This window comes from Sceloporus occidentalis, unplaced genomic scaffold, assembly GCF_023333645.1.
Source record: "Sceloporus occidentalis isolate IW3139 unplaced genomic scaffold, rSceOcc1.0.p SCAF_22, whole genome shotgun sequence".
NCBI lineage: Eukaryota > Metazoa > Chordata > Lepidosauria > Squamata > Phrynosomatidae > Sceloporus > Sceloporus occidentalis.
This window is the reverse complement of record NW_028317002.1, coordinates 13,489,019-13,549,966: the sequence shown is the minus strand read 5'-3', so window position 1 is coordinate 13,549,966 and position 60,948 is coordinate 13,489,019. Positions and strand designations below refer to the sequence as shown.

The 60,948-nt window shown below is 39.5% G+C and overlaps 2 protein-coding genes across 3 annotated transcripts; one reads left to right on the top strand and one right to left on the bottom strand.

Moving 5' to 3' along the window:
* Positions 1-626: 626 nt before the first annotated feature.
* Positions 627-12,515, top strand: LOC149301088 (stromal membrane-associated protein 2-like). 2 transcript variants are annotated; one of them, XM_089484570.1, is made up of 10 exons: positions 627-729; positions 6,554-6,687; positions 7,122-7,207; positions 7,384-7,462; positions 8,530-8,613; positions 9,945-10,023; positions 10,579-10,688; positions 11,447-11,612; positions 11,758-12,074; positions 12,399-12,515. In XM_089484570.1, exons 1-10 carry the CDS (start codon positions 627-629, stop codon positions 12,513-12,515), a joined length of 1,275 nt encoding a protein of 424 aa, XP_089340696.1. The 2 variants fall into 2 exon arrangements, with proteins under 2 accessions (XP_089340696.1, XP_089340695.1); XM_089484569.1 differs by having other exon boundaries at positions 8,530-8,614; positions 9,919-10,023.
* Positions 12,516-23,317: 10,802 nt separating this feature from the next.
* On the bottom strand, positions 23,318-57,425 carry LOC149301087 (regulating synaptic membrane exocytosis protein 3-like). The gene is made up of 6 exons (XM_089484574.1): positions 57,209-57,425; positions 31,357-31,498; positions 30,688-30,800; positions 26,257-26,358; positions 24,974-25,113; positions 23,318-23,530 (listed from the first exon to the last, which is right to left on the bottom strand). The coding sequence occupies exons 1-6, from the start codon at positions 57,423-57,425 to the stop codon at positions 23,318-23,320; spliced, it is 927 nt and encodes a 308-aa protein (XP_089340700.1).
* Positions 57,426-60,948: the final 3,523 nt, after the last annotated feature.

The following is a 60,948-nucleotide window of genomic DNA, read 5'->3' as shown; positions in this document are numbered from 1 at the left end:
TGTTAGTTAGAATACTGTTTTACTATGTAAAATACTGTGTATTTTTTCTAAAAATCTAAATTTTTCTTTAAAAAAGCACCTAACTTTTAGGGTGCGGCCTATAAGCACGCCAATACGGTACATATATATATATACACACACACATATATATATATATATATAAACCCATATGTATACATACACATACATTTATACATACACACATAGATATATATATATATATATATATACACACCTATATGTATACATACATATATTGATTCTTATATATATATATGTCAGAAACCTCGATGTATTTATACACCGTTCCCCATATATAGTATCTATTTCCTCTTCCCACTATCAAAAGTTGGCAGCACTGCCAGTTCCAGTCTAATGACGTCACCAGTTACGTTTCCCGAGTTCCACTGAGGTGATGGGGATCGTCATAACCCATTCATGATTTTCTATTAGTGGGCGTGGTTATTTATTTTGCGAACGATTGGTCGAGTTCATCCAATCAGCACAGGGGGGTGGTTGTAGCGGTATTACGCTAGGTAGATAGGGTAGACCCGGAAACAGGAACTGGCAGGGCGAGAGACTTGAGCTAGCCGTACGGGGAAGCCATCTTACTGTATCCCGGGAAGATGACCGGGAAATCGGTGCGGGATGTGGAGCGATACCAGGCTGTGCTGTCCGAGCTTCTGCTACGGGAAGAGAACAAGTTCTGCGCCGACTGCCATGCCAAAGGTAAAGGGTGTCGCCCCAATCAGTCGCTTCCCCGCAGGACAGACCCCATTGATTTTGGTACCTTTTTGTCATAATGTTATTCAGTCGTGCATTAGCGCCCACGGGTGCCCGAGATGAATGGCTTATTCCATAGGTACAGCTGCCTTATGGTTTGGGGCGTGGAAGAGCCATTTTCCATACAGTGGGCGTTTAGCTGTTCGTGACAATAGACTCTGGGTTAATGCTTTAATGATCAGCATCTTCTTATATATATTTTATTGCGTCACCACTGAGCACCCATCATGCAGTGATTCATTGGAGGTGCCCACTGATCATACACCTTTATAAGCGCTCCATCATAGGCTATCCATGCCTTCATTACTAGTGATGTCATACGTTCTCCACTACGTCATCCGTGCTACAGGTTCTCCTCATTACCTCATCCCATTCTGAAGAGATTGCATAGAAGAAATGTTCATAGCAGCGACACTAAGGAATCTGCCTTTATAATAAATATCCTTTTCCATAACGGGGTCATTGAAACCTTGTATGTTTAGTAATATTTGTCACATGTTACAGAATGAAAATACACATCTGAGTTCCAAAAAGCTAACATAAATGGGAAATATCTGCCCCTGAATGTTACAGCGCTATGGAATCTGCTGGCGCAATATAAATAACTGTAGAGTGTATGGTAATATTTCAGCACTGAAGAAAACTTTCTTTTTGGAGATAATGTTGTCGGTCATGTGATATTTTGGGTGGCTTTCGCTGCTCAAGCACCACACTGAGCTGATTCTTTATGGCAATGCTAATAAAGTCCTTTGTAGACTTATTAGAGTGGCTGACTAAGACTGAGCCATTCTATTGTTTACCCCAGGGGGGTTTCACTACCGTGTTTCCCCGAAAGTAAGACAGCGTCTTACTTTCTTTTTATCCCTAAAAGCCCCACTATGTCTTACTTTCGGGGTATGTCTTATATTGGGAAAAATTTTTCGAATTTAATGCTTTCCTACCTTTCCTTTCTTCTTTCAGCTTCTTTTCCTCCTCTTCGCCAGTTCTTGTCTCCTTCCGGGTCAGAGGGCACGGACAGCGGTGGGCGCGGCTTCAGTGTTGTGCGCCGGGATCTGACAAGAAACCCCGGCGCACAACAGCTGTTGCCGCGCAGATCACAAGGGAGCGGTATCGGAGGTCATTAACAGACCTCCGGCTCCCTTGAGTGATTTTAAGCCGGGTTGAACCCGGCTTAAAATCACTCAAGGGAGCCGGAGGTCTGTTAAAGACCTCCGATACCGCTCCCTTGCGAGCCTGCTCCTCCAGCGGCGGACATTACTGTCCGTCTCTGGAGGGGTGCCGGGTGCCGCAGGTTGGCACCCCCTGGAGTGTGGCGCCCTGTGCGGTCGCACACCCCAAAGGTCGGCCCTGCTCTAAGGGGCCGGCCTTAGGGGTCTGCGGCCGCACAGGGTTTAAATAAAAACATCGGGGTTTTTTTTCAACTTTATTTAACATCCTCCATGTTAAATAAAGTTAAAAAAACTTTATTTAACATCCTCCATGTTAAATAAAGTTTTTTTTAACTTTATTTAACATGGAGGATGTTAAATAAAGTTAAAAAAAAAACCCCGATGTTTTAATTTAAATCCTGTGCGGCCGCAGACACGTAAGGCCGGCCTTGGTGGGGACTTCCCGGCCCCTTAGAGTGGCGGACCCGGTCGCAGGTGCGGCGGGCCTAAGGGGCAGGCGCCCCTTATGCCCTGCGTTAATGCGGCCGTAGGCCGTAGGCAAATCCCCCGTGTTTCCCCGAAAGTAAGACATATGTCTTACTTTCGGGGTACGGCTTATATTAGCTGACCCCTCTGAAACTCCCGATACGTCTTACTATCGGGGGTGTCTTACTATCGGGGAAACACGGTAGTAGATTGGGCTAATATGACAGATGTCTTAAAAATAGCTCAATGTGAATGAAATTCTTGTTTCCTTGCATCTGTGCTGGGGGTTTCTCTTTAAAGGGACAGTTTACTGGCCCTGACTGCTTAATACATATAGAAGAGTGTCTATTAAGTACTTTATTTAGCATTCTTTAAAACTTAAAAAAAAAACACAAAAAAAACGGGTAGAAGCTGCTGCTCACCACTCTTAGTAGTGGATAGCACACCGAGTGGTCATTTGCAAAGGGTTCATCATATGAATTTAAAGGGGCCGCTCGGCTATTAAATGCATTAAAGTGCATATGATGGCTGAGTGTCCCTCTAACTTATATTGTGGAAATGATGTATTAAATGACTCTCTGCTAGTGAAAAGCAGTTTGGTGTCTTTAGAACCCATTGATGCCCTCTGTATGTAACTGAAGAAGGAACTGGGCGATGGTGATGTCTCCTATACCAGATCGTGCGAGTGTTGAACCTGATAGAGCTGCTTGACTGTCGCAAGGCAGTGCAATGCGTAGTTTACTGCACTGTATCGTGTGTGAGTCAGCTGCCGGTGTGTTGATGGTGTACACAGCTGCAGGCAACGTGCCTGTCCTTAAAGAGACAATTCCACATTCAAGGTCCCACTTATCATAGGCACTTTCTATTTGTACTGTTGACATCCGTGTCTAGATCCCAACTTAAAAATGGTCCAGGGCTCGACAAATTTGGTTTGGCCAAAAAAGTTAGCAGCCAGCATTTTTCTTTCTTCCCCAGTCATATTTTTGTTTACATACATTACCCTCTGGTCTGCACTTAAATGATGTTTATCGGGGCAATATGACATAAAACACACCTTTTGTACAGTACCGCAGTTAACCCCTTCATCGGTATTTTACACCCTAAAGGCTCAATATAAATATATAAAATACACACTGAATCTGGCAGTATCAGACATACTGGCTCCATAGATTCACGCACACACAGACTCCAGCTCTATACACATACACAGACCTGCCCCACCGCTGCCATTGTGAATCCGGCATCACAATGAGAACACTCTGCAGCAGGCCCGGCCTGGGACAAAAAATAGGCCCGGGCATTTCAGACTGAGCAGCCCATTTTTATGAAAAAACAAATATGTACATACATATACATAATACTTGGTCATTCAACATGGGAAGCCTGAAGCCACAATTTAGTGCGACTAATCCTTGAAATAAATATTATAGAGTAAATAACACAATACCTTATCTTTTCCACTATTTCAGGGTGATTTCAGGGCCTTGAATGTTTTGTCCCCTGAAGTCACTACAAATTCAGGAGGGCATTTTATCTCTGGATAAATTAAAATGAAATAGTTCCCACTGTAAGTTAAGGAAACAGATAACCACACACACACACCAGGACAGGCTCTGCCACACCGACACCCAAACACACACACACACACACACCAGAACAGGCTCTGCCACACCGACATCCAAACACACACACACCAGGACAGGCTCTGCCACACCGACATCCAAACACACACACACACACACACACACACACACACCAGGACAGTTAAAGAAAGAAGAAATGTTTCAGCACTCAACTCCCAGGAAGCTGGGAGCTAGCAGGAAAAAGGGCAAAACAAAAACAGAAAGCATAACAAAAATAGCAACGTTTCGGACAAACAGGGCCGTTTGAGCTTGACAAAGACCCTGTTTGGCCGGAATGTTGCTTTTTTGTTTTGCTTTCTTTGAGTAAAGTAACCTAAGGATTGGAAGCTGATTGGAGTGCTGGGGTTCTTTTCTGTGTTCGTACACACACCAGGACAGGCTCTGCCACACCAACACCCAAACACACGCACACACACTAGGACAGGCTCTGCCACACTGACACCCGAACACACGCGCACACACATCAGGACACGCTCTGACACACTGACACCCAGACACGCACACCAGGACAGGCTCTGGACAGGCACACCGACACACACACACACCAGGACAGGCTCTGCCACACTGACACCCGAACACACGCACACACATCAGGACACGCTCTGACACCCAGACACGCACACCAGGACAGGCTCTGGACAGGCACACCGACACCCAAACACACACACACCAGGACAGGCTCTGTCACACCGACACCCAAACACACACACAACAGGACAGGCTCTGTCACACCCACACCCACACACACACGCCAGAACAGGCTCTGCCACACCGACACCCACACACACACACCAGGACAGGCTCTGCCACACCGACACACACACACATACACACACACCAGGACAGGCTCTGCCACATCAACACCCAAACACACACACAACAGGACAGGCTCTGCCACACTGACACCCGCATCCGGAGGGTTTCCACAGACGGTTTCACATCTTTGCCCCCATAACAGCCTGCCTGTGGCAACTTTGCCACCAAAACAGCCTGCCTGTGGCAACTTTGCCACCAAAACAGCCTGCCTGTGGCATCTTTGCCCCCCCTTACACATCCATGCTATATCACACACACATTCATTCACTTGATCACAAATATTTATTCACTAATTCACAGATAATCATTCACTCATTCAGATATTCATTCATACATTGATACTCATTAATTCCCTCATTCAGATACTGATTTACATATACTCATTCACTCACTCCTTCACAGATACTCATTAATTCACTCTTTCATTCAATCTTGCATACACCATACAGCCTCCCTCACCCCCTTACCTGAACAGATGATGCATGCGCCGCTCGCAGACTTCCGCTGATCTGCACAGGGGAAGCAGACGCACAGCAGGGTCATGTGACGTACGTCACATGGCTCTGTTGGATTCCTGCGTCCCCCTGGCCCTGGAAGGGACACTGCTCGCGCGCGTCTGCTGGTAAGTAGTGGGCCTGGTCGTAGTTGCTGCAGGCTTAAGGGGCAGGTGCCCCTTTTGCCCTGCGTTAAGGACGACCGCATAAGGTAGGGGCCTGGAGCTGCAGCTCCATTAGCGCCTGTCAATTCGGCCCTGGCTGGCCCGGCTACGGCCCGGCCCACCGGGCAAATGCCCGATGGCCAGTCCGGGCCTGCTCTGCAGAAGAGGTAAAGCAAAAGAATAACCACTGTCGGGAGAGAATCCACCGCGTTTTTCCATATTTTCAGGAGGTTAAAGCTTTGTATTTTTGTGATTATGTGAAATATATAGATTTAAATATCTAGACTATTTAAAGCCTGAGCATCGGGTGCTTTGATTATCCTTGGGATAGGAAACTCTGGACACTAGGTAACAAGGGAAAGTCCTTTTCATTTTTATCGGTTATGGTTTCTTCTACTCCAAACTTAGCACTTTGTGCCAATCTTCACTCCAAATTTAGCCTCTCACCAATGAGCGTGTAGAAGAAATGTCTTCGCTTGGAGGAAAGATCAGAGAGGCCGTATAATATGAAACAATAAAACATGTAAATGAGTTAAACAATCAGCAAGAGCAAAGTATACTTCAAAGTAGAGAAAGGAGAGGCTTATATGTGATGGTGGATGAGTGGAATAGGGGGACAGAGACATCGTGTCCTCTTATGTTTTTTGTTTTTTTTTTCTTCGGTTAGCCGATATGACTGTGGCTTTTTATACAACAAAAAGGGAAAAATAGGATGCGAGTGAGAGTTATGGGGCATCCGGATGACCCTCTAGAAATGTAACTTGTTCTCCTTTATCTTGTTTTCTTGTGCTTGTCCATTTCCCCTGGCCCTGCATTGTGCAATATACAGGAAGTGAGCTGTCTCGCAACCACACTTATTGACAGCTGCACGGTATAGAAAACAATATGCAATCAGTCAGCAAATGGGTGCTATTAACTCATTAGCCTTTTTATTGAGTACTGGTATCTGTGGGGTCATTGTGCTTATGAGCTTACACTCTTTAATGTAAAAATAAACTTTTTGTCCACCCCCTATGCAGGTCCGCGATGGGCTTCTTGGAACATTGGAGTCTTTTTGTGCATTCGTTGTGCTGGAGTTCACAGGAATCTAGGAGTCCACATCTCCAGGGTGAAATCAGTCAATCTGGACCAATGGACACAGGAACAAATACAGGTGAGACGGAGAAACCTCCGATCAGAACTCACATCTTCATGACTCTTCTTAAGTATACTTTTCAGAATGAGAAATATGACAGCTGGGAGGAGGAGGGGGCCGAAGAGGCTATTAACAGCCAACCTTGAGTATATTGACCTGTTGGCTTTTTGCTACGTTCAGTGTTTGTTTCATGTGGTTGTATTTGCATTTGGTAGATGTTGACCCATAGGATTCTCTAGCAGTGAAGTATTTTAGTAACCAAGGCACTTGGGTAATCCATTAGTTCTCTGAGGAGATCCTGAAAAACCTATGTTCTTTCTTGGTGAATCTCTCCCTTGAGATATAAGTACTTATGTGGTTCGTTCATTGAGTCAATTTTTCTTCATTTGCTGTGAGTAACATACATGTTTGTCTCTCTCTCTCTCTTTCTCTCTCTCTTTTCTTGGGATCAGTGCATGGAGGAGATGGGGAATGGAAAAGCCAAAAAGCTATATGAAGCTTTCCTCCCTGAAAGTTTCATCAGACCGCAGACGGACCAGTATCCTTGACATAACGTTTATCTTGCTTATCTTTTGTTAAGTATGTGGGACATCTCTTAACTCAAGACAAGGAATTTATATAGAAAACTCATAGATTTCCTAAAGGTATGGTTTCTGTGCATTACTGAGTACAAAGAATACAGAACATACCTTGTCCTTAACCAAATTCTCTCAGAGCTGTTGAAAGTTTTATTAGAGAGAAATACGAAAAGAAGAAATATATGGACCGCAGTGTGGACATCAATGCATTCAGGGTGAGCAACAGCAGTGCGCATGCATGGTATCTTTCTAGTGCACAGAGATACATTTGGAGCAATCTATGGGAATATTAGTTATTTTTATATTGATTACACTAAATTTTCCACTTTGCCTCAGAGTATAAATATGAAAAATGTATCTTTTAGAGAAGGGATGGAATGAGTCAATTACTGGTCACTTTAATTGAAGAATGTGTGTTTGGATAATGTGGTTCTGGTATGGTGTTTGTTTGTTAAATGTCATTCTCCTGCAAGCTCAGCTGACCCTGCATAATATATAGTTATGTGAGGTGACCTTCAGGGCCTACTTATTTTGTCTTGCAGGAGAAACTCGCTAAGGTGAGTCCAGTGAGCTAAAGCTTCAGCTCTCTCAAGCTCCCTCTTTAGTGAATAACCATTTGAGTCTTTTACCATCCATGTGAAATTTCTGATCAGACACGAGCCTTGCTGCTAATGCTTTATTTAGTTTAATTGTAGAATCTTGGACTTGTAAACAGTGTGTTCTGTAAAAATTGGGTTCTCAAACCAGTCTTTAAAGGGCCACTGATGTCCTGGGATTTCTTGGGTTTCTATTTGAATATTCATAAAACCTTTATGGTTACATATAAATGTCTCAAATGCAGAATAGACGCAATGCCTAAATTTATTTTGTGAACTAACGGTTCATATAAATTAAGCTACCAGAATTTATACGTAAGGATGATGTGTGGACAATTTACTCATTAGCTATATCTCTGCAACCACTCAAAACTGAATATGTTGAGTTGCCAATCTGAAAGCCAGTTGTTTCAATGGAAACAGTTTTTCATTGAAACTCAATAGTGGCATGCTTACAGTTTGTAGCCAAAGCACACAGCTCAACCGGATGATCCGTGCACCCTAGGGCATCATTGTGATTATTTGTCACTGTGGAGTTCTAGAGATGGCTATGGTCAACTTGATGGTCATCCATGGAATAGCACCTATGCATATACCCTTGTAAACTATGTTGATGTTAATATTTATCTAAAAGTGACCTGTGCTCTATGAGGTCGTGTTCATCATTATTTTCTTTCCCCAAACAGAAGGAGAAGGAAATCAAGTGTAAGAAGTCAGAATCTGCCCCTGAGATAAAATCTGAGCAAGTCATCTTTGAGAAGGTCAAGCTGGTATGTTGTGCATTTGTATCACTGACTGCTTTTATTAACCTTTAATTGTTAGGCCTGAAACAAGTGTTTCTCAGAACAATGACCCTGAAGAGAGTCTTAGGGGGGAGTAGTACATACCTTAAATTGACTGTTATGCTATGTACGGTGCTGTGAAAAAAATGCTCCCTTTCTGATTATTTTTTGTCATAAATGTTACATGATCAGTTAAAAGCTGCATTTTGTTTTTACTCATTTCATTTATGGAAGATAAAACCTGTATGGCCTATGTGCAAAAGTAGTTGCTGCCCTAAATTGGTTGTGCCACCCTAGATGGCAACAACTGCTGTCAAACATTTGTGAGGCAAACGATGCCTGCAGTTCTTTACGTATTAGTCTGGGTTCTTTTATGACCTCCTGGATGAGTTGTTGATGTGCTCTTGGAGGAATTATTATTGTAGGACAGCCACTCCTGGAAAGATTCACCACTGATCCAAGTTTTCTCCATTTGTAGATAATGGCTCTCACTGTGGTTCGCTGGAGTCCCAGAACCTTTCCAGACTGATAGATGTCAGTTATCTGTTCATAAATTACCTTAGATTGTGGCATCATGTGTTGCTTTTTGAGACATTTTAGCCTACTTTGCTTTTCAAGACAGGTTCTATTTAATTGATGTTTAGATTCAACAGGTCTGGCAGTTTTCATGCCTGGTTGTGTCTAGTGAAATTGAACCCAGTTATCTATTAAATCTAGTTGATTTAGTAACTAAGGGGGCAATTACATTTTCAGGGCCATCACTTAAAAATGAAATCATCATTTAAAAATGGCCTTTTGTGTTTACTGTGGTTATCTTAGAAAAATATTACAATTAGTTTGACCTGAAACATTTTAAGTGTGACAAAAAGGGCAAATTTTACAGCACTGTAAGTGACCCTGCAGCATATTTTAATGTTTAGGGGTGGTATGCTATTACACAATAATACAGCTTTAATCAAAGTAATAAGCTACGTGGTGCATAATGAAGATGTCGGGGACACCATTCAGTGTTCAAATATTCTAAATAGCGGTAAGGTTTGGTGAATTGCCTCCACCAGTAATTCTGAGACGCACCATAACAATATATGACTTTCATTCAAGACGGCTGAGGAGAACTGCATGGTTTGCCGTGGAACAAACACATCAGCTGCTGACTTACCAAAAAGTGGCCGACTTATTGATAATTTGTTAGATTTAACAACTTTTAAGAAGGTTTTAATTATCTTGCTATCAAGTTTTGTATAGAGGCGTATACTGAATATATATTACTTAAAGGTTAAGTGCCTTAATGGTAATTTACGTTTTTATTTTATGTTCAGCCTCTTAAGAAGGATGACTTTCTGCCTATAAAGACCTCTCCCTCCAAAACAGAGCCTGTCATGGACCTTTTAGGCCTAGGTGAGATGACCTGCCAAACCATATCAAATTTTTTTATTTTTTTTTTTAACTTTAAGAGAATGTGAATACTTTATTGAAGGCAGATATACTGTGCTGTACTGTATAGAAAATTAGGCTATTAACAAAAACGCTGTATTTATTAACCCTCCACTGTGAGTTTTTAGAATTTAGGATGGCAGAGCTACACAGAAACCAGTAGGCGAAGAGTGGTTACATACCTTGAGTAGAATGTAAAACAATCTAAGACGGTTGCAAGTGATAACATTTGAGGACCCCGGTTTTCGAAGTACATTCAACAAATGTTTGCTTTCTGCATGACTATAACTTTCAGAGAGCAATTTTAAGCTTATATGGCTAATATTATCTAGAACTGTATCCAGTACCATACAGAGTCAAACAATCTTTCACTATCACAACTGTTAAGCTCTTGTCCAAATCTGTCTTTTATCTGATTAGTTCAGATCTTTAGACCGTTAGTAGACTTTCATTCCTCTATTCCCCCTCCTTGGTGTCTCACCTATTACTATCCACCCCCTATTTAATGTATTCATCTAGATGCCCCTGTTGATGCTGCTGTTCATAATGGGAAGCCCAGCACCAGCCTTGAAAAAGAACTGGATTTGTTTGGACCTGTCCCGACGATGACTGCCTCCACATCCAGCCAGGTAACTAGACTGTGTTACACAGCAGTAAAGAGGTAGCCAATAATAAGAAAAAAACACCTTGCCTCTACATTGTTAGTCTCCTGCCAGTTAGATCTTACGTTTCACCTTGAGTAGTGCTTACAATGGTTTCTGATTCGTGATGTTGGAGGCACTCTTGTGAAACTTCCTGTTCTCAGATAATTAGACTGAAGCTTGCGTATAGAGCAGGGTAAAACAAAAATCACCCTCCAAAATTTCCTAAAAAGAACTTTCTGTCACAAAAAAACTCTTGCTTGGAAGCCTTCGTTTCCTCAGATGTGGAATGTGAAAGTTATGAATGAGATGTTTCAGGAAATGTTGCAGCATGACCTTTGGTTGGGAACTGCTGGGTTCTGCCCCCCCTTTCCCTTGTCATTGCTAGCTAGGGAGTTGCTGCAAAAGTAGGTGAAAAAAGTCTGTGTTCCTGGTAACTCCTGGGGATTCTGCACAACGTACGCCTGTATCCTCCATGTATACCCTGCTTACTCACTGCTTAATAGTTACTACAAACATACTCAGCCACTTTCTATTCCTGCACCATTAGCTGCTGAGACAGGCCTTATCATTCAAAGAGTCAAATTAGACCATAGATGTTGAGTAAATGAGAGCAGTCTTTTAGATATAGAGTAGACTTTGATAGATATTTTTTTTTATCTACATCATCAGCACCACTTGGTATAGTTCCTGGTACTATATGGTGTGCCTAATTACTGAGCTTCTGCTTTTTTGATTGCTACCAGGCAGTAAGTTCAATGTCTGTAACTGCAAGTTCTGGATCTGTCCCTGAAAACCTAAACCTGTTCCCAGAGTCGGGAGCAAAAACCGAGGAAGGAGGGAAAAAACAACTTTCTAAGGACTCTATCTTGTCTCTTTATGGGTCCCAACCACCACAAATTCCAGCACAAGGTATGGGCCCTAGGTATATCTGAAGACCATAAGGCTGTTGCCTGGTTCTAGAACGGAGTGTCTACTATGACATCTGATTGCTGTTGGGGATCATTGATTCAGATACTAACATTTGCTTACCATTTTTTTCATCCTTTCCAAGCAGGAGCCCTCTTTATGGCGCCTGCACAGATGGCATATCCAGGTGCTTATGCTGGTTTCCCTGCAGTCCCTCCTCCAGGGAGCGTCATGGGTGGAATGATGGCATCACCAGTGGGAATCATGGCTCAGCCAACACACCCAAACATGGTTGCTCCTTTGGCAATGCCTGCTGGGTATGTTGGAGGTGTACAGGCAGCTGTCATGGGTGTGCCAAATGGCATGATGGGCCAACATGCAGGTTATGTTGCAAACATGGGTGCTATGGCACAGCCAGTTTATGGTGTCCAGCCAGGACAGCAACTACAGTGGAATGTCACCCAGGTAAGTGCAAGGCTCTTTAAACGTCCAGTGTCTTTCTGCCAAGTGTTTTTCAATAAAATATATTATTCATACTAAATGTAAGACTGTACAGCTAAAAGTTGTGTCAAAATAAGCCATGAAAAATATATAATGAGGGGAATCATGATTGAACAAACATACCGTAAAAATGCAAAAAAGCTTAAAAATACCTTTAGTAAAAACTGACTTACTGATTACTTGGGAAAGGGTAGCCATAATTCAGAAAAACAGGTGAGATTTATTCAGTTATGTAGGTATCATTGGCCACTCACTCTAGTCTTTGTTTTTTTATGTTTTCCTTTTTAGATGTCCCAGCAAATGGCAGGGATGACCATTTTTGGTGTAGGAGGCATGGCAGGGTACGGACAGCCTTCGTGTAACCAGGGACCCAACCAAACCCTTAGCTCTCCCATGTGGAAATGAAAAGCTTTGTCTTCTGTCTGAATCTTACCTCTTTACTCCTGTCCTCCAGCTGGTTCATCTGTCCCCTCTTAGATCGTCTTGCTGTTGCTGAAGTCCACTCACCTTTAACCCCTTGCTTTTCTTGTGTTCCAGGAACACATCTAAGTTGGGTGCGTCTGCTTTGCCCTCGACCTCCCAATATACGACAAAGTAATGTGATGCTGAGTATTACTATTGCAATCCACCAGCGTTCACGCAAGCTGATCGGCACACTCCAGTGCTGTAAAGCTTTGTAAGAACAGGGACCCAACACCCCATTTTGCTGTAAGGCCTGGAGTGTAGAACATTTTTCACTTTAACTGTGAAACCGAATTTTCTAGTCAGCCAACCTGCTCTTACCAGCTGATTATAACCCTGTGCAGTGTGGAAGAGGTCAACTTACTTATACACCAGCAAACTGCGTCTGCAGACGTGTCTTTCTCCCGTTCTGTTACATGCCTGGACTTCAGCAAAAAAATAATAATAAAAAGCAAAGCAATTTTCTGATTTAACGGCAGAGCTGCACTCAGGAGGTGGCTGCATGCTTATGCCTGTATTTCATTCTAACAATCAGGCATCCCCTTGAAACAAAAAGTTCTGTTTCTTGATTAAATGTGCTGTCCTCCATTTTCCTGTCATTTTAGTTATTATGCCTTTTTTAACCTCTCTACTTAAGTTTTAGGGGAAGATGCCATATTTTATGTTTGTTTTCTGAATGGAATGTGAAGTTTTATAATTATTTTTGAATCCTAATTCTGGCATCCAGGGGCTAAATAATAACCAACAATAGGACTTAACCCTTTCACTATGTAAGCTTATAATAGCATTTTATTGGTAAGCACACTTTTTTTTTTTTTTCTTTTTTTTATGGATCATACCATAACCTCCCTTTGATGATCACAAGTTGTGTTTTTTTGTTTGTTTTATCTCTGCCGGATGCAACCATTAGTCAACAGGCAAAGCAAACCTTTAACCGTTTTTTCCCCATACATCACAAAATCTTATCTAATATTCAAATGTGATGCAAAGCAAGCAAAAACCGGGAGCTTTTCATTGTACTTTTTTGTGAAACCCTGTCTCTTTTAGTTGGGATTGTTGTTTGTTTGTTTTTTAAGTACATTTGTCTACTACATGCTTTTCTGTTCCTGTTTTTGTTTCCAATCTGAGGCCAATTCTGCACATTCCAAGCAATCACTGCTGGGACAGGGCTGGAAATTCAAGATCCATGTCTTTGACCTGTTATGTGATGTGCGGTGAACCCAGCAGGGTTCTAACAAAAACTATAGTGAAGTTATGATGTAGTCTGATCACGTGGCACCCCCAAAATGGCTGCCAGATAACTGGGCATTCATGGGCACACGCGTGTTTTGTGTTACGAGTTTCAGGTAGCTTATCTGAGCTCGAGTGCTTATATCCTGTAGGCCTTTGTCTTTACACTGTCTACGAAGGCATTGCATATACCTGTAAATACTGATTAGAGAAGGGATGTGATTTTTAATCCCAACGTACACTGAGAATGTAACTTTCCCTGAGTAGATCGCCCTATAATATATAGTGTTATATTAACTCTGTTTTCTTGTTGGCTTATCAGCTGAACCAAATTTCCTCAAGCAAAAAGGCCTCCATTTTTTTGTATGTACTGGGAAAAAAAAACTTATTCTGAATGTGAAATATTTGCACTTTCTTCAGCTTTAACATATTTTTTTATATAAATATATAGTATTCTAACTTTTTTTTTTTTTTCTTTTAACTCTTTGGCTGCAGTCAGTCCAGCCGGCAAAGTGTTAAAAGCATTTTAATTTAACCATAAATTGTATCTGGAGCCTTAAGTTATAAACATTTGTAATGCAGATAATCTTAAATGTGTATAGAGAATGTGTTCATTTTAAAGTCTGTGGATTTACATCACTTAATTTGAATGTTTTAATGAATGTGTCTGTGGTTCATTTGTTCTGTATTTTTTATTTGAATAGCGAATGTATAGTGATGGTTTGGACATTTTGACTCCGGGTTGAAGGTGTTTAAATCTGATATAGAGGCAGCTATACGTGTGTATGTACATTCCAAATTAAAGATTATTGAACATCACATTGCCAGTGTTTGTTTTTTTAACAGGTGCATTGATTTTTGTTGGTTTACTCATTTTTCTAGCATGTTTTAGAACACCAGTTTGCAAATACAATATTTTTCTGGATGCCTATATCGGTAACAGTTCCTGAGAACAGTGTGTGCTTTATAGATGTGTTACTTTTAAAACTACCAACAGCATGTTCTTTTTGGTTTTAACTTGTACAGTTTCTTTGAAGAACTGCTTTAAACCTGTCACATTCGGTATAATGTTCTATGCCATCGTGATTTTTGGGTCATTTTGGCATTCTGGAACGTTCCCATACCTTTATGATGATCTTGAGGTGGGGTGTCCATGAACCAGGTAAGCAGGTCGGTTAGGAGCCCGGTCCCAAGGGATACAAGGGGTTCTGTCTGTACCCCACGATGCATGATGGCTAGAGGGATGATACAGACAGGCACAAAGAAACACAGCACAGGCAGAATACTTTGTAATGGACTGTATTGAAGAAGTTGGCAGGGACAATAAGGTAAGTCTTTTGGCAGGAAGCCCACTGTCAGCGCAGACGGCAGGTCTGGGTGCTCCATGGAGAGATGGGTGCCCACTAGTGGTGACTTGAGGAAATGAGCAGCACAGTATTTTTACTTGGCTACATCAGGTAGCTATTTATTTTGCCAAATTATTTGAAAATTCATTTTGAGCAGGAAAAAATATCTGATTAACAATTACATGAGCACATGTAAGTCCTACTGATACAGAAGGAGATGTTGGCTCTGCTCTTGCCAGTTTACTATGTACTGGGAGATTCAAAGAGAATGAGACAGAAAATGGGAGGTCTAAAGGAGAGATTATATGCTTTTCATAATTGTTTTAAAGCTTGAAGGAATTTAAGAGACGCTGTAATATTAATAGTACTTCAGATTCCTGTCCTGAAATTCTCGTGTCCTCATCCACCCTTACGAAGACTGCTTGTCTGAGCCAAACTATAAGCAGCAGCTTTGCAATATGGGAGAGATACCGAGATACGTAAGATTATTAAACATCACATTGACCGTTAATATAGAGGAATAATCTTGAAGATAGGGTAACCGTTTTAGACACTGGGTAGGTACATCCCAGCACCTCCTGGTGCAGACTGTATATATGGTGCTTACACATGCACAAAGCACCATTTATAACCATTTTTATCAGAGGTTGGAGGCCAAACTGGGACTGTCCTACTGGATCAGTGACACTTTGCAGCTGTGAATGTGGTGCCTATTGCCGCTGTGTTATAAGGGGGAATCACTTGCACGGTTTGTCAGGGGAAAAAAATTTACCAAGTAACCATTACTGTCATATCCAGACACCCGTGCTGGGGTGTGACGAGGGGCACAGTGTGGTTCGTTTCCAAAGAGCCATAGCGTGGCACTTAGCTACAAGTGAGCCGCAATGGAGGTCTGTGCTGCAATAAAGGATCTCCCCAACTGTTCCATGATCTCCAGTGCCTGCAAAAGCTGGTCAGCTGCACCAGTGCCTGAGAATCATGAATATTGGGTTTTTGGACGCATAAAAAAAAAAAAAAAAACCTGCAATATTTATACTGAAAACTGTAAAGTGCTCATTAAATCTATTAGGTCTCAATGAATCAGAATATACAATGTTCTCCAACATTCTAGGGCATGTACATTCCACATGTTCCTAATTGGCAGTCTCCGCACCTGTTATGTTGTACAGTATACAGGGTCAGCTCAGCCCTTCTCGCCGGAGGAATTGGCAATATTGGCCCATCATAATGAGTAGTGAAGTTAAGGAGTTAAAATCACAGCTTTCTTGCCACTGTGTGTGTGTGTAAATATAATATATCTATATCTAATTTTCCACAGGAAACAATGTATTTTTTTTCAAAGATGGTTTATTAATCTCTGGTTGCCAGAACACATGCGTTACAAGCTCAAGAACATTCCAAGTGTAATCACGTTTTCTTTCCTTTTTCAAAAATTGCCAAGAATACTTTACAAAAAAAGAATCGTGCAATTTTTTTAAATTTTAATAGTCATCAGTCCTGCTGCATGAAAACCACAAAAATACTTGAATTTTACATGAAAGACCACATCTATAAAACAGTACAGGGCACAGGTAGAAAATGCAGGAATGCAGGTTTCCATCTTAATCCTTCGGTTTCTCAACTGTCTGCAATACAAACATTATCTGTAACATACTTGGCCTTTAAATTTAAATATATATATATTAATATAGATTTTTTTTTATTTATTTTTTTTAAACATTTTTTGCCATACACAAAGCTTTTACACATAGAAATGGGTACCAAGCCATGTGGCACCACACCAGAGCATTAAAGCGTTACAGACATTCAACAGTGAGCCAGAATAGGAGGGCACTTCTGTAGATACAAGAGGCAGCCCATTTTTTTTCTTCTTCTCAGAGCCATTTGACCGTTTTTTTTTTCTTTTTTTACATTTTTTTGTGTAGTCAGGGATTGTCGATTTTTTTCGGAGACCTTTTTCTTGCGGATCATTGCATTTTGAAAGTTTCTATATTCTCCTGCTGCTGCTAAGGCGCTGGTCTGTGATGTGTTTTTTAGACCATTTGGAGTCAATTTGGCAGATAACACTACCTGCCTGTGCTTAAGGACTTCTAACGTTATAGCTCTGTGTAAACTGCTGGTGCTAACCTCTGTAAGAAAATAAAACATTTTTCGTACCACAAACCGGGCTATTGGATCAACCCACTATAGGGAATCTGGCAGCAGAGATCAAATTAAAGCTGTATATTATGTTACAAGTGAAGCAAACATCGCAGGCTTTGTAAGGCAGCTGGGTGTGTATTAGTGGGGATGAGTGGGTCAGGGTACGGAAATATCAACACATTACATGCTAGTTTAAAAGTATTTGAATTCTCAAAGGAAAAAAAAACCCTGCTTGGATTACATGTGCCCCCACCATCTGTTCTTGGACTACAGCACCCATCAGCCTTTGCATCCAAAAATGGGAGTAGGAGTCAAACATGGGCAGATCCAAGCCAGGGGTGCAACATACTCACACTCAAAGGAAAACTGACTTGTTTTAGTGGCTCCGACACTATGGACAATAAATTACATTATAGAGTTATTCTATTGGTAACGCAGGGATTAACATTTGGCAAAATGTGAAAAACATAACAGCAAAGAATGAAGTCAAACATGAATGTGAATAACAATATTCACTCCTCAACATGCAACCACTTCAAGGATCACAGTTCAATAGGGAGACTTTTTCTTCACCGTTCGTTTTTTAAACAACGGGCTCTTAAACTATCCAAATTGTGAAATGACCAGGCTATAAAATTAGTGTTTGCTAAATGAAAATGAATAACCCTCATTTATTTTTGTATACTGGTATATATGGTAATCAAATGGCCAATGGTTTACGTAGGAGGGGCCCCCAAGGTTTTAATGCACATTTGATGTCCATATCATTACATTTCATTCAAGACTGTAATACAAGTTCAGAGTGTGTGCACCAGGTAGGTAGATCTCAATAGGATTAGCATTGCCTTTGCATATATAATGATCAAGACTGGCACCGCAGACAGCACCTTAATAACTTGCCATACAGTGTGTCCCCTCTTGGGAGAGTCTCAAATTTTAGCTCATTCATACCATTAAAGAACTAAGAAATCTCCATCAAGTGTAACACTGAGGCCAGACATGGACCTCCTTGTTTACTTGTGGAAAGATGTGTCCTCATTGATGAGGCCTGGGAAGTCTGGTTATTATTATTCTCTTATGCAGAAGAAATTTGCTCTCTATTTCCATTCTAGACTGCTCTGGAAGACACAGTCAGGCTGATCTAGAGATTTTTTGTACCTATAAATGAGCTAAAATGTGAGACTCTTCTGAGCAGGGAGACACCATGGTGCAGGCTATTGAGGTGCTCTCCATTATCGGCTGAGCTTATTATTTTCTCTTTTTACAAATTAAGAATACTTTAGCTCAAATCAAGACAAAAAAGGAAATGTGAACAAACCTGACCAATATAGTTCTATATATATCCTATTAGAACAGGCTAATGTGGTTAACAAAGGGAGAGCTCAAGAGCATTATGAGGCGCTCAGAATGCCTGCCATGTCTTGCAAAATATCCCTTCAGCTTCTCACTTTCCTCACATTTGCTCACCTTTCACTTTTCTTACATGGTGTTTTCTCTAACTCTTGTTCTGTAACTTTCTTTTTTCTCCTCCTTTCCTCTCTAGCTCCCGTTTGCTGACAAAGTGAAATTTAAAAGAAAGAACCCTGGATAAGTTTAGTTTTTTTGCTGAAGACTGTATTTTCCCAAGCACCTGTGAGGAGCGATGGGCATTGTTAACTTTCTGTTCCCTGGATGCAAATTTAATTGCACACAAACCATCGGTTACACAGTCTGCGTGGAGGCCCTAATGAGCATTCAATCAATAGCTATCTGTAACCTCATAGGAGCCCTGCCAAGCCCCTGCTGTGGCATCGAATGGCCCTACAAACCTGCATCTGTAATAGCCTCATTTGTTTTTAGAAGGCCCTACTATAACAGTCTGCAAATACTTTAATATTAGTCATGTCTGGCCAGCTAAAAAAACAGGTATATAAGAGTACAATGCCCCCATCCCCCGCAATGCCACACTACACCAACAACACTTTTTGCCATATACTAACTCCGCTCCGCCATTATCCTAGAATTATATATATAAGGGGCCTCTAAGTGAATGGGACTTAATCATGGTTAATTAGTTATTGAGGTGCCCTTTTGTTGGAAAATGGGTAGTGCATTGTTTATTATTTTGTAGTTTTAAATAAATTTTAGATAGTATACTGATATAATATTTTTGCCATTTAAAGAAAATGTTGCTTTAGTTATTTAGTGTCTTTAAGTAAACTCTTGTGGAACTGACCATCTGGCACACCAGGTAAATTCCCAGTGGACCGTTTGGCTGACAACACCCCATCTGACACTTACCCGATCTGCCACACAGGGCACCCAGCCACCGGTACCTTTGCTCATATCTCATCCAGTTAACACAGTTTAAAGACATGTTTCACTGATTATGTTTGCCTTTAGATATTAAAGATGATAATTTAGCAAGGGGCTTCATCATTTAGCATCTGTTGTGCTTTCATTAGGAAAAGGGGGACTGCAAGTGCAACGCATCAATGCACGGGGCTACCATATATACCAGGTGTCTCCAACAAGCAGAGCTATTGGTACCTTCTGTGAATAGTTGTTCAGGGTCCAGAGCAGACGGCTTCTGGAGGAGGGCAGTGGCAAATGCCTCTATTCTACCGCAACTAACCCTCAAGGAGAAATACAAAAAACATTTCTAATGCATTTAAGCAGTAGTTCTCAAAATTGTTCATTAATCATAAATACCTTCAACTTAATGAAAGGTTGGGGACTTATCGTACACACCATGAAACACGTTTTTCTTTGTGAATGTCATGTCAGATGTATGTATATGCATATGCACCACATAACAAGGGATAACTCGCATTAGCATAACACAGACTAAATGGTGAAGCCCCAACCTATGGTTTCTTTGTGTATATATATATATATTAGACTGAGGAATTGTTATTGTGAGAGTTTAAATGTCTTAATACATGTTTTGCATTGCGTATCTGTAAAAGCTGGTGACAAAGCAGATATGTTAACAGGTCCAGTGAGCGAGGCTTGCAGCTTCTAATAATAAAGCCTTAAATTAAACAGAGCATCGTGTTCTGCGGTGAAGAGAAACCTTGATACTGTGTCAGCTCTATAATTCTCGCGAGGCATCTAATCTCTTGTAACAGATCTGTGGATAATTACGAGATAGGAAATAATAGCTTTACTTGGTATAGCTTCATTTCCCTAGAATTGCCTATGATTAAAGAAATATCCAAATTTCCAAAAAGACACTATACTTCTTCTTGCAACACTAGCACTGACTCTTATGCATCACTATCTCAATCAATCAGTAGATACATCTGTACAAAATAATGTGCAGATCCCTAATCTATTCAAGACACTCACATAAAGAGATGCTGTTATAGCTGATGCAGAATAATGACCATGATAGCATCTGGGAGGAAACTATAGGGTCCGGTAAACCACATTTTAAAAATGTGCAATTCTGCACTCTCTGTGAAACATAGAAAGTGCCGGCAGATAAGAACCATCCAGTCTGCCCACCCTCTGAATACTTTCTTTAGTCCCTGGCTTCATCTATCCAGCTTAGCCTTATACCTATCCAACGTTTTCTTAATCTCCTTCACTGTATTAAACTACTTGATGTAGAAATGGGTTTCACTATAAATTAATCCCAACTACACTGATCTATATTAATCAGGAGTGTAACTAGCAAACGGGAAGCCAACCACATGAAATAAGGCCTTCCATATGCAACATTTGGTATACATGTTTAAAGAAACCTATTTAGAAGTCACTACAGGAGGCCCACAGATGTAGGATGCACCCAAGACATATTGGCTATGGCCATTAGATAAGACTCGTACTATTTACCAATTTTAGATTTGGATTGTTAACCCACATTTGCATGTGTCTCTTGTTTCATGAAAGATTTATGTCCCCTTAAAGGATGGCTTCTATGTCCCCCTCATGATGGCTTCAGTCTAACTTGTATATGTCTAAAGATTCCGCAGTACCCACCAAAGAAACTTCATGTTTCAAGACCCTGGTTCGCCTTAAAGGGTACACCTCTAATTTTATGACAGATATCAATATTTTCAAAATATGGACTGACTTGTGAGAGGAAAAAATATCAGCATGGAAATCTTTGGTACCAGATACCATATCAAGACGAATTCGTCCAATTACATATACAACATTACAATGTATGGAATAACGTGATAACCATTTTCCACAACATTTATATAGGCAATTTGTAAGAATTTTGGACCTGAAGAAATACAGTAGAATTGTTAAAAGTGCATTATGTTTTTGATGTGTTTTATGATCAATTTGACTATCACACTCTTCTACTTTGGTGTTCAAGTGATTCTGGGCATAAAGCCACAATTCACTCTTTAAGAGTGCTGTGAAATTTTCAGATATGTAATAATGCTGTTCAACGATTGCTCACTGCAAAAAGTTGTTGTTAACTCGATCTTCGGGGAAGTGTGCATGTCATTTTGTTGCTGTTGTTGGGTTAGTCTTCACCAATCCCTTGTATCGCATTAGGAAGGAATGGTGGGCTCCCTCTGTATAGTGGTGTTCACCGTCATAGAAGCAGTTGTGGGGATCACAAGAAATCTAGAACAGATGCAGAAGACGAGCCATTTCTCTGCATAGGAGGAGAATGTTAATCTCACTCTGGTAGCTTTAATCTCTGGTCCTTTTGATCAAATGCAGTTGTCAAAGCCCTGAGTTGTTACCATGATTAAGTCTGTCTAAATACAGCGTCCTGTATGTGATCATGTGCTACATATGTGCTCTAGAACTCAGTCTGGAATGCAAGATTCCGGCTTTCCTCCTTCACAGCTAGCCCAGCCATTGGAAGCGGTTTGTAATGTCGCAGGCGAATGGTTAATGCAAACGGTTGTATGAATATTCATTCACAGGCAGACGCTGCTGCATTGAGTGATTTGATTTTTTCTTTTTCTCAGGAAGGACTGTAATTTGTTGCCAAGCCTCTGGCACTGGACTGGCGAACCTGGTTTTGCACATAAATCTACCTTCACCCCTACCAGTTTTCTTCATTTTACTTCCATAGAAAAGCTTGTTTATTCAGTCTCGTTGTTCTCTCTGGTAGGGCAGTGTGAAATGCACACACACACAGACACACAAATACATTGCAATTTCTTCTGGCACTGAAGTGTTTAAATGCACTTAAAAGAAACCGGTGAGGATTGGATGCATTCTGTAAATACGCAGAGAGCTACATGCGGTTATACGAATATATATTTGAAAACGTGATTGCTTATCTGTGCGTGGAAAAAAAAAGTGCAGGTAAGAAGGTAAACAATTCCTTTCTTCAATAGTTTTTTTATGGAATGCTACATTCCATTTCAAACAAAAATTTTGAACAAAAAAGCAATATTCCTGAAAAAAATAGCATTCTGTAATATATGTAAATGCATACATACACATGTGCTTGTGTATACGTGTATGCATATATACATATATATGTATATATCTATATATGTATGTATATATATATATATATTTATATATATATTTATGTATGTATGTATAGGTTTACGTGAGACACAGTATCACAGTTGCCACCTTGGCAAACTCCAGTTCTATAGCTCTACAGGGTCTATGCAGATTTGAGAGAAGAGGTTACTATATAAGGGCAAAATAAGGACATTAATTTCAGTGGCAAAGGGAGCAGCAAGGCACCCACAGTAGAAGGGGTTTATTAGAATTCCAGGAATTTACCATGCAAATTATGATCTGTGTGCTATTGGTATAATATATGTGCTTTCCATTTAACGAATGACCATTGTCTTAAGAGAATTAGAACTGGAGAAATGTGTAGGTCTTACATTCCAGCAGGGGAATGATTGCCAAATAGGCTAGTCTGCTTAATATATCCTGGTTTGGCTTATATGGAACATAGTCCATCTTTAATTTCCCAATAACAGTCTCTAAATTGTTAGGTTTTGATTTTTCCTTTTTTTTCCCACTAGCATTAAAATGGCAGCCTTGCATCTAATGCCATAGGGGCATAGGGGAGAATGGAATTAAGGTATATTCTACCACTTGTTAAGTACAGGATGGGCTTGTGGAACTCTCCAAAGAGGACTGAGAGAGTCGGCGGGTGAGAGGAGCAATGCTGGAGTCTGCCAGTGAAGAAGTGGGAAATAGTTTGTACCAGCCTGTAACACTGGAACTCAGATCTAGCTCTTCCAATAGGATCTGTGCCATCCCCATGAAGCATTTGTGGTCCATTCGGCCATAGTCTCCCCAAACAATTACCTGCAAAGGGAAGACATATGATCATTTAACTGACTTTCTATTGTGTTTAAAATACTAAACAATTAAAAAGCTGAACTATGATGCTGGAGGTGTTCTTGCAAGTTATCAGATCTTGCAGGGAGGTCACTTTCCCCCTGGTAATATGCATATACAAAGGGTTGATTGGCATGAACACCTTAGAAATAATAAACCTTCAGCATTTTGTACCCTTCAAGAGCAAAGGCTCTCACAGACCATTTACCAATATGCTCTTCCAAGGATTGGTCAAATCCCTTACTTGTAGTACCTTCTGGGGATCATTTACCTATGATTTACTAGTGAGCCCTCTCTAGATTCCCCCGGCATCTCTCCTTTTCACATCAATGAAACAGTAGAGCCACAGTGAAACCTCTGCTCTAGTACAGAGATAGGGAATGTGTCCATACAAGGACACCAGTGTCTGTGACAAGGTTTGTGAAGGTCCATAGAACATTATTGTCCTCCACAGACCACAGTGACCCACCCTGATCAATGTTGGTGCCGACCCCTGCTCTAGAATACCTGTGTAGACAGCAGTAGTAATCCTTCATACCACTGGGGTAATTAAAGGGGTCACATGTATAGATGTGTAATTGTGTGTGCCAGCACGGATGTGTAATTGTCTGTGTATCAGCATATATGTGTAATTGTGTGTGCCAGCATGGATGTGTAATTGTCCGTGTATCAGCATATATGTGTAATTGTGTGTGCCAGCATGGATGTGTAATTGTCCGTGTATCAGCATATATGTGTAATTGTGTGTGCCAGCATGGATGTGTAATTGTCCTTGTATCAACATATATGTGTAATTGTGTGTGTCAGCATGGATGTGTAATTGTGTGTGAGTGAGCTCGGATGTGTAATTGTGTGTGTGAGCAGATATGTATAATTGTGTGTGAGCATGTATGTGTAGGTGTTTGTGTGTGAGAATGTAAGTGTAGGTGTTTTGTGTGTGAGCATGTATGTGTAAGTGGGTCAAGTGGAGCATGTGTTAGAATGAATGTGTACGTGTGTGTTAGTGAGTATGAGTAAGTGTATAATTTGTGTAACTGTGTTTACATATGTGTGCCAGAGAGTATGCTGGAAGGGGAGCAAGGGGCAAAGAAGCTGTGAAGTTGGGGGCCCCGGGGCAATTTTTTGCTTCATAAAGGATGTTGTTAAGTAACCTGCAGTATATTGGTTGGTCCTTAAGCGTAGTCCTGTCAACATACCTAGAAGATATTTATATGGATGTTTAGGCTTTCCTCTGCATAGCTAAATGATATCGTGTGTATGACTTCCTAAAGGAGCACAACTCTTTGCCAACAGGATATCATTTGGGGTCATTCCCATTTGAAGCATGTGCTTGAAGCTGAAATACAGGAATGGTGCCGCCCCACTAGCAGGATTGCTGAAAATTCTCTCTTTTGTTGCATGATATCTCACCTGTAAGACCTTCCCCTGAGGCCCTTCATCAAACAGAAGAGCTTGCTGGTAAACTGGATCCCATGTTTTCTTTGCACACCTGGTCTTCTTCTTGGACAGGCACATTCCATTTTCTATCAGGTAGACCTTAATGTATGGGGCTGAAGTTAAATGGTATGGGAATGTGAATAGTAGATGAGAAGACACAGGAAAAAGTCAGAAGTGGGTTAAGGATGCAAAGGAGGGACACAGTTTAAACAAAGAAGCCAATAAAGAGGGCAACAAAATCAGTGAATGGTGATTTAACCAGCATTGTACTTGTATGTAGCTTGTATGTACACATGTATTACTGTACCGTATATATATTTGGGGAACAACTATACAACTACAGTGATGTACATTTGGATTCTTTATTGTGATGCCTTGGCTTTGTAACATGTAACACTGTTATTATCTTATCTGTATTGTATACCTAGCATCACCTTGTCAAACATTGTATTGTTTTCTATAACAGTGCTTAATAAACAGGATTGAGTCAGTATACCAGCACAATAAAACTGTGGACACTGGTGAAGTTTCTGGGTTATCATCAGGAACCGCAAAAAAGCATTCATCAGTCATAATAGTGATTGGTACACTGGGTATTGTCAGAAAATGGAAACATAACATAATTAGTAAATAAATAATAATAAACTCATACTCGAAGGCTAATAAGCCATATTGACAATATTTCAGACAGGGGAGGTATGGGTAAACAACGTTCATCTCAAAAAAGGTTAATGTGTGTTTTAAACCACATCCACCCCACAGAAATTTGGATGGGGAAGGCTCAGTTGTGCCCCATAACTACTCAAAATGTTCATCTTTATTTTAACCCCTTGGCATTGGATGGGATATCATGGGTGAACTTTATACCTCCATATAGGGTTTTATTTTAACCCCTAGAAGGGTAAGGGACACATGGATAGACTACATGCGAATAAAGGGCAAATTATATATATATAAATATATATATATATATATATATGTGTGTGTGTGTGTGAAATTTAGCATTCATTAATACACAAACAACTTGTTTATTAATAAATATGTGAGCTAATCTTTATAAGTGTAATGACGCTAAAATTGCATCAGTGACAATGCAACTGTACTCATTTATTTCCCTATTAACTTTCACATAATAGACTGGTATGGGAGATGTACCCATAATTTAAGGAAGAAGAAATGGACCAAAATGAATAACAAAACAAGACAGCCTGTCCAAAGATCCGTGTACCTTTGGCCATGCTCTGACTTTCATATACCTGGAATTGCTTTGGAGCCTGGTTTTGGGGTCAGTCCTCGTGCCTGGATCACCTCCACCTCCAGCTGGCCATTTCTGTCTACCATCCTGATATTGATATCCCCTAGAAGAAAAATGTAAAAAAGGCATTTTGCCCCAAGAGCTAAAACATAAGGTATGGCACCAGATTATGAGAACTAATCTTTCTGGTATAATCCGCTCAGACACATTAGCACTTGGATACAGATATAGGACTAACCAGGATTAACGCAACTACATGTACCCGTCTACCGTTGAAAGTCATCAACCCAGTGTCAGGGAAATGGAGAAAGAGAATTTGATCATTTAACCAGTTTTACACGCATTATTATGAAAGTGCTTGATATCCTTTTTTCTCCTTATCATTAATTCAAATTTTAAAAGCTGTTGTGATGCTCTGTATGTAATGTACCATAATATATAAAGTCTGCAACTGGACACAGCAACCTGCCTAACGTGTATCCATCAGTTGAAGGTGTAATTGGGAGAAACCTTCCAGCCTGGTGATTTGCAAAGTGTTCCCTTTTACAAGAATACCAATATTCCCTCTAGGATATGTAAGGTGCTCTGAACAAATAACTCTTAATGAGAGTGGTACATTGCATTCTAATGGAAAGGATCTCATACTTCTAAGCGGGAGTGCAAAATTTTAAGGTAATTAGAAAGAGGAACTGGTCCCAAAGGAAAGGAGAAATTGGAAAGAGGAAGATTACTACAAAAAAAATTAACTCCCTGAGGGTATGCCGTACAGGCTTAAGGAGAAAAACCTCACATGATTTCAGCTTAGTTTAGATGTTTTTGTGGCGATTCCAGAATATTTAACTCATAATCAAGACGTGCTTTGCATCCATCATATCCATTCATATTTCCCTGTATGTGTAATAAATATCTATTTTGGGGACATTGTTTCTCTTTTGGCCAAATCTTGGTATTTAGCTTTTGAAATGCTCATTCATTTGTTCTGATCCCCTCCCCCTCTGGCCTATTACAGCTATAACTCTGCCCCTTGATGTACAGCAAGATCATAAGTATGAACACTAAAATCTTTAAGATCTCTGGCTCAGTTTTTTTGTCAATGGCCCTGCTGCATCAACAGAGATGATTAAGTGGCCACAGCCAGGTTGTGGTGGCCAACTATTCAGCCACGGCTTCAAGGCTGCACATAGATGCAGGTACCCGCCTTGGTTCACAAAATTTAATACACACATACATACATACTCAACTTGGGGTACAGAAGTGAAGAAACGACACTGCACTCACTAAAATTACTAATCATCTCCTCACAGCTAAAATAAAGGCCACTTCTAACTACTTATTCTCTTGGACCTCTCTGCAGCCTTTGACACAGTTGAACACCCCCTCCTCCTACAAACCCTACTTGCTCTTGGCATGCGTGACACAGCTTTTCCTGGCTCTAATCCTATCCCTCTGACTGTACTTTTAGAGTCTCAATCACTGAAACCTGCTCCTCGCTCCTTTCGTTATCTGTTGGTGTTCCTCTGGACTCAGTTCTTACTATTTTCCATCTACACCTTTTCCCTCGGGCTACTGATATCTTCCTTTGGCTTTTTATACCCCCTATATGCAGAGGATACCCTGATCTATATCTCCTCTTTCGACTTTTCGCCCTCTCTTCTAACTCGCCTCACCGACTGGTTTAGGAATTGCATCATGGATAGCGTCCCATGACTGAGCTCATAGTTATCACGCCATCCAATCTGTCCACAATTCCGGACATATGTCTTTGTTTTGACAACTCCACTATCAAACTGAAAGACGAAAGTTTTCTGCCTTGGTGTCACACTCATCTCTGCTCTCTCCTTCATCAACGACAGTTTTGCCTTTTGCTCCACATTACATGGAGAAGCCAGGCCAGGGTCAGCTTTAATTACCATGTTGAAGAAAGATAGACTTAACTAAAAGGTGAACATTTTTATATGGAGACACATTTTCAAATTGGCCAGCTTCACAAAATAATTTTTCATGTCTTGGTACTAGAAGTATTCAAAGTGTCCATTAAGATCACCATTTTTAAGTATGTCTGTTTGTATATTATATTTGTATTTAATATATGCATATATTACATAGGTATACATAGCAATTGCTGGTGTCACCATATAGGGCATATGACTGGCTTCCTGGGTCTCCTTGGTGCTCAAAGGGTTAAAATTCTACCGCAGGAAGAAAAATGAGCAGAATAGATAGGCCATTTGTCTCTCACTTTCTGTCATATTCTCCTCTTTCCACATGATGGTCGTATGTCTTATTTATCTTTATTTTATCAAGTATCCATTTGGATGGCATTAGTGAAGGACTTGCTAAAGGTCATTCGTCATTTTTTGTGTCCTAGATGAAGGATTTACCAGGACTGGACTAGGAGCGAAATTTTGCCCTGGTACTTAAACACTAGTGCCTAATAAATCATAGGAATGAAGCTGCCTATCGTTCAACTTACTATATACTTCCTTGAAAGGTCTATATATTATATTTCTTACTGCTGGAGAAATCTTTGTGATCTGTCCATATACAGTGGTGTGGAAATGTATTTGCCCCTTCCAGATTTCTTCTTTTGACACATTTAAGTTTCAGATCATCCAAGTCATTTTAATATAAGAGAAAGACAAGGTGAGTAAATGCAGCTTTTAAATGATGATTTCATTTACTGAACGTAAAGAGTTCATGAAAATCTATATAACTGTGTGAAAAAGTAATTGTGCCCCTCAACCTAATAACCCTTGGCGGCAGCAACTGTAATCTAATGTTTGGAATAACTGGCAATGAGTCTTTAATGTCGCTGTGGAGGAATTTTGGCCCACTCTACTTGGCAGAATTGGTTTAACTCTTGGAGGGTTTGGAAGCATGAACCACCTTTTTAAGGTCATGCCACAGCATCTCAATCAGATTTAAGTCAGGATTTTGAGTAGGCCACCCAAAAACCTTCATTTTGTTTCTTTTGAGCCATTCAGAGGTGGTCTTGATTCTGTGCTTTAGATCATTTGCCTGCTGAATAACCCAACTGGGCTAGAGCTTTAGGTCACAAACTTTTGGCCTGACATTGTCCTTCAGAATTCTCTGGTAGAGAGCAGAATTCATAGTTTCATCAATTGCAAGTCACCCAGTTCCTAAAGTAGCAAAGCAGGTCCAGACCTTCACAATACCACCACCTTGTTTGACAGTTGGTATGATCTTATTATGGAATGATGTGTTCCATGTCTTCCAAAAAGTAAATTTTTTGACTCATCAGTCCACAGACTATTATACTAAAAGGCTTGGGGTCATCAAGATGTGAGACAAGCCTGTGTGTCCTTTTAGGTCAGCAGTGATTTTCACCTTGCAACTTTTGCCATTTTGCTCTTTCTCCTTCTGATATCATGAACACTGACCTTAACTGAAGCAAGAGAAGCCTGCAGTTCTTGATATGCTAGCCTGGGTTCCTTTGGGACCTCCTGGATGAGCCGTTGATGCTCTTTGCAGATAATGGCTCTCACCATGGTTCATTGGAGTCTCGGAGCCTTGGAAATAACGTTGTATCCTTTTCCTGATTGATAGATGTCAATACTTTTGCTTCTCATCTGTTTTTGAATTTCTTTAGATCATGGTAGCATGTGCTGCTTTCTGAGACCATTGAGCCTACTTCACTTTGCAATACAGGTTCTATATATTTGATGTTTAGATTTAACAGAACTGGCGGTAATCATGCCTGGATGTGTTCAATGAAATTGAACCCAATCATCAATTAAAATGTTTAAGTGGTTGATTTAGTAACTATAAATAATAGATACTAATAATAATAATAATAATAAAGAAGCAATTACTTATTTAGGGTCAGGTAGGATTGGATAGCTATTTCCTTCTATACATACAATTATTATTTAAAAACATAACATTTGGTGTTATCTTTGTCTAACATTTAGTTTGATGTCCTGGAAAATTCAAGTGTGACAATTTAGCAAAAGTAGAAGAAATTGGCAAGGGGCAAATACTTTTTCACAGCACTGTATATGTTTTCCTTTGATTTACACAGGGCATATTACTGGTTTCAGATTCAGTTACTTTAGAAATAGTAGGCAACCACTCATTACCAGAAGAGGTCAGTGTTGTAAAGCAAAGTGGAGTAAGGGCAGCAATAGCACGCTATCCTTTAGCCACATATAAGATCAGTTGTGTTTGCAAGAATAGGATAAAAAAAAAAGATTCTGTACATTGCATACACATTTTAGGGACAGGGGTTGTACCATGCATCTCTATCGAGATTAAAACAGTTAAAATTTGTATAGTGAAAGGAACTGTCAAACTCATTATTCTGTGTACTAATTCAACAACCAATATACAATTTACATGTGTAAATCGGAATCGATCCCTAGAAACGAAATAGCACACAGGCATAAAATATTTTCTCTGGGCATTTACTTACCCATAGGGGGTGTAGCCAACGTCTGTCTCCCCACAATCTGCGCTGGTCCCAGTCCATCCAAGAAATTGCTGAACTGGCTTTCTGCTCCAAGCCGGGTTGTGGGAAAGATAAAACTGTAAGAGAATTGAATTGGAGTGATAAAACCTTTGTTTATGAAGGTGAGTGAGCAAATGGTTTTGAATGTGTATAATTTAGAGGGGAAGAGTTAGATGAATAAATGAAAGAATATAATAGTAACCTTGGGGCAAAATGATTGTAGAGGGGACTGTATTAGGATAAGGTCAGAGGTCTCATGCAAACAATATTATGTGATGGATATTAGGGGATGTCTGTAAACGGATGGAATGTCTTTGAGAGTTTCACTCAGAATATATAAATGGTAATTTCAAATTATTATGTGAGATGTTAGGGGAGAGCTACAAGGACAACTATGAAATAACCTAGAAACAAAAAAACTATGGGAAGACTTAGTCATTAAGGCCAAGTAAGTGTTTGAGAAATCTAGGAGAATCTAGGGAGCCAATAGGACTGAAGAGGTTGTGTGTGGGCTATGCTATCTTAAACATCTTATTTAAAGATAGCTGTGTTAGGGGTGTGGAAGCATTGGTTACATGGATTGGGGGTGGCACAAGCAAGTCATTATTGAGTATAAGTGACTTGGCAACCTACGTGCCATCAGAGCTGTTGCTGTTTGTGCTGCCATCTGTGGATTCCCGACTCCCCTGTCTGGTCACACGATTCCGCATCTCCACTGCAATACCTGTCTCTGTGCTGCGCCGAATATTACTGCGGAGCTTCTTGGTGGTTCCATCTAAGAATATCAACAACATATGATATGAGTTATAAGCACTTTAGCTGGGCTAGGGGATACTGTACATCGTTACTGCGTACCAGTCGAAAGGTCGTACTGGAACCATCTAACACACAACTTACAATATGTCGCTGCACAACTTCAACAGAGTGAAACAAGGACTGGCCAAAACATACTGAAATGCATAACAAAGGGTGTTATCTTAGGATGAGTCATGAGCTCTCACGTCTGGATAAATGCTCGAAAACCACTGTAAATAAAACTACAAGTGTCATGCAGCTGAACATAATGCTGTTACCATAAACTGCCAACTTGAAGATACATCAGTGTAAGAGTATTATATAACTGCTTTCTTCTGGTTTGGGGTCACCTTCAATCCAGATGGGGTCTCCTTTCTATGATAGTTAATAATTATATTTTGTGTTGGCTAAAACAACAGTTGCTAATCGATTACAGTAAGTGTAAAATTGTAGAAATGCATGTTAGTAATGGTTGGTTAGGACCACAATATCGCCTTCTTCTAAAAATAGACAATCAAACCCTGAAGTTGTTGTCTAAATATGGACAGTAATTATAGAATAGATAACATTGGTTTAACTGTTTGGTGGTTAAAATGCAATTACTTATTACATCTGAAGGCAAAGGACAGGAAAAGAAGGTCACCAAAATAATTTTCATTTAAATGCACCTTGATTATGCCAGTATAACAATAATATAATAATTTAAGTTGAAAAAGTAGTTCCAAAGAACTGGGGTGCATCTTGGCCTGTATCTTAAAATAGGCCTAAAATATCACATGAATGAATAAAAGAAGTATCTCTGAATTTCAGCAGCCCTACATAATTCACAAGAAAATCTTTTTACATTTATACTATCCATAAAGAGGGGATATTTAGATTTATTAATGGATATTTTACTTTGATTTTCACAGATCCCAAGATATTTACTTTGTTAAACTTTGTACAGTTGAGCAATGGAGTCATGGTGGTATCACCAACATACAGTGCGTCGAGTCATCATATATCACAAGGTGATACAGGTTATCCTACAGCCAGAATAGGCAGTGAGACCCGGTATCTGTTGCATTTAAAAGTCCAGTTACCCAACTAGAATAATAGCTGAGGAGATAAGAGACGTACCTTTGTTGATGTTGCAGGTAATACACAGTGAGGTTATGTTGTGTATTATTATTTTGTTGTGTACTTTAACAATGTACCACTATGTTTTGGAATGGCAGGGACTCCATCAGATTTTCATTTAAGTCTATATACATATATGGTCTCAAATTAACATATTTATTATTATTATTATATTTTTATTTTATTTTTTGAATAATTTAATCGTTTCCAATTTTCTATTTTAACACATGCTTACTTTTACCATTACAGGTAAGCAGATTAAAAATAAAGGCTTTTTTACACGTGGTTTATTTCCTGAAATGAAGGATCGTTTGTAGAGTTTCCTGTACTTTTATTTAATGGCACGTTGTTTCTTTAATTATCGTGTTTGTGGTTGCCCACTGCTGAATCAATTCTCTGTAATTAGGTCCCTGCTAACCTTGTATGCTTTTATCCCTGTTCACAGGCCCCTCTCTGCCCGCTCTGAATATTGTGAGTGCATTAGCATCATGGTTGCTATGGCAACCTGCCATACTATTGGGATCAAGCATTATTTTAAGCGATAGGCGCCTCAGTGCGCAGTATTTTCAGTTCCCGTGTGATGGTTCCTGATGTGAAAGCTAGAAAGGTTGCTTATATATATATTATTTGCACATTCCATGAAAGAGATGTGTGTTCTCGCATAGCACTTTTGGCAGGAAGGGTCAGAGCCTAACTGTGTTGTGTATTGAAGGGGGTGCACTGAGAAAGGGGTTTGCACATCAGAAACGTCCATAGGACCCATTTGTCTGCCGTGTAATATATTAAACGTGTGGTTTTTCATTTTTGCATAAATCCCTGAGAGCTGTGGTTTTTCTGTTTGCTGCTCTATTTTTTGTATTATTTCTTCAATCCTGACCAGTTTCCCAGTCCCTGCTGATGAAAAACATCTGCCACCACCATAAGTCACTGTGGGGATGGTGTTCTCAAGGTGGTGAGAGTTTCTGGGTTTGCGCCAGACAGGGTTTTCCTTGATGGCAAAAAAGCTCAATTTTAGTCTCACCTTCTTCCATATGTTTGGGGAGTCTTCTATATGCTTTTTGGTAAACAGCAAACATGTTTGCTTATTTTTTTCTTTAAGCAATGGCTTTTCTCTGGCCACTCTTCCATAAAGCCCAGCTCTGTGGAGTGTACGGCTTAAGATGGCCCTATGGACAGATAGTTCAATCTACGCTGCAGAGCTTTGCAGCTCCTTTAAAGTTATCTTTGGTCTCTTTGTTTCCTCTCTGATAAATGCCCTCCTTGCCTGGTCCGTGAGGTTTGGTGGGCGGCGCTCTCTTGGCAGGTTTGCTGTGGTGCCATATTCTTTCCATTTGTTTAATGGTGTTCCATGGGATGTTCAAAGTTTTTTATATTTTTTTTAACCCAACCCTGATCTGTACTTTTCCACAACCTTGTGCCTGATTTGTTTCTTTATGACCTGAACTGGTCTTTATGGTGCCACTTGCATGGTGGTGCCCCTTGCTCAGTGGTGCTGCAGACTCTGGGGCCTTTCAGAACAGATGTATATATACTGAGATCATGTGACAGATCATGTGACACTTAGACTGCACACATGTGGACTTTATTTAACTCATTTTGTGACTTCTAAAGGTAATTGGTTGCACCAGATCTTATTTAGGGGCTTCATAGCAAAAGGGGTGAAGACATATGCATGCACCACTTTTCTGTTTTTTATTTCACTTCACCAATTTGGACTATTTTGTGTATGTCCATACATTAAATTCAAATAAAAATCCATTTTAATTCCAGGTTGTAATGCAACAAAATAGGAAAAATGACAAGGGGGCACTGTAAAACTAACATGCTGTTTTCTTCCATGAGAAGCTTTGTGTTTTGTTGTAGCTTGTAGAACACTTTTGCTTATTATACTGTTTTAAATATAGGCCTTTCACCATAATACATATGAAGCACCAATATGTTCTCTATGATGACTCCTAGTAGGTACCTGTTTAAACTAAGACTTTTTCTAAGGTGTTGTAGGCATCAAAGAGGGTATCTTAGCCAAAGCCATCTCTAAGGTTGTACAGTCACAGTCTTGTGTGCTGGTCTGCTCAGGTTACTAGGAGGAATACTTATCCAGCAACCCAAGCAACCAACACACATAGCCAGAAGACCAGTCACCACATGCAGTCAACTAACGTGATTTAGTCCGTTCTTGCAGTTTTTGCCAACTGGATGTGACAGTAACCCAACCCAGCCATTTTTTGCACACCAGCAAGTCTTACGGTTTGCCCCTGAGTCTCACTGTGAGGTGGGTAAAGTCTCAGGGTCACACAGTCTGCATCATGGAACACTACCATTAAATTATATCTATGTATCTCAATTGGTGCTTTTCTAACTTCTATACCACAGTTTGAAATCCTTGCTTGAATACAGGTGGAAATATTCAGGATATTGTCAGATATTTTATCATAGAAAACATGTATTTCATGTATTCTGTATTTTACATGAAATCAAAATGGAGTCAGATCCATTTTATTTTACTTAATCATGTAGTGATGATTTCTTTTTGTCCTTGTTCCCTCTATAATTGAGAACAAAGGAGTATTCATGTATAATGATGTTTCAGCGTATATATGATACAATTAATGTTATCTTCCATGAGAAAGTTAAGGAGTAGACGCTGCATATCTTTAGAAATGTAACTTGGAATGGGGGATACATGGTAAGACTACCAAGGCCTGAGTTACTATCTAGGAGGTAACACCTGGCGATTAGGGTGACCAAGGATAAATTCCAAACACATATCTAATGGTTTTAAATTAATTCTTAGACCAGAGCGTCTCTCACAGGTAAATTAAGAAATTACAACGGTGTAAATATGAGTAGAAATCCTAATTTTAATGGGTAAAACCCACCGTTATGATTGGAGAATTCCAATCAAGAGGTGGAGGCTATGATAATAAGCTCTGTTTTTAAGCTTATGTCTTGGATAATTAAAAAAAAAAAAAAAGAGAAAAAGGAAAAGGACGGACTTATTCACCAAATTTACCCCAGAGAATTGGAATCTTAAGATTCTGGCACCATATTTCACTCTTGGAGTTACTTTGAGTTCTAACCTATATAACTGGTAGAAAGTTATATTCTTTTCCACTTAATTTCTTGCCAATGAACCTGGATTAATTTCCACAAGGACCGGTGGGACAACAGCAACAAGCGGTGGTAATTATAATTGTTTTATTATTCTGAATAGAGATGAATTTTGTCTTCTTCATATAGAATTCCCTGTTTCTGGGAAATAATATATTGCATTATTGTATATGACGGCTTGTGAGACTGCAGCTTATAACCCGTGATAATAACAATAATGAAAAGGTATTTTTACCTGTAGATGAAGTTTGACATCATTTGCATCTATTAGGAATTTCACTAATACTCGTAGACATTATTATATTACTTTTTAATTTGTCATATTAGTTAAACTAATATAAGAGAAATAGTGATATTTTTATTACTGCCCTGATTATTATAAATTTTTGGTTGCTGAGTGGACTGGAAATTAATTGTGTGTTAGACTCATAAAATGCTAATTCATATTGATAACTATCGATAATATATTGTATTTGTATTGATTCAATTTTGACATGTTTTAAGAACGTTGTGTTTTATATTATGCACTGTGTGACTCATACATAGATTTTATAAATTGTATTCACAATAAATAAATATTTTTGATTGACTATCGTGGCGATATCTATCTAATTTGAATTATAATTTTCGGCGATCTGAAAGAATTTAGGATCGGAGATAAAATATAGTGATATATATATTGTGGATGTGGTACTACAATATTTGATAGCGTCGTTATTTTGCGTATGTGATAAAATATTGGTTTTGCTTATTTTGGCTCATTAATATCCCTAACAATATAAATCTTGACAAGGTATGTTTATTACATCTGGCCATTAGAACCATTTGGTCACTGATATTGTTAAAGCTTTGCAATAGATTATTAAATGTTTATTATTCGAAGAGTCGTAGGGTCACCACATTTAGAACGTCTAGGTTTAAACATGCGTTGGGTCTCCATGTTAGCTCATGTATACAGACCAAAGTATGCTTTTTATATTCTGCACATACCAGACTATTTATCTGTTTCTTAAGAAAATCCAGGTCATTGTTGGCATACATCATTGCTCCACATGCATTTTCTAGAACGTGGAGACAGGTACCAGCAATTTTGGATGTCTCAAGGTTAACTGCAGTGTACCTCTGCTGTCATTTTTAAACGTATTCATCCCTACAAACACTTCAAATTTCCAGAGGCACACTTTTACTGGGATCTGGCTAGGAGCATGGCTAGCAGCAAAGGCTTTACTGTAGAGGGACCAAGCCCAACCCCAGACCTGACTTGACAAGCAGGGTGAGATCCAAGCCAGACTTACTTGTAAGTTCCGGATGAGCCTCACATTGGGTTTGGGGCCAGTGTGAACACTGGCTTGTCCAGCTGTACCTTATGCAGGCTTGTTGTGTGACTTATTGACCCATCGATAGCTGTTTATGCAACAGAATAGTTTTTAAAAGAAAATGCATTTTATTTACACAATTTATTTGCTAAACAATTGTTAGATATGACTGTGGTTTAAGTGCCCAGCTAACATTCTGAGCTCCTAGAAAACAGTGACATCAGGGACGGAAAGAGGGACAGGGGGTTTGAGTCCTAAATACTAAATTAGAGCAATGTATAGAAGATATTTGTATCTGGCCCAGCCGCATTAAAGTTACAATTGGAATTGGAATTGTATGAGTCAACCTATTTGGGATGTCAGCTGTATTTCCCTTCTACCAGACTATTGAAAACAGTCACAGTTACCATACTTATCCGATCCTGCAGTTATGTAATTTATAAATATATGTTTGAAGGTAAACAGGCTGTGTAATTTCACTGTGCAGTGGGTGGGTGTATGCCGACTCTATAAATATTCTTGCACATAGGAAAATGCATTGCAACTGCTTAACAAAATGTAACATGTACACAAAAAGACACTTACTGTCTATAGTTGGGTTGTGTACAGAGGCGGGCTGCCCCTAGGGACAGGAGAGCAATTTCTCCCAGGGCCCGTCCAAATTCTGTGAGACAGGATTGCAAAGAGATCATTTAGTGCAGGCATGTCCAAAGTCCGGCCCGAGGGCCAATTGCGGCCCGCGTTCCGGACTGATAAGGCCCCACAGATAAGTTGCCCAAATATAGATCTGTTATTTTGATATTAAAGGCAGAGGGATTTAACACCTGTTTAGATTTGTCATCCAAGTCACAAAATGAAAAGTATGCCGTTTTCAATAAACTTTGCATAAAATAGTTAATTTGCATTTAATTGTAATGGTTCAAAGAATGTCGGGCAAAATGGTCGGCCCTGCACATGTTCACTTCATCAAATCCGGCACTCTTCGAAAAAAGTTTGGACATGCCTGATTTAGTGTCTTGTTACAGTGCTGTAGCGGCACAGTAGCTGTGTACACATTTGTGTGTGTGTGATAGAGCATGTAAAGTAAGTGAAAGTGTGTGTATATGTACAATGGTGGGTGCAGGAGTGGGGGCCACTTGGCTTAGCTTGCTACCCAGGCCAAAAGGTACCAGAATGCCGGTGGGTGTGTGGTTGTTACTGACATGTGGTTATTAACTGGCAACTACTAACAGCCCTTGTTTTAAGTCATAATACAATCCCAAGCCCATACTCGGGTAAAGATGTATTTTGGGAGAGGCTTAGCCATATGGCTTTCCAACACACCATCATACAGGCAGCTAATTTACCTAATTCGGTTACATAAATAGCTACAGTATCAATAGGTCACAAAGTCCCATGAAACGATTAGAAAGCCCTCTCCCTAATCACATCTCCTAAACCAAAAGTGCAGGGCCAAGGCGAGGCTGGTGCACGGTGTTCATGAAAACATTTTCTGCAACCGTTCTGTGACACTTTATCTTCTCCGCTCCCACCTCCTCCGGGTGGCCCTGCAAAAGTGTCCCTCTATGTACATTCATCATATTAGGAGGTATTTATCTAGTTCAGTATTGTCCATCCTGTTGCTCATTATGGCCCTCTTGATACTACCCTGAGCTGCGAGGGCATGCACAAACATACTGACATATGATGTGGCTTGCCAAAAGCAATACGACACACAGATGGGGCAAAGAAAAAAAACATACCTGACCAAATTAGTACAATATCTTGGTAGGAGATGGATTGGTTATAAAGCAATAATCATAGCTATGGACATTTGTCACTGGTTGAATATAATGTTGTCTTCTGCCTCTGGGTGAACACTTGGAGTGTATGCCTTTGTACGTAATTGTAAAAGGTGCTGTTCTATTTGTAGAAAGTTAAACTTGGTACATTTCTTAAATAGAGGCGTGTAAACAGTGTTGTCATTTTATTCTTTCCCCAATAGGTTTCAACACAAAAAAACAACATTTCAGTCCCTGAGAAAAAAGTTACATATACATATATATATATATATATATATATACAGTGTATACAGTATATATATATATATATATATATATATATATGCATATATATATATATATATACAGTATGTATATATACATACACATATATACATATGTAGTTTATAGATTATATATATATATATATATATATATATATATTTCCTGGATCCTTGTGCTTGTGTGTGTCAGTGCTTTCTTGCTGATCATCTGACAATGGGTAAATGTGTGTTTGCTAAACAAACAGAAACCCACTGGCATTTACAGAGACACAGACACTCCATACAAACACTAACAACAACTTGCATTTAAAGGGCCAGCCACATATATCCACAATAACTGCCACAAAGCCACCGACTGATGGTTACATGCAGACACTAAGTATGGTAAAGTAGCACATCACCATACCTGGGAATATTGCTGGGTCAGGGACCCGGAGTCCTCCCCTTACTCCTCCTTGTGGTGTCGCCATGGGAGGAGCAGGGCCTGTCAACAATGGGGCAGTGTTAAATGTTGCTGTTAGGATCACAGGTAGACGTCGCTATTGATAAAGGAGGTGAGACAGGTGACTCTTGGCAGGGAATGGCATTTGACAGGTTGGACAGGGAAAATCCTTGTGGTCCTTGGTACAAACCAAACTCTGTAGCAACCATATAATTGGTTGTACGTTCTGCCATATGCAGGTCAAATCCACATGTTGTAGCATACCTTAACTCTTAAAGCAGATGGGGGCTAAAAATATGCTCCGATATAAAATGACTTGCAGCATATAACCTATGCCATGATTCTGACAGACATTGAAGCAGGCAGGGATCACAGACGTTTTTCTTTACAGCCTAAAGGGCAGACAAAATCTAATCCTATCTTCAGAAGTCGCTTCTTATTGTATTTTTCAATCCATGACAACTAGTGATAAATTATTCAGTATCTTCTTTTATCTAATTGAGATTCACCTTTATCCAGAAAGTAAAGCAGGTTCAATGCTTAAAAGGAACACGCTGTGAAAATTTAACTTGGATTGTCAGGGGGAAAAAAAGTCTTAATCCCCCCCTTTTCGCACTCAGTACCGAAATAAAACAGACATATTTGGTTTTAAAAATAAATCCTCTATTTATATACAGGATATCGAGCCTCTGAAGCCATGTGAGCATCTTCACTTGGCCTGCCAGCCAATGAGAGCTTGGAGATCTTGTCTCCATGGAGACGCAGTCCTCTGGTTCATTTCCACTAAAAGTAATTATATCTTCTTACAGATGGGGACAGTGGTACCCAAGTGATGTTGATGTGGTTCATCACTAGATAGTAACGCTGCTTCCTGAAGCTTCATGCAGGTGTTGGCTCACAATGAAATCAGTCACTTGTTTGACAGATATTGTAGGAAAAACACATTTAAAAGACTAACTGCCATGCCATACCTAAAGCTGATATTTTTTAGTATGCTACAGAATACATGTTTAAAAATCAAAACGGAAGACTTCTATGTCAATATGTATTTTTTTAACGACTGAGATCAGGACACAGACGCACATACTTTGAAACCTCTATAAAAAAAACTAATATAAGTTACCACAAAGCAATACTGAAATTGAAACCAGTCACACATTTAATTTTAAAAAATATATTATAATCCTTTAGCATCCAGAGGTTTTTGTATATATTATTGTAACTGAAAAAAATGGCCGTTTTTACTGTTTGCCTGTTCAATAATGAATTTTTTAATGCTCCCGTACAAATTACAGATTGGTTTTTTTTTTGGTTTTTTTTTAGGAAGTAAAGGACTTTCTTTAGACACTATATATATATTTTTAATTTAGTCTAAAAAATATAGTAAATATAGAAATACAAGGGTAATAAAAAAACAAAGTCACTTTTTTAATACAATAAATTGCACATACTTAATGTAGCTGAAGAAAAAGTACCTCTTAAATACCTTTATACCCCCAATAAAGGGGGGGGGAATCCCTAATTTTCTAAGTTTTTTTTATAATAAAATACATTTTAACATTTCGAAGTTTGTTTTTTTGTGTTTACCATTTTTGCTTACACAAGCTGCTCGATACACATTATAAGAATGTATATTTTCACTGGTCAAATGTAATGCTGTTATCTCGTTAGACTTTGTCTTGGTACTGTGGTAATTAATCAAATCCCTGTATTAGTTTGCCACTAGGTGACCACATAAATAATTAATTGGTTTGTAACACTGACAATTATCATTAACGTATTAATTTTGGTCTGGCTAAACTCGTGGTCTGTTAAAGTACAATCCAATGCACGTATTTAATTATTTTGTGCTGGTATAGTATTAATCAGCTATATTTGAGAGTCTCCTCCTAGACTGGGTGGACAACACCTTCTGTAATGTCCACAGCATCTACGAAGCATTGTGTATTGTACAGACAAACAGGCGTAACTCCAGGGACTAAAGGCAGAAACTAAAATTTTATTTTATACTAATATGCCTTCTACATACATTCCATATTACATGAACTAGAATACATTTCTAAGGCCAACAAACTATGTCAAAAGCAATGTATTTCAGAAACACTACCACTGGTTTTCAGTTGTTGCAGTATTGTCAAAATAAGTTGTTAAAACTAGCAAAAGGATATTGTTAGGACAGTTTTCAGGGGCAGTCATTCATCTTTACTTATGTCCTTGTTTAAGCCGAACAAACTTTGTTTCTCTTAAAAATACTTCCACTCTATTTCCCAGTGGTTGTCACACACTGCTGAGTTTTCATAGGAACTATAGGCTTAATATGTGGGCCTTATTAATACTAATTTCTGGGGTGGAAAATGTACACTCCAAACCACCATCAGAGTTGTGAACAGTGATTCTGCTGAAGAGAAACAACCATTTATTTTTTTACACGTTTTACTGTTCCTTTAAGAATACGTGAGGTCTTAACCTTTTAACTTTTATTGCAGTCTAAGTAGTCATTGTTGGAAGCATCTGAGGTGAGAAGCCATTGGACTTTGCTTCACATGTGTCCATTGCACCTAAAGCACCATAATGCCTCATTGAGACATTGAAGTCAGAAACCAATGCTAATGCGTAAATGGTGTGCAAATATTCTTTTATGCAGACTTCCACTACACACTACACAAGGGGATGTGTGTGATAAACCCTTTCAATATTATCTGTTCTTGGTAATTGGACATGGTTTCCGCGATGATACTGTGAGGCGCGTTGCCATGGCAATTTCTTCTGCAATGCAGTGGGACCCCGACAGTTCTACCAACCACTGAGAGCCATTCATAGTTATATGAAATGCATCCTGTGGGAGCTCCCATATGGAAGGGGTCATGAACATGATAAGAGAGGGTGTTTATTGCCCACAATGTTTTCATGAAACAGGACATTCTATACCTATCGATCCGAAGTGTTTGTACTTAACTATATACCATAGACATAGAACAACATAAACAGCGATCCCTTAGTGCTGAAATGGCCTGAGGATAGCCATAAGATGGTTATTTATCAGGAAAGAGAAAACAGAAGAAAAGGGTTCATTTCGGTTGTACTTGTGAGCCTAGTTCCCACGTTCCCTAGTTTTTCCAAGTCAAGGAAAAAGACAGAACTTGATGAAAGCAAGAGATGCTTGATTACTGGACAGTGCTCTATCCTTTGCCACAATTAAGTTGTTGGGAGTTAGGCTTAACTTAACCTAAAGACTAGATAATAAACCCTGCCCATCAAATGTATCTACCACGAGAGCAGAAGGACAATGCCACATAACTGGCCAGTATATCAGTTGGTCCTGATCTGCAGCATCAGTGACAGAAAACCTCCTTGCACATAACCCTGACTGTAATTACAAATAGACAGGTATTCAGGAGCTGAGTAAACACATGCTTTCAGTAGAAGTCCTGGGCGCTCTCTGTTGGTTCCTTGGCAACCCCTTTATGATCCAGGTCAGCAGGAGATAGATAGTCCTGGTTAGTTTCTTTCATGAAATTCACAGCTGTTTGATGCGCTGTGTTGCTATAGCGATAGCTTCCCTGCACTCCAACCTAATGCTAATATGAAGCAAACTCCTGCCCTGAGTTATACACATCCCAGACACACAAAGGATGGGAAGCATGAATGAAGTATGTTTCTTCTGTAACAAATGTAAAGCATGTTCTATAATCCAGCTTTTAGAATGTTACTCCACATAGACTATAAAGAAAAACGCACAAACTAGAACAGTTTGCCTGGGTATCAGTAGCAGCGATAATTTTCAATAAGGCAACAACAAATGCTATGATTAATATAAGATCACTTCTATAGAGCGCTATAAAATGCAAAGAACCGACACACATTTCAGTTTGTGTGAGGAATTGTGAAAAATAACAGTTTCATTTTCTTAGTGTACTTTGAATAAATTTATGAAACAATATGGGTTATATATCATAGTTGTTCCCGTACACAATTTCAAAAGTGGTCTTAACACCATAGCAACCAATGGAATATTACAAAATCAATACTACTACAACCCCCCCAGGGAGCCTTAGTTATAAAGGACAGGTGACATTGTGTCCAGTGATGTAGCAAGGGCAGTTATGATCCCACTGCTAGCTGCCCAATCATTGTGATCTATATTTGCTGAGAATTTCAGTAGGACAACAATTTGGAGTTGGTGTTTGATGACATTTTCACTCAGAGTTCATGAGCAGAAGATCGGATGTTCCTTACATGGGACTCAATGACATTAATAATGGATAGGGAATATTATCACTGTGCCATGTCATTTTCAATGCTGTGGATGAGACATCCATTATATATGACCTGGTCCCCCAACTGGTCCCCCAGCTTCTATGAAGCAGATTAGTAGCACTGTAGAAAGAAATGGAAGAGCAGCCTCTGCAGCAGGTAGTCCATGTGACTTGGCTGTAGATAGCCAAAGACTATCCTCTGTAGACAGAGCTACTGTTATACTATGGAGCGTAAAATTTAAGCACACTCTCCTAGATGGTATATATATTTGTGGGACTGACAAATAGCCTGACATTCACCTAAAGTGTATTTTTAAGACTTCAGCAGCATGCAGAACTAGAATGTAGTAATCCGGTCAGCTAGGTTATAATGTCATATGATTGTGCTGAGTGATGCCATCAGACAAACTGGAATCCTTTTGGAATTCATGCACATTTAAGACCTCAGAGAATTAAATAAACATATGAAACTTGATCAGCTCTGGAAGGATCTGATGGCTCTACGTTGATCAGCTCTGGAAGGATCTAACACTCTACCTTGTTATCAGTGAAGAAGGCTGCAGGACACTCTGCGGGCCTGCTGGCTTTTAAATGCATGGGGATCATGCTTAGCTCTCCTGCTTCACTATTGTCTGAGCAAATATGTATACATCTTAAAAGATTTACATGGTAAGGGGGGATAGATTTGACAGAATTCATCACAGTAATAAAGGAATGATGATCACAATAATGAATGATGATCACAATCAATAATTGTTTTTATTCAAAATATTATAATATATAACTATAAATAAATAAATAAATAAAAGTAACCCACCTTCGCCTGAAGGCAACAGATTAAAAAATAGCCACTGGCTGCCCCAGAGCCGACAGAGTGTTAGGAAGCTGTATTGCATGCTCCTTTGACATTCGGCAAAGATTAATAACTTCTCTTTATTTTATTTTTTGTGGGTTTGTTGTGTGGCTTTTTGAGGGCTTCATGGATCATTACTGGATGGGCCCTTGAAAGGTAAGGAATGTATTTATTTCCTATAGGATGCACCCTTTGAGGGATGGGGTTCCTGGGATGGGATCTATGTCCCCCCAAACAGGCTTTTGTATACTTATGTATTTAAGCCCCCCTCACCCTAGTGGGCAGGGGGGAAAGATCACCCCAAATGTATTTTTATTTACTTTAACTCTGCTATCCCACTAGTAATTGTATTGGGGTCTTTGGATCTACTGAGCCGGGGATGGGTGTCAATATATAGTGCAATATACCCTACTTCACCATACACAGGATGGAGGAAGAGGGTGGAAATTTCCACCTCCCATTGGTTAATAGGAAGGTCCTGTTCTTTTTTTATTAGATTATTTTTTTTAATTTATTTATGGTGGGGTTGAATATTTTGCAAGTTTTAGGCAAGAGTTCACATTAAATTCACATATTCTCACCTGAAATTCCCAAAATGTATAGTTGTATGTCCTTGCAAACAACTCACAGATTAGTGACTGTACCACCTTCACTATTTTGCATATAATATTCTCTTTACATATGACCTTTTGGGTTTATTCACTAAGAAGTTGAGTGGTCAGTTGACTTGAACTGAGTCAATAGACTTTAATGGTCACTGTTCAAGTCAATGGAGGATGCGATGCATTGTCTAACCAATTTGGGACACTGATGCACAGGAGTATATATACAGTACACACCCCTGCACTGCCAGTAGCTCTTATACATATTTCTGGGTCTACCTCTGATACTATATTAGTTTGTTTATTAATTTTCCTGTCTTTTGCCTACATATACAGATTCTGCTGTTGTGTGCTTAAAGGACACCATTTGCAATTTATCACGATATAGAATATAATTTACTGGTATATCTGCTACACCTGGACATATTGTGCTGTCCATCACCTATTTTCACTAGAATCTACTTGCTATTGTGTTAATGGGTAATATATTATTCATGTGATTCTCCATGTTCTTGCAAATTACTTCCGAAACATAGAGGTTCTTACAATCTAAGCCATGGGACATTAAGTTTTCTTGTAGTAACAGCACCATTCTAGAATTGTTTAGTGTACATTTAGCTAGAACATTGAATGTCTAGTAACCAGTTTGTTGTACACATCATAGCCATTCAGTGTATACTATCATGTAGGCTATAAATATTAATGTTTGCTGTTTAATGCATTATTTAAGCCAGAGTCTGTTTAATATGCAATATATAGTGCAGACTTCATAAGAAGCCCAACTTGCTCCTAGTGAGACACAACGTTCACTACATAAAATTATAATGTAGATTTGCAGAACAGCATGCCAAAGATTGAAAGGCAGTCGGTTGTGATTATTTTGCAGTCTGCCATGATAGTTATTATTTTTGATCATTATTTATTGATTTATATAGCGCCATCATATTCCACAGCACTGTGCACTCATATCCATTTTATGTATCAACACATAGAAACCTGGGAAGAGGTATGTTAAAGAATTGTTCCTCAAAATCAGTTACATTGGCTATGTAATGGGAGTAGTGCGGAGAATGTAAATTCTTTGATTAGATCATGTAATGCTAATACAGACAGTAGAGTATCATAAAATAAGTGAGTAGATCTTCAAGCAGGTTGTGGCTTTTACAGAACAAATACATTCTTGGTCTTCAAGGGGATTTTTTTCTTACCTAAACCTGCTTACTTACTGTAAACCTGCCCATGGAATAATATGACAAGCTCTGATCCAGACAAACATTTTACCAGCTAATAAATCTACAGCATTGTCATGGTTCTTCGGTTTTTTTTATTGCGGTCCTGAATCTGTAATGAGTTATCCTGTCTCCTCAAGGCCTCATCATGAATACTTTCTTGCCTGAATACTTCTGAACATGAAAGTTGCCTGCTGAAAAGCAGATGCCCAGTTAAAATAATTTTTAAGTCTCTTAACGAAACAACAAAGAAAGTCTGGTTTGTCTCTTATCCCTATAATAAGATAGACTTGGGTAACTACCTATTGAGTCACGCAGTATGTCATCGAATTGTTTTTTAACGGAAGAGCTCATTAATGGCTTTAACGGCTTTTAAAAGCTAAAGTAACGGCAAAATTAAACATGGCAAGAGAGCCTGATCTGTTCAAAACAGTTTGAAATGCAGTAAAGCTTGGAGGTACCTCCAACAAATAAAATAACTGAGGACTGGTGCAGATAAAAAAGGCTTTTGCAGCTTGGCTATTAAGGCTAGGTAACAGGGAACTTTTTGATGATGACGGTATTTCAGAAGAGAATATTGAAATCCCAGATAATTTAATTTGTAATGGATGCTTGATAGAGGAAATATTAGGCACATCCTTTAACCCCCTAAGGACAATGGGCGGTCCCTAAACCCATTGAAATCAATACATGTACGGGCTTTGTCATTAAGGGGTTAAGTCCGGAGATGCACTGCTATTCTTAGACTGTGCAATACTTTTGATACTGATTTCCTAAAGATAAACAAAGATGTACTTAATACACTAGAAGGTGACACTGTTGTTCACAGTAGCATGGATACCATCTTGACTGATGATGAGCAGGAAAAAGTTAATTGTCTGGATGAAATTTATACATTGACACCTTCAGGCATGCCTCTGCATAAATTATGATTGAAAAATGGTGCAATAATAATGATGCTCACAAATTTGAATTCTAAACAAGGCTTAGAGAACGAAATGCAGCTACAGATAAAAAGAAAATAGGAAAACATTTTACATTCACACGGAGGTTCGAACTGACGACATTAAAGGGAGTGCTGTTTTTATTTCCCGTATCAATTCGGCACCCTCAGATAGTGATTTTCATTTCATTTTGAAACAAAGTCAATTCCCATTATGTTTAAATTTTGTAATGAGCATAAACAATAGTCCGGGTCAGACTTTAAATAAGGTTGGAATATATTTGTCCCGACTCGTATTTAATCCGGGACAATTGTATGCCAGTTTTTATTGAACTACAGCTGAACAGGCAGTCAAGGTAAACAATTTGCATGCTCTAAGTATGTAAAACAGTTTATTATACCCCAAATATTATCTAGTAATACATATAATTCACAATTGGGGGCTGGCTAAGGATCACGTAGTAGATAATATATGTTGCTAGCAGCATCTTGCTGACCTTTCAGAGCAATATACAATTGGCAGTAAAAATATATATTCAAGAAAGCACTTACATCTAAGCACTGTAGGATAACTAAAAAACCCAAGCTTTGTAAATAACTGTCACAAACATACGCTTTTTTTTTTTTAAATATATAGGGCCATGGTTATAGTACTTAAGTACTATAAATATTATAAGACTAAGTCATTTGTAAACATATCTTTAGGGGAACAAAATGAATTAAGCTCCCATTAATTAACGTGCTTAGGTTTCTCTTTGGGTGGACTTTCTGGCTGTAAATATTGTAGATTTTATGTATTAAGCATGTTGCGAGATAGCCTGAGAGAACATTATCACTGAATATAAATACATGTATATCGAGACTCATACAAAGACAAACAGATGGGTTCAATCACTAGCACTAATTCACTAATTGCTGGATGAAATACCATAATTATCAACTTGCATATTAACTAAAGTGCTACATCTCTTCTTGACTCTGCAAATGATCTCCTGTACAAAAGATGAGCACATAAGCTTAGTCGAGTAGACGCATGCAGGTACAGCGGCTGGCCCTGGAGCACAAATCTTACTGAATTTGTCAACACTGAAATACACCTTACCGGGGCCAAACGTCCCCTGAAAATACATTATACGAATTCATGTCATTCAAAAAGCGCTGTATTCACTTAGGGTCACAGCTGAACTCAGATTGGGTCCATTCAAATTACATCAATGCTGCCCTGAGATTAAGTTACTTAACTCAGCAGGTAAAACCTTAAATTAAGGGAAGAGAGCCCAGCGAGAAAGAGACAGTAAGAGCGTGAGACAGCTTTCTAGATAAAACATGAAAAATGGAAAAAATAATACTTTTATTGTATCAGTAAACACCACCTGCATATCATTCCCCAGCCAAGGCCCAGTCACTCTACACACACACCCATCCTCCAGTTAGGCAAAACCAGGTTGATCCTGCTGCAAAGAAGGTAGGGGTACGTATTGTTGGAGTGTAAACTCTTCAAGGTCGGGGCCGTGTTACCCTTATGTATTGATACCTACTGTATTACTATTGTAATGTTTGTATGACTACTGCACTATACTTTCCCCTTTACTATGTACATTTGTTTAAGTTAAATAAATAAAAATATATCATATGTAGATAATATTGCCATTGCCTACATGAGCACTAGGCAGAACCTAGTATGAGATAAATCTGCAAATGTGTCTTACATAGTTATTTTGTAAATAATAATATTGGTTGGATGAGTAAAGGGAACCAACAGATTTTTTACATGCCCTAGGCCACATGCTACCTAGTAATGGACCTGGCTCCGGCTACCCAGGTACCAAGCATCAAATCCGCAAGTACTTAAGAAGCTAAGTAACTTTACTTGCAAGCTAGTGATACGCCGCGACCCAGGGGATTGTTAAATGCTTTCATTACCATGCAGAAAAAAAGGCAAGCCTAGCTCTAGCCTTAGAGCCATTTCTCATCAGCAGACGTAAGTAAAACACACTTGTAGTGTTGCTGTCTGTAGGGTAACTGAATTGGCCAGATAACTGCTGACAGATTGTGAGGAACTGAACCGATGGCTGCTTCAAGTCCTGCGTAATCTCAGTCTGACTACCGTATTTGCTCGATTATAAGACGAGGTTTTTTTCAGAGCAAATGCTCTGAAAAATACCCCTCGTCTTCTAATCGGGGTCGTCTTCTAATCAGACCTCAAATAGAGTCTGATTAGGAGACTAAGATCCAGATCCCCCGCACCGCTGCAGGGGACCTGGATCCTCCTGTCTCACCCCCCCCCCCCCATCATACACACTTACCGGTGCTTCCTGCTGTATTGCCGGGGCAGCGGGTTGACGTCTACGCGATCCGCGTAGACAACGTCCGCTGCAGCCGGAAGGAGGTGTGGCTAGCAGCGGGGGTTGTCTGCGGTTGTCTGCGGGGAGGGGAGGGGAGAGTGTGTGTGTGTGTGTGTGTGTTAGTTAAATGGGGGTATAGGGTGTGTGTGTGTGTGTTAAATGGGGGCATAGGGCATTTCTGGAGTGGCGTTAAGGGGGCATTTAATAGAGCACTCTGCCTCCTGAAATGCCTTATACACCTATATGCCACTCTGCCCCATAATATGCATTTTAACCCCCTAAATGCCAGAGTGGCATATAGGGGTATAAGGCATTTCTGGAGGCAGAGTGCTCTATACAATGCCTTTTAACTCCCTTAATGCCACTCTGCCTCCTGAAATGCCTTATACCTCCCTATATGCCACTCTGCCCCATAATATGCATTTTAACCCCCTAAATGCCAGAATGGGATATAGGGGTATAAGGCATTTCTGGAGGCAGAGTGGCATATAGGGGTATAAGGCATTTCTGGAGGCAGAGTGGCACATAGGGGGTCAAAAGGCATACCATGGGGCACAGTGGCATATAGAGGGTTAAAAGGCATATCATGGGCCACAGTGCCATATTGGAGTGGCAAGCCTGGGGGCAGATGTGCGTAACTGGGGGACAGGTTGGAAAATACAAGAAATAAAAACAAAAAAAATATTTTTCTCAATCATAGCTTTTATTAAAAAAAATAGTTTACATGAATTAACATTTACTGGTAAAACTTTTTTCCTTTAGGGTCGTCTTATATTCAGGCTTTTTCTTTTTTTCCTAAGTTAATATTCAGATTTTGGGGGGTCGTCTTATAATCAGGGTCGTCTTATAATCGAGCAAATACGGTAATTGCAGTTTAGTTGCAAAACACCGACACACTCTACAGACCCCAGCAGAGAGGTTAGAAACACAGGCAGTTTACACTGACTGATCCCAGAGATTCCATATTGACATATGCCCGAGGATATATACTATTGTGTAGTTATGAATCCCAGAGTGTGTCCATTTAAAGAACTTTAATATGCTATATATTAAAGCTGTTACAGAAGCTGATTCATGGAAAAATGCTAAACAGTTTGAAGCTATATTTACAGCCAACAATAATATACTTAACATAATATGTACAAACAAAAATCCCACTCTGAACCCAAATCATGTAGAATTACAAACATACCATCATACATTAAGGATTCTAGGCAGAGATGTGCAGCCAGTCTACTCCTGGTTGCACACATCTGCTACTCTGTATATGTAATTGAATAAAGTACAGGGCAGAAGTGCATAAATCAGTGGGTTCTATACTTGCAGTTATAGAAAATCATCTCTATCTACACATATTTTATGCACTTTTTGACAGCTCAACCTCTGCTTAGTTGTCACAATTATGTATCATAATATTTGCATTTGTCTAAAATGTGTCCAGGTCCATCTTACAGGGAGATAACATCAGCAACCCCATCAAAGAAAGCAGACAAAGGGGGGAGACTAGGATGTACGCCTTTCCTTTACAGTTAAGAAAGAACCTAACAAGCTTCCCAATTTCACACGCAAAGCTGAAACAAATGACCCAAAATATGACTGCCCACAATAGGTTAATACTCAGAATAGTCCAACCAATCCAGTGCTTACTAGCAAATGAATAATGGGCTAACAGGAGTCAAAGGATTTAGCTACAGGAGAAAAGTTAACTCTGTTTCAGGATGGTCTCATAACCGTGCCATAACTACAAAGATCCTAGCTACACATGACCTGACATATTCAGATTTTAGCTTACAAGATTCTTAATTAATTAGCATAACACACTGAAAGCAGCATTCTGCATAAAGGTGACATCTGGTTGGCCTGTGGGAACTAAATTGTTGGAAGTCAAAGTTAACCCCAAGGTAGTTGTATCACTTATACTGATGTATTTAAGACATATTAAGAAATGTACACACTGCATTCTATCACTTAAAATGCATAATTATCTGCTCTCTTCTTCTGGGTGACGTGACAGAGACAGTATCTCGACCAGGATCTGGTTTCAGCACTGCTACCGCATCTTACTCTCCTGTGAAGCTGTGTCATCAAACTGATTTTATTTCAGAGTAGACAACAGGAAAATTAGACAGACAGAACTGCCTGTTTATCATTGGTAACAGAATCCATAAGGGTGGAAAGGAAGGAATAATGACTAGGGGAAATTTGATATGGAGAATGAGAAAGGTGGGAAATATAGTGAGAAGAATAGTGATGTAAGGAAAAGAAGAAGCATTGATAAGTTCATAGAGAACAAGTAATGGAAAAACAAGAGTTGAAGTAGGTGCTGCTACTACCCAGCCTTGCAGCTGAATTTCTCCTGCAACTTTTCCCCAAGTGATTTAGTGAGTGAGAACTGGGTTTGTGATACCAGTTTTTAGAGGACCAGTGTTCATATAGCCGGATGACGAGTAATGTAAGCTCTCAAGACCTCGGAGATCAGTCAGACATCTAAAAAAAAGTTACCTCTGAGGTCTTAAATGTTGAAGTGATATATTACTCTACAAAATCTGGTCACCCAAAGGAATCACAAAATATTTTGGACTATTTCCACGGACCAGTAGCCAGTCAGCGTGTATTAGGAATGAGAATTTGATGGGGTTGTCATTTTTTTATGGCCCTGCAATATACCAAATATCGATTCCTTGAAAAATAGAGGACAAAGCTAACAAAAACACACAGTATACATATACTCAGACATTCAAACTCAAGTCTTCACAACTCCGCACATTTCATGTTACTATATATATATATATATATGGCAAGTCAATTAAGGCATCTACTTTGTTTGCATCAGAGGTCATTTTAAAACAATCAATTATAGAGAGAATTATTTCAGCTTCAATATACTTTATCAGAATTCTAGTGGATCAAACGTTTACATACACTTTGTTAGTATATGGCATTGCATTTTAGTTGCTTAACTTAAAAATCACCTGAGGTAGCCTTGCACAAGCTTCTCACGCAATACTTAGCTGGAAATTTTGCCTATTCCTGACAGCGCTGGTGTAACCGAGTCAGGCTTGAGGGCCTCCTGGCTCGGACACGCTTTTTCAGTTTAGTCCACAAATTCTCTTTGGGATTCGGGTCAGGGCTTTGTGATGGCCACTCCAATACTTTCACTTTGTTGTCTATGAGCAATTGTGTTACAACTTTGGAGGCATGCTTAAGATTATTGTCCTGCTAGAAGACCCAGTTGTGACCAAGTTTTAACTTTCTAGCCGATGGCTTGAGGTGTTGCTTCAGTATTTCTAGAAAACCCTCTTTCCTCATACCGCCTATTTTCTAAAAAGCACCTGTTCCTTTTCTAGCAAAACACCCCCAAATAATGATGCTGCCCCATGCTTCACAGTTGGGATGGTGTTGTCTGGATTAAAAGCCTCACCCTTTTTTCCCCCATAAATAGCGCTGATAATTATGGCCAAATAGTTCAATTTTTGTTTTGTCTGACCAGGGAACACTCCTCCAAAAGGCTAGGTTTTTTTTCCTGGTGATCACCTGCAAACTTAATTTATGCTTGTAGTGGGTTTGCGGCTTCTTCCTGGTGTGACAGCCTTTTAGGCCATGGAAATGCATGATTTTCTTAATGGTGAATGTAGATACTTTGGTACCTAATGCCTCTAACGCCTCCAGTAGAACCTCCAGGAGTTCATTTGTGCCTCCTTCCTGAAAGATGCAGTGTCTGTGTGGTTCCAGGCCTTTTATATTTGCACACAATTATACAGTTTATAGTGGTACCTCTAGTTTTTGGAAATTGCTCCTTAGGAGAAACCAGACTTGTGGAAGTCCACAATTGTTTCCAGAGGTCTTGGTTGAGTTGCTTGGATTTTTCTATGGTATCAAGGGCAAAAAAGACCCTGGCTCTACAGGCCACGTATGACAACTGGCCAGTCAGAAAATCCTAAAAAGTCATTACATCAGTTTGTCGAATCTTACAGGGTGTTAAAAGACACAGTCAACTTGGTATATGTAAACTTTTGACCCACTGAAATTCTGATATAGTGAATTAAAGCTGAATAATTCTATCTGTAATAAACTGCTTTAAAATTACCTTTGATGTGAACAGAGTAGATACCTTACACCCTTTGCGACACAGAGTTTTACTCCCTGCCATTTTTAGCATATCTTTGTTTACCCATGAATCCCCGTTTCCATATTTAGTGTATGCACACGAATTATATACTGTTTTTTCAAAGATGGGGCTTTCTCTGTATACTGTTTTTTTGTGTGTCACTTAGTATGAATTAAATGTAGACAACACAACAACAAAAAAAATAGGAAAATTTACAAAGGTTTTCTTCTACATGTTAGGTCCCCCCTAAATGTATGTTCAACCACATCCCCTGAGTAGAATAGTACCCCATAATGACATAATGATATTTTTATTTTATTTTATAAGGGAGCACAATGTTCCTTTACTACACTGTTTAATATTATTTTTGAACTTGGGCAAAAAGTTGCTTTTTTAAGAAAGGGTTTAAGGTATATTTGTAGTGGGAAGGTGACAAGATGTCACCTATTTTTTTAATTTGTTTTACATTTTCTTAATTTTCTTTCCATGAAATAGTGACATCACTACAGTTTGTAGTGACTTTTAAAATTGTTTTTATTTTCTTAAGGATTTTTTGAAGATGGAGAAACAGTGTTTCCCAAAGCTTCTGGACATACCCTTACCCTTAATCGGTTGACCAGGGTGTGCCTGGAAGCTTCACATCCCGGTGAACTTCAGCAAAATGGCGGAGCTTTCGGGCACATTCTCTCCCCCAATAGTCCAATCGGGGGAGAAGATGTGCTCGGAAGCTCTGCCATTTTGCGGAAGTTCACGGGAGAGTTTATGTCCCTGTCCCGTTGTCCCCGAAGAAACAACAAAGACTTTTTGGAGCAGCAGAAGAAGATAGAAGAAAGAAGCAGAAGAACTAAAAGATGCAAGATCAGAAACTGAGCTGCGCAGCAGAGAGACAGCGACACGGAAGCAGTTAACAGAGAAGGTAGGGAGATATTCCGAAAGAGCGCGAGAGAGAGAGATTATAAATGAGAGTGTGAAGGAGCATGAATGAGAGAGTAGGTAAGTGTGGGAGTGAACTAACCAATGGAATTTAAACAAAGTCGGAGCTTTGTTAGGGGTCCCTTTTCGTTTTTGAGGATTCATAGGAATGGTCGGTATATATATATGCAAATTTCAATAAAATTGCAATTCGTACAAATCCGAATGCACAAGTCTATTGTATGGTAACAAGAAATGTGCGGAGTTGTGAAAAATGTCAATGTCTTTAGCCTAAGTTTATGAAAACTTTCAGCCTCAATTGTAAACATGTTTTTCACCAAGCCAGCTTTCTGCCAGCCTATCACCCAGCTTGAGAATGAATGTGTTGCAAATCGTCATTTGTTTACAGGCTGGTAAACAGATATGTAATGACTATTTGTTACAAATGGGAGGCAGGAGATGGCAGGAGGATCCCTTTAGACTGGTTACCTCTCCCCAGTCTCTGACAGTAATTACTGCCTGCTTAAACGTGCTCATTGTGTTGCTTTTCATGGTATAATTATTAAGGACTCTTACTAACCCTGGAGTAGCAGTTACTGCCATTGTAGTTATAGAAAGTGTTTTTCATTTTTATTTTTTGTTATATTCTCAGCAAAAGGATGATGGGCTGCAGCAATGTTTTCTGGGTCCCCTTAATAACCCAGGTTTTAAGTACTTCACATTTCGGTACTTATGTACTTTACTTGTAATTATTTGTCTGTATTGGATGTATAAAAAATTAATGCATCAGCCATTTCAGATATTAAGAGATCATTTGCTTAGCTTTCTATTCAGTAGATCTATTCACATTAATTAAAGGTTAAATTGCCCTAATTGCTTGCAAATTAATGGGAATGTCTGAGTCTTAGATAACTGAGGCTTTGAACATTTTCAAAGCCTACTTTTCACGAGAACCCCATATATCATCCCTAGTTAAGTGGGGCACTGGAAATATAATTTTTAATGGGGGCATAAACCCTATTTGGCAGGAAATTGGAGTTAAAAATACCCCAGTGCCAGACATGCAGCCTACCCACCCAGCTCCCTTACCCTAGTGGGATTCTGGGTAACATGCAAGTTACCTTTTGGGGATACATGAAATCAAGCTGTCCCTTTCACCATCTCATTTGCTGTGGGATTGAGTGATAAAAAACCTCTAAGTACCCCAGGTAGAGGGAGTAATGTCCATCCAGGAGGGTATACTGTGAGTAGAAGACTGGTAGAGGACCTGTATATGATAGGTCAGGGTGTGACTGGGGGGCTTCCCTGGATCAAGCAAAGGGCAGCTATCCTCATAAATGTACAATGATTGCATCCCATGTTGACTATACTGGAAAGAAAATTATGAACCCAATATCACCTTGCGTGTGCAATACACAGGAGTGGGGGGCACAACCAGGAATTTGCGGTCAACAGTCTTACTCTTAATGTGAACACATATAAATTTAAATGTTTATCTTGCACATTTAACTATTTGTGCATCAACATAATCTTTTATATTAAGGAATGTCAAAATAAGCACAATTTCTTCTGTAGTCTATATTCTATATTGGCCTAAATCAGTATCTTCATTTAAGGTCTTTTTCATATTACCACATTAAACAGATGTCACGCTAAAAGGATTGCTGTTATAGAGCAGATTACTCTAGAGAAATGGGTTGAGATTTCAGAATCGATACAAGAGGTGGTCATTAGCTGCCGGCATTATGTTTTTTAGCACTGAGTGCATTTTAACTCTTTTATCATTTCAATTAGTGCTGGCAGTATTGTGATCACTGATGACATTTTACAGAAGGAGCCTTAGCAGGGTTAAAATACCGGTATATGTGTCTAAACCCTATGATTAATTAAAAAAAAAATTCAGACGACCAATTATTTTTTATAACCTGATTGTCCCAGAACGGATAACATAATTTAATAATTGGGGATAGAAGATGAAATGGCATTGAAGTAAAAGCATGGATCAGGTCAAGCATATGTGAAATGGATTCACGGAGATGACAGACATGTGTTGGAATGAATGAAAAAAGTATAAATATGAGAAGCTGGGATGTTTAAAATGGATAGATGGAATTAAAAAAAAATGGATAAATAATAATTAGCAAGGGGGGAGAACTGCTTTTTAATTGGAGCAAACAGGAGAGTAGATCAATAAATACATTTTCCTTTCTGCTACAATAAATGATGCATTAATTGAAACGAAGTAAGGACAGTAGTGGTTATTATGTTCTCCCTAATCTAGCATTTAATCATTGCACTGTGCAATGGCCAGTCCAATCCTGGCCCTGTTAGTTTTCCACCCTTTGCTTAACACAAAGACTTGGCCGTTTCATTCTAAAGGACCTACCCTAGCAAGGAACATACATCTTACCAGGCTGGTTTAACTGCAGGGTACTCTTACTCCACTGTGACAGTCCCACAATGGCCACCATCTTGGCTCCAAGACTGGACCTTCTCTTCTTTGTTGTGGTAACCCCAGCTGCATCTGTGGTTCCAGGATTTCCCTTTTCCAGGTTATACATCTCTCCGCTGATGCTGGAACTGCGGATGACATTCCTGGCTGAAGAACTCGCCTCCCCGTTGAACATTTTGGGGAGGTGTAATCTAAATATAATGGAGGAAGGATACTTCAGTAGGCAAAAAAAATATGTAGCAAAAAAGCTTGAAAATCAAGACATTTATTTTATACACCACCTAATAGTTCAACTATTAAATTCTTCACAGATTACCTATTGGGGTTGGAATGGCTCAGCAGTTTAGTTACTTCTTCACAGCAGTTGATGCTTAGTAGTCAAATTAAAAGAGGTTAAAAAAGGCTGCGCTAAAAATAACTAAAATATGAGAACCAATCATTTTAAATAAGCTGCTATAGTGAGAAACTCTTCAAAAGTGCATAAAAAACTCCCCCACAAATAAATATGCAATAGTGTAAATGTCAAGCAATAGAAAAGAAAGAGTTCTTAGCGCTTTATATAAAATAGAATCCACATGATAAAATAAATTAAAAATACTTACATTTCAGCGTGTACTGGTTGTTCAAATGCAAAGAAAGACATCATAGTAAATTGATGCTTATTGCCTCTGTATTCCACTTCCCAGGCACAATCAAGCCGGCACAGTCCCCATAGGGCAAGGCTAGCGATAGTCAAGTCATTGGAGCATCGAGTTGTGTGGATTAAGTTAGCTCATCTGGTAATGTGCTCAGTGATCAATAAAGCGGAATAGGATTCCCTTTCACTAGTTTATGCACAGGCTGTGAAAGCCAAACCAAACCCTGGCCTGACTAATCCTTTGTCCTGCCCCAGAAATGCGTGGCTTGCCTAGCTCAAATTAAACACACTTCACAATGTCTGACATAAGAAAGCACGAAGGCTGCCCCCATAATGTTTCTCATCTGGTGGCTCAGTTTAATATCGGAAGCGAAATAATACATGCAAATGAATGGCAATACATATTCTTCTGAAGGGATTTTGTAAGGCTCACTTATTTATTCAATGTAACATAGTAGTAAAGTTACAGGGGAAAACTTACTTTAGTAAATTATAGGAACCAGAGAGCTCTTTTAAAATAGATTTGTCAGTAACATAGCTTGGCTAAACATATATAGCAGGGGTGTCCATGTTGTTTCTGCAGTGGGCTACTTCATCAGAATTGTATACGTGCGAGGGCCGCACTCATTTTTCACTGAGAGAAAATATGGCCTTTAATAAAATATGCAGATTAAAATAAAGTAAAAGACACAAAACCTTTACTTTTCCTCTCACTGATTTCTGGGATTTCTGGGCCTACAAATTCACGATTCTGGATAAGTAAAAATAAAATAGTTCTATTTATTTTAGGGATGCACTGAAATGAAAATTCTGGACCAAAACCGAAAATTCAGGGTTCACTTAGCCTAAACTGAAAGTGACCCCCCCACACACTTTTAATAAAAGTAAGTTACACACCAAAATTGTACAAAAAAATTATATATTTTGATTGTTAACAGCAATCTCAGGCATACCCAGATTCCAGCATGTACTGGTTGGCTGGGCATTGTATTTTTTGTCCAATTTTAGTGTGTAACCACACTTTTATTAAAAGTAACACAATATGACTTGGCATGATAGGAGTGTGATTGCTAACAGCAAACACACTCTTTTTATACCCAGGCAACCAGTGAATGCTGGAACCTAGGCATGATGGGACTGTGATTGCTGTTAGCAGATTGCTGTTAGCTGTTAGCAATCACACTCCTATCATCCCATGTCAGCCAATACGTGCTGGTTCAGGGTGGCTGTAAGTGCAGACCCCATACTGCTGGCAGCATCAATACACAAGGGGGGCAGCTAGCCAGGTTTCAGCATGTACTGGCTGACTTGGCATGATAGGAGTGTGATTGCTAACAGCAATCACAGTCCCATCATGCCTAGGTTCCAGCACTTACACATCCATGCTATCACACACACACAAATTCATTCATTCACAGATTCATTCCCTCAATCAGACATACTCATTCACACAACCTTCCCCACCCCCTTACCTGCTCTACAGCTCTCGAAGCCGCTCACAGACTTCAGCAGGGGGCGCGGCCTCCCTCGTTCTCCCCACAGAGGAAGCAGGACTGGAGCAGAGAATAGCCCCTCCCACAAGTAAGCAGCAGGGCTCTTGTGATCCTGGCTGCCGATCTCACGCGGGCCGCACCTCGAGGTTCCACGGGCCACATTTGGCCCGCGGGCCGCATGTTGGACGCCCCCTGATATATAGTTTCATGTTTTCAACTGTTCCCCTCCAGCAATGGTGCCCCCTGCTTAGCACCCCTGTAGGGTGGAAGTATTGTGGTAATGCACATCAATGAGTAAAAGTCCAGTCACAGACCAGTGGTTGCTCCAGATAAGACAGCATACAGAAATTGATGAAAGTTTGCAAGCATTAAAGTCTGTTGTTCTAGCTGGTTGACCGGACTCAACGGAAGAGGTGTCCTTGCTTGCAAGTGAATACTGGATGTTCAGGGATAAAATCAGCATTGATGGTATACTGTACAAAGGCCAAGAGTCATTATTCCAAAATCATGAAGGTCAGAGATGTTGATATGCATATACTAAAGCCACATTGGTGTAGAAGCATGATATAGGCAGGCACTTGATACCTTGTACTCGCTCAACATGCATCGTTATAAGGCACATCATGGCCAATTGGACAGAGTAATCTCAGATAACGGGGCTCAATTTTCATGTGAACGATTCAATTTATGATTGATTGAGCATTTTACCTCTTCCCTGCAGCACCCGCAAGCTAATGGAAAGTAGCTCAGCACAGCGCCTGATGTCAAGGAGGCTAAGGACTTCATTACCAGTTGTGTTGTATCTGGTGTACTGGAAATTACGTCGGTGGAAACAGATCTCCAAATTGAAGTATGATATCTCTGCCAAAGTGTCACCGGAACTAAGCATAGGTGACTCAATCCACATAAAGCCACGTCCTGGTGATTGGACCTCGCTCTTATCTTGTGGTTGCTGAGTGTAGTATCTACTGACGTAATACAGTGGATCTCCAAGTAGCAGGAAAAACCCATAAGGAAAGCCTATGGTCATCTTGCACATATCCCCACAGAGACACTTAATGACTTTACCCCTCCTAGACCAAGCAAGGAAAGCAAGGATCATGCAGATGTTACATCAGCGTTATACTAAGAGGATGACTTCCGGCAAGTTACTACACCAACCAGTGTTTCTGTTATAGATCTACCAGCAGCACAATGTTTATGACTTTATTGCAGTGATCAGTTTTAGTTAATTGTTTGTCAATTTAGGAATAAATGTAGATAAAAAGATGTTGTATAGTTAACAAAATATTGTTACCTTGTATAACGGTTATACTGCATAACCCTGTACATGCTACTTCCTGTTTTACATTTGACTTAAATCTTTTTCTCCGTTTCCAACATGGTTCAGTGCTCAAAAAGCTTGTAGCGTCTTAATTCTTCTACATCAAACACAAGTGATCTTTAGTTTAAATAAGTTAATTTTTATTGCTAACAACTGCCAAGGAGATAGTGCTATGATGTAGTAGATGGCTGCTCTCACTGGCAGCAAAATGATGGGTCCATATATATATTGCATATCGTAGGCC

Coding starts and splice junctions, on each gene's coding strand:
- LOC149301087 (XM_089484574.1), bottom strand. CDS start 57,425: ATGTTCAACGGGGAGGCGAGTTCTTCAGCCAGGAATGTCATCCGCAGT. Junction 31,499..57,208: donor CCTGCAGTTAAACCAGCCTG/GTAAGATGTATG, acceptor TGATATTCTTAG/ATGGAACCACCAAGAAGCTC. Junction 30,801..31,356: donor AGCAACAGCTCTGATGGCAC/GTAGGTTGCCAA, acceptor ATTCTCTTACAG/TTTTATCTTTCCCACAACCC.
- LOC149301088 (XM_089484569.1), top strand. CDS start 627: ATGACCGGGAAATCGGTGCGGGATGTGGAGCGATACCAGGCTGTGCTG. Junction 6,688..7,121: donor GGACACAGGAACAAATACAG/GTGAGACGGAGA, acceptor TCTTGGGATCAG/TGCATGGAGGAGATGGGGAA. Junction 10,024..10,578: donor CATGGACCTTTTAGGCCTAG/GTGAGATGACCT, acceptor GTATTCATCTAG/ATGCCCCTGTTGATGCTGCT.